The sequence below is a fragment of the Desmodus rotundus genome, chromosome 5 (genome assembly GCF_022682495.2).
Source record: "Desmodus rotundus isolate HL8 chromosome 5, HLdesRot8A.1, whole genome shotgun sequence".
Taxonomy (NCBI): domain Eukaryota; kingdom Metazoa; phylum Chordata; class Mammalia; order Chiroptera; family Phyllostomidae; genus Desmodus; species Desmodus rotundus.
The window spans coordinates 58,767,726-58,839,814 of NC_071391.1; the positions used below are offsets into that span (position 1 = coordinate 58,767,726).

General features: G+C 42.3%; 1 long non-coding RNA gene across 1 annotated transcript; it reads left to right on the plus strand.

Annotated features, from left to right (window-relative positions):
* Window positions 1-35,117: 35,117 nt before the first annotated feature.
* LOC128781135 (uncharacterized) lies at window positions 35,118-46,019 on the plus strand. The gene is made up of 3 exons (XR_008427026.1): window positions 35,118-35,185; window positions 44,747-44,884; window positions 45,667-46,019. It is a non-coding gene; the product is annotated as an uncharacterized lncRNA (long non-coding RNA).
* Window positions 46,020-72,089: the final 26,070 nt, after the last annotated feature.

Sequence of the window (72,089 nt, forward strand, 5' to 3'; positions counted from 1 at the left end):
TAAACTATGCATGTTGCATGAGGGATTAATTGCCCAGAGCATGTGAAGAGAATTATGGCAGTTAATATCCAGAGCCTGAGCAAACACTGACCTGGGAAAATTGCTGTATATCTGCAAACAAAGGAGTGTTCTAAGGCAATGTATAAAAAAGGGATTAGCGTCCTTCTTCATTACTGATAGAAGATGCTGTGGGGGAAATCACCAATAATGAATCATATTGTTTGATTTAGCCTAAATATTTTTAAATTTAAATTCTGAGCATGGCTCATAGTGATCAAGACTGTTGAGAATATATATGTAGGAGAGAAGGGCACCTCGCGGTGTTTCCTGGCCTGGCATACACCTGCTGACCAAGCTCACTCATTTTGTAAATCTGTAGCTATAGTGCTGCATAGTGAAGATTCAAGTTTATCGTCCAGAGCCTGAGGTACTATTAAATCCTAAGCACTAAATGGGAATTCGATTATGTTCGCTCCATCCTATTTACTAAAGCAGAAAATTGGCACCATTAGTCTTAGAACAGCATTTCTCACTTGTGGGTGGGGTGGGGGCAGCGACACACGCCCCGGGAGAACACCTCACGCTCTCCCAGGGGGTGCACGAAAAGGCATATTTAATATACAGATTTTAAAATGGGAAGTCACAATAAGTCATTATTTCTGTAATGTAAACTACGTTAGAAAAGCTAGATGAAATGTCTTGGCTAGTGAGGACACGTGGAATAGAGACTCTTCTCTGCCTCTTGGTGATGCCGTAATGACAAGAGCAAGGCCTGTGGACATGCGCAGTGGAGCAGAAGCTGCAAGGAAGGGGGATACACGTATGCTCATCAAAAAGAGCATTTAGTTTAAAAAACGTTGCGAAGCATGGTCCTATAACAGGTCCCCTAGGAGGCTAGGCTTACCCATCACTTAACTGGAAAATTCCATCTAATGGAGACTTGCTGCCCATGTTGATAAATAGGAGATCAACTCTTACCATCTGATTTTTTTTGCATTAACTATTTCTGGTAGCATATAGACCTGACCTTGATACGATAGTGTGCTTGAAATCAGAGGGGTTCTTTGCGACACTGCAGATGTCTTCCCTTGCTGGGGGCAGTTTGCTGGTATGGAAGAAGAGGATTTATTGAGAACAGATGTCCTTTTTGATATGATTCGTAACAAACAGGGGTAACACTAATGCATGGAATCTGTTACAACTATTCTCTCCCTTTGCTTGAAAGAAGCACACAAGTAAGAAATGTCTTTTCTTTCATCATTTCATTTCTCATTAAGCTTGTTAGGAGAAGAAATGACATTAAGATATTTCATGTTAAGTGTTAAATTTCTCCCTGCTTCCAAGTCGAGCACTGTTTAAGGGTACAAAATCACCAAAGGAATTTGAGAAAAGGAAGGCAAAGATATAAGCATGAAACTCTCACATAGTTTGAAGAATAGTGGTTTCAACAATCTTTCCCTTAACACTCTAAGATGTCATGCCAAGTGAAATGCAGAATCCCTGGTATATGGCTAATTGTTCACAAATCATTACATTAGCTTTAAGAACCATATTTTTCTTTTTACTTTTTTTTTAATTTCAAGAGAGTGCTTTTAGTGAAAATACTTTCTACATGTCCTTTCGATAGTCTTACTTGCTCTGTTTGGCGGAAATGTGTCCTCTTACATGCGTGCAGAAACATTTGGCATTCCCTCCATTAAATGCAGGAAGGACACGATGCTTAGGAGCGCTCCACGTTTGTTCCTGGGTTTCTCCACTTAAACAAGCATCTGGAGAAATACAAAGGAGGCCAAAATGTCAATAAAGAAATGAAAGGACCTGAGTTCAAATGCTGGGGCCAAATGTTACATCGCGTGTACGGTGAGGAGAGAACGAGACTACAGTTGCCGCTTGGCGATGTAGAACTGTGTTCTTCACTAGTGTTCAAAGGGATGTTGTTAGCTCTTTCATGACAAATGCCACGCCCATGAATAGTTACATTATGAGTAACCATCCTGGCAGAGGAATGGCTTCCAGTAATATTCCTCACACATACTATGCCAGGTCTCGTGACATGAAGATGTGGGGCTAGATGTCACATTGCAACGTGAATGGACCCTATTGTGCCTAGCCCTGAAATGACGTGGGCTGGTGTTACCGGAAGGAGCTGGAAGCTTTTCTGTGGAATGTCCCTTCCATCCATGCACATGTAATATTGGAAGCAGAGGATTCAGTTCTCACTGATGCCCACTCAAAATCATCGATGATATAAAACAAGATTTGATCAATCTGGCTAGAAAAAGGTTCTTTCTATTTTTTCTACAAAGAATAATGCTATAAAACTGCTGTCATATGAAGAAGCAATTAAAGAGTAAACAGCAAAAACAAGTATAAAGAACGAACTACAGACGTGAATAAGATAGGTACTTAGTAAATGTATGTTATTTTTCTGGATCTGAGGATGATTGCAGTATTTGTCAATATTTTAAAATTTAAAATTTATTGGAATGTTTTTATTCTAAATCCCTATTGAATTTTGTATCTAATTTTCTATTTATATTTGATTCTTTTTCTTCGAAATGGCCCCTAAAATATAAGGTTTGAGCCTCCTAAAGCCTGGATTTGTAACTGAATACGCTCTCCTGGTTTGTGGTGACAAATCCCAGACCTTTTGCCTTTCTTGAGGTGTATGCCAAGGCCCCCCTGAGGAGGGCATTTCAGTAGCGTCTCTGGCCAGCCCACGTGTTCTGTCAGCATCCTCATGGTCCACACGACTTTCCATTAATCAGTCTGGTGCGGATTTGGGCTCCGACAGGGCTCATGATTAAGTAGCTCACCCAGTATTTGGTCTTCGGTGCTGTCCAAAAGAATTAATTCAACATAATTTATCAAAGGGAGATAAATCTTGTTAGTTCAAAGGAGCCTAAGTAAGAGTAAATCTTTTTTGTTCTTACAGACAATAACTGTGAATAAAATAAAATGGTAAAGGATGTAAGGACTTTCCATCATTAATAAAAGAAGTAGTCTCATTTGCATTGGTTACTGATGTGTTTCAGCTAAGTCTCATCTTAACTATCATTTAAAATATATTTAACTACAACAACAACAAAGCAGAGTATGCAATTCATCATTCAGCTGCTGTTTGCCCTCAGAACATAATGGAACCATAGTACTTTGGTTCCCAGAGAGTGATTTCTGGGTGAGGAACGCAGATTCTCTTAGCACAGATATCAGTCTTGATTGAATATACATGAGGACAAAACAAATAATAGAACAGAGAGGAAAGGACAGCTAACTTGCTCTGCTTGAGTGAGTTTTCCACTCAACACTTGCTGGAGGGAAGGGAGAGGCCAGTGAAGCTACAATGGTGGCCTTGTCATGAATCTCAGGGGTGATGGAGGTGCTGCTCTTCCACAAATGACGGGCTCTGGAGGTCATGACTTTGAACTACAGTTCTGAGTTCTCTGATAGTATGTACCATGTACCTGAGGACTGTGAACACTAGTGAGCCCACCTGTGCTGTGAATGAATTGAGGCTGCTGTCTCTGCTTCACCTGGATATCCAAACCCTCCACCCACTTCTCTCTTCACTAAACACCCTCACTCCCTTTCATAAAAACATTATTTTCTTGCTTCTATTGTATAGGTTACACAGTGTCTGTCATTTGGCAGGTACTCAAACATTTGTTTGAATTAATGATCATGGTTTTATCTTACATTAATGATAGCAAATAAAATTTGATATTAATGATAATGATGAAAATTACATAACAAAGAGAATAATAGGAGGTACTACAAATTAAATGTCAAACACATCTCACATATTGTCGTTTTTGAATCTTCGCAGATTTTACAAAGTAGTTATAATTGTTTTTATTTAACGTTTCAGAACAGTGAGACGTAGGTAAATTAAGTAATGCATCCAAAATTATGCAGCTAAAATCTTTTTTTTGGGGGGGCGAATCTAATTAGCATATTTTTTTCTGTATTTACTTTCTATAGAATAAAATTATGTTCTATATAAGTATACTATATTTAATATATAATTCACATACATGTATATAAATCTATTATGTTTCTCACCATAATATGAGCTCGGTGAAGGCAGAGAAGGCTGCTGTTTCAGATTTGCATTCTGAAATACATATGGAATCTACAGTCCAGTAAATTCATTAACAGACCTTTGTTTTCTCTTGAAAAACCTTTCTGTGCATTTTGTCTTCTGGGTGTTTGAGATTAGCAAAATGTGCAGTTGCCTTGATTTAAGGCACAATGGCTCAATTATATTTCAAGAATTTATTGTCCAATTTGGTGCAGAAAGACATCAAATTAGAAATGGTGAGGCTTTTTAAAAGATTTTATTTATTTTTTAGAGAGAGTGGAAGGGAGGGAGAAAGCGAAGGGGAGAAATATTGATGTGTGAGAGGGTTGCCTCTCACACGCCCCCACATGGGGACCTGGCCCACAACCCAAGCATGTGCCCTGACTGGGAATCAAACTGGTGACCTTTTGTTTCATAGGCCAGCATACAATCCACTGAGCCGCACCAGCCAGGCCAGAAATGGTGAGACTTTTATTTTTAGTGCAAAAGTATTTATAAATTAATTTTGTAATTGGAAATATGTGGACTCATTAAATGGGTCATAGCCTTGCAATGGACTATTTTGGTATTCAATGATTAGATTCTTGAAAGGTATCTTTTAAAAAATGTAATTATATTTTATTGATTATGCTATTATAATTGTCCTGATTTTTTCCTCTTTCCCCTTTTCACCAAGCACCACCCCCACTTCCTCAGGCAACCCCCACACCATTGTTCATGCCCATGGGTCATGCATATAAGTTCTTTGGTTATTCCATTTCCTATTCTGTACTTTACATTCCCAGGGCTATTATGTAACTGCCTGTTGTGTTTCTTAATCGCTTCACCTCTTCACCCATTCCCCCATAACCCCCTCCCATCTGGAAGCCATCAAAACACTCTCGTACTGTACCCATGATTCTGTCTCTGTTCTTCTTGTTTGCTTAGTTTCTTAGATTTAATTATTGATAGATTTGTAGTTTTTGCCATTTTATTGTTCATAGTTTTGATCGTCTCTTTCTTAAATAAGTCCATTTAACATTTCATATAATAATGGTTTGGTGATGATGAACTCTTTTAGTTTTTCTTTTCTGGGAAGCTCCTTATCTGCCTTTTAATTCAAAATGATAGCTTTGCTGCGTAGAGCAATCTTGGCTAGAGGTCCCTGCTTTTCACGACTTTGAATATTTCTTGCCAGTCCCTTCTAGCCTGGAAAGTTTCTTTTGAGAAATCAGCTGATAGTCTTATGGGAACTCCCCTGTAAGTAACTAACTGCTTTTCTCTTGCTGCTTTTAAGATTCTCTATTTTAACTTTGGCATTCTAATTATGATATATCTTGGAGTGGGCCTCTTTGCATCCATCTTGTTTTGGACTCTCTGTGCTTCCTGGACTTGCATGTCTATTTCCTTTAACAAATTAGGGAAGTTTTCTTTCATTATTTTTTAAAATAGATTTCCAATTTCTTGCTCCTTCCCTTCTCCTTCTGGCACCCCTATGATGTGAATGATGGAATACTTGAAGTTGTCCCAGAGGCTGTTTACACTATCCTCATTTTTTGTATTCTTTTTTCTTCTTGTTGTTCTGCGTGGTTGTTTTTTACTTCCTCATGTTCCAAGTCATTGATTTGATTCTCAGCTTTATCCACTGCACTGTTGTTTTTCTGTAAATTGTTCTTTTGGTATATCAATTGTTCATTGGTGTATCCTTCATTGATGACTGGTTCTTTCTTATGCTGTTGAGGTCCTCACTAATTTCCTTGGGCATCCTTATAACCAGTGTTTTGAATTCTGCATCTAATAGATTGCTTATCTCCATTTTGTTTTGCTCTTTTTCTGGAGTTTTGACCTGTTCTTTCATTTGGGCCATGTTACTTTGTCTTCTCATTTTTGCAGCCTCCCTGTGTTTGTTTCTATGTATTAGGTAGAGCTGCTTTGACTCCGTGTCCTGGTAGTGTGGCCTAATGTAGTAGGTGTCCTGTAGGGTTCAATGGCACAGCCTCCCCTATCACCTAAGATGGGTACTCGAGATGGGCACTTTGTGTGGGCTGAGTACACCCTCCTCTTGTAGTTGAGACTTGGTTGCTGTTGGCAGATCAGGAGAGGAATTTACCCAGGCCAGTCAGCTACGAGGATTGGCTGTGACCACTTACCACCAACCTCCACCCTCCGTGGAGGATCAGCTGTGCAGGTGCAGAGTGGTGGTACTTTGACATGGTCAATAGCTGTCCACTGGGTGTGCTGGCCCTGGGGTTTCCCAGGTGGTGAAGACCAAGCTCAGCCTCCACCTGTGTTTAGCCAGGGACCATTCTGCCTGAGCTATAAAGCAATCTGAAATGGCTGCTACTTATGCTGAGCTTGGAGATACCCAGGCAAGGCTAAGCTGTGAATCTGAGTGGGCTGCTGCTAGTGCTGGGCCTGGGGCTCACTGAGGTCAGCTGTTGCTTATTTGATAGTATTAAGGAAGTTGTGAAGCGTGAGCCAAGACCAGACATTCATAAGGAAAAGCCACTTGAGTGGGCTCATAAGTTGGGTGGGGCAGAGTCTCTGGGGATCTCCAAGGCAGGTCAAACAGTGTTAGGCAGATTGATGGAATCTCAGATGTGGCACCAGCTTGCCAGTTCTGTGGGAGGAGGGTTTAGAAAAGGGGCAATAGCCTCTGTTCCCCTTGATGCCAGACACTTCAGTTTCTTGCCATCTTGACTGGAAGTCCGGAAAATTATCTTTATGTTGGCACAGTTTCCCCTAAAAATGGAGCTTAAGTAAAAAACTTGAAAGCTGGTTTATATGAGAATATGATCCTAGGAAAAGAAGTGAGGGAGGAAGGAAATGAGCAGAGAAGGGTAGCCAACACAATGGCTGCTGTTATGGATAATTTGTTGCTTAATCCTGTGGGGGAAAATATGTCTAAGAACCATTCATTTGAGAGAAGAAAGGAGAAATGTTTATCCATTAGTGCCTTTCTCCATTGGTCAAGGAAGGCCCTTCATGATGTTAAATCCTCTGCTTCTTGATTGGGATATTGGGGAGTGAGGGGGTGGATTCCTGAGTGGTAAAAAAAGTCAGATTGCTGCAGCGTTGGTTAGAATAAGAGATGAAGCTGAGAGATTTTTCAGTGTATTCAAGAAGTGTCAGATACACTTGGGAAATTAAAAATACTTTTATCAAGATTGATTTACATTTAAAAATAAAGGAAAAGCAGGATATATTGAGCATATTAAAAATGTTCTATCATTACATTAATATGAACAAATCACCAGCTCATGGAAAAGAAGTAAATATATAAAATTATGATACAAAAATGTTTCTAATAATGTCCAACTGATCCAGATGACAACAGCATGAGTCTACTAGCTGGGTTCATGTCTATCTTCCACACTAAAACAGTTTTTGTCATCAGCAGTAACAAATTCAAGACAATGATGTCTTGAACTTAATGCTTTTCCTAATATTCATGCTGCCATTGTCTATTCTTGTTTCTCCGGGATGACCCATTCACCTGGTGTGGATGAGATCTTTACTTTTTTAATTGAAGTAAATGTTGACAGTCTTTTGCTACTTTTTTTTAATCCCATGAAGGTTAACAAATGTTTTCCAGTCTAATATATTTAATTTAAAAACTCACTTTAAATCTGTACTTTAAAATAAATCACTGGGGAAACACGTGAGCTCATAAAGTACAATCTCTATATATCTGAGCAGTACAGAGCAATATGAAAACCAGGGATGCTCTCAGTGGGGAGGAAATCGCCTTGCATCATGCTGTGGATGCGGTATGCTATTTTTGTTTCGTGACCTAGCAGCCTTCTTTAAGGGTATTCCTATTTAATATATTCTAGTGACTAAAATAATCTGCCTAGAGATTTGATTACTGGATGTGAGATCTCTATGTATTATTGTGGGTAGAAATCCTGATGTACCCTTATAAGATCTTGTTTAAGCCTGGGGTCCTACCATAAAACTGTTAGACTTGGAGAGGTTGTCACTGAGGGAAAGAGAAAACACTAAAAAAAGCAACTCACAACAACCTTACAAATGAATGATGGAGAATATCTGAGGAAGGGAAACAAATTTTCAGATCATTATACATGCTGAATATCAAGTAGAATCAGTAAAAATATATCAATTGCTAGTCATGTAGTGAAAATGAAAAATGTCAAGGATAAAGGAATCAGAGGGAAAGAAAGATTGCCTTCACAGAAATAGCAATTTGATAAATGATAGTTTTCAGATGAAAAAGAATGGATTTGGAAAGAAAATAGAGTAATATTGTCCAAGTGTTGATGCAAATAATTCTTAGTCTGGACTTTTATACCTAGTTAAATTATCATTACAGAGGAAGTACAATTGAAGAGATTTTTTAGGCCTACAAAAATCAAATCCACAAACCCTCCCTTGAAGAGTTATTAAAGGACAAATTTCACGAAGGGAAGAAATAGGATGTGATGGCGCAAATACTGATAACATTTAACTAATGAGCTTAAAAATGTTTTAACTACTTAAACTTTTTTCACATTAAAAGATAAAATTCTAAGCACAAGTGACTAGGGGTGTGAAAGCATACTAATGTTCTTGTAATTTGGGAGAAGGAAGAGATTCTGAAGAACTTTACATTTTATAAGAAAAGCGAGATTCCAGACCAAGATGGCGACATCTATTGCCCCAACTTTTAAGGTTACCACCCCAGGGACAGCCCCCTACATCACCTAGCTGAGAGCTACTCAGCTTGCATTCATGAGCTCCACGAACTGTAGCAAGCAAATATAGCACTCACAGTGGCTATCCCCCCAAGGCTCAGTGCAGTGGGAGCAGGCAGAAACACCCACCTCCTAGTCTCCCTGGATGAAGGAGGTTTGACTGCATGCACTACAAGGCACTGCCCGAGGATCTGACATTTCTTTAGCATACGTGTATGTTCTGGCTATGGTTTTACCTGAAGCCGGAAAGACCTGGTGAACACTTCCCCTGCCTTCTCCCTCTGATTTTCTTCAACAATGAAACTATCACCAGCATCTCCCTTGAAGGAGCTTGTCCACATGTCTAGCACCCCAACTTTTATAGCTACCGTGTGAGGTATGGTTCCCCAAATCACATAGTTCTGATAGCCAACAAAACTTGTCCTACACTGGTCTATACTAGTTGCTGAATTTACCTGTATTCCTAACTGCATTTAGAATTATTTATGGCAAAGAAGGCATGACAAAAGAAACAAACTCAACAAATCACAAAGGTATATAAAAGCTATATATGCTAAAAAGCTCTGAATTTAGGCCCCAGTTGCTATAACAAAGGATTGAATGGAATTCCTACCCCCATCCCTTTTTTATATATTAAAAGTGCCTTAGCATGTGTTGCACTGCCCCTTTATCTATCCATCCATCCATCCATCCATCACTTTGAGTCAATTTTCCCTCATGGTCCAGTCAGCTTTGGTTAGGTTAGGGATAGGGACAAAATGTGGGTGAGGACAGGCTATTTTATAGCCCACTGTCCTCTTAGAAGTTGACTTATACATCCACAAACTGCTTCTTGTATAAGACCTACTTATTTTTTTTGTTCCTGAAACCTGGATCGGGTTTATACTGTACAAATTCAAATTGGAGTGAAAACTTAAGCTGTTCTGACATAGGGAGTTTGGAATCATTTCATACCTGGCTGGGAGTGATCCCTCATTTGACCTGTCAGATAAAAATCTAATCACTTTAGATAACTATAGGGCTTGCAATTGCATACTTGCTACCCAAACAAATTCCCTTCCTTCCCATGTGAATCAAGAAATAATCATAGTCAAAATCATTCAAAAAATTAATTCCTCTAGGTAAAGATTCTGACCCCTGCAGTTTTTATACACTGTCTTCCTACTGCTACGTAAATTGGGTTAGCATTTCATCTTTTCTTATCTTTCTTAAGTTTCCCAAGTTCCTATGGGTTAGAAAGAGGAGAAACATTTCTCTGTGTGAGTGTAATAAAGGAAAAATTCACTTTTATCTTCTACCTTGTTATCTTTCCAGAATTTATTTTGGCAGAACCCCCAAAGTTCCTAGAACCCGCTGAGCCCAATCGAGCAGATACCTTGGTTCAGTTAAAGGTGTTATTATTTCACATCTCTTCAGAGAGCTACCAAGAAATAAATAAAGACTCTTGACTTTTTCTTTTCCTTTGTCTTCAAGTTCTAGTAAATAGTTGCTACCTGGGAGGTGAAGCAAATGAGAAATGAACAAATGGTTATTTCTCATTAGGTGGCAGAAGTAGGGGAAGTGTGGCTTCCTAATGCCATAAATCCACATAGTGTGGAAAAGATTGCTTTTATCATATCAGTGTTAATGTGCTCACTCATTGGTGACACCTCATTTATTATTTTGAATATTTTTCTTACCCATGTTTCCACTCAAGGCCTGTGAGGGAAGGAGGCATCTTTCTTTGCTTGTTGTGAAAGAAAATTATTAATCCTCAGTTTCTTAGCTTTTAGGGTATTCATAAAGAAGTAGAGACTTATTCAGCATATTTATAATTGATTCTATTGAAATTTCTTTATTATTGTTCTTATTCTCTCACGCCTGCTTCCATTACTGGAAGATCTCTGACAAATATATTTGGTTCATGTGGGCGGCCTAGTGGCCCAGCCTATTTGGTCTTCCAGTTATTTCCTGAAACTTCCCTTGGGGCACTTTTGTGAACCTAGATTCTGATTCAGAAAGCCTTGAAAATAAAGCTCAAGCATCCAGTCCTTAATGAAATTAACCCAACTTGCAGGAGAAGTAGAAGAAAATTTGTGCCATGGAGTTCCAGGAACACCAAAGAAAGGCAGACTGGTCTGGTAGTCTCCCCACTAAGAGAGGGGTAGTGTGAAAATGTGAACTGAAATTTCATACTCCAGGGGCTTTATGGGGCAGGAAGTGAGTATCAAGAGCATGAATTTAGGAAAGCAGAAGAGAGGGCTTTTGAGATTACAGAAGGCTGTGCAATTATGATGTTATTCTTTTCTTAAGACAACCTCAAATCTTCCATAAAATCAGCACACTTATATTATGATGGCTTAAGGCATGGCATGGGACAGAAATGGTAGTCAAGGCAGCAAAAGCATAAGCAGAGAGATTATGAGGAAGAAAGGCCGAACATTTCTGAAGGATGCAGGTAGGGGCTTTTGCACAGGTTGGCCACGTCACTGAGGAATAGGACAGTCAAAGTGATACACAAGTTCCATATGGGGTCCACCCAGGATCTCTGAGCTATAGTATAAAGTACTCAGCAGCATCTTGGTATAGATTGCTGCTCCAGGAATGAGCCAGAAGTATGCACCTTCCCCATGTCTATGGCATCCTGGCCACACAGTTCTGAGGGGTGGAGCCTGACTCAGGGTGCCCTGAGAATATCACTTTAAAGTCAGAAGAAAGTTGTAGAAACCATTCCGCGGTCAGCAGAGAAAGTCATCATTTAAGACTTGATGTTCAGCCAGAGCTGAACTTATAACTTAATGTGAGCTTACTCGATATGTCTAGAAACTTCATTTTAAAACACCTCTTAAAGTCTTTTTCACTACCTTTCCTTCAGAACCATGTTTAGAAGAGAGAGGCTTGTCCTACACTGGTCTACCTATTTTCCTAAATGTTTTGTATATGTTGCTTTTAGACTTGCCTATGACATAGAAGGCATTTTTGGAAAAACAAAACAAATAATCAACAAATCACAAAGCTATATAAAAGCTAAATATGCTTGAAAAGCTTTGAATTCAGGTCCCAGTGGTTGTTACAAAGGAGAGAGTGAATTTCCCACCTCCACCCCTATTTTATGTAATAATAAGTGCTTTGGCATCTCTGCAGCTGTCACCACTACAGTAATCTGGTTTAGAGATGTTTTCCTTTGAGCATCACAATAAAGAGTGCCGTGTGCTATGAGAAAAAAAGAAGTTAGTATGGAAACTACATAGGTTCAAGAACTGAAAATAACACAAGAATAAAAATCTGTTCACAGTGCTGACTGTTATCACCAAGGGCTTTGGAAATAACAGCAAGCTTCGGCCTCAAAGCCTGTTAGCTGTAACAGAAAAATTGCCCTGTTACCCTTTGCCAGCTCAGTTCAAGGTTGTGCCAGGAACCTCTTCTCCCACCCAGCAGTATCATAAATGTAGGTGGCTTAGCTGGTCTCCATTCACTGTCCAGCTTCAAGCATCTCTCGGAGTCTATGCCCCCAGGCCTCTGCTCACAGGCCTGCACTGGCTATGGCTGGGAGGCCTGCTGGTGACTGTTGACATGCCCCTCTCTGAGGGAAGGGAAAGGACCAACTGACTTTTTGCCTCCTGGATCCATTTCAAAAGTCCTCACCTGTGTGTCCTCACCAGAATCCCGTGTGCCAAAAGCCAGTGGGATTGTCCAGCCTCCCAGCCAATGACGGCCAGTGTCCCCCTCCCATTACAACTCCTCCCTTTTAATGCTCTGGACACTTGTAATCTTACAAGGGCAAATGGACAAAAGTCTTGTTCTTCTGTAACTATTTCCTGCTGGCCCAGGATGTAGTCCTACCTGTCCTCTGTCCAGAGGTCCCTAAAAAAAGGAGATCTGGAGTGGACTCGAGAGGGAGAAGGATCTTGCACGTCTCAGGCCAGCTGGTTGTTCCTGTAAAGCAGTGTGCATGGTTTCCAAAGGATAGCGTTGCTGGACAGGCTGGCAACCGTGTTGTATGCCAGAGGTGATAAATTTCACAAGAAGGTTAGAAGGCACAATTAAAAACACAAGAACTAAATAACCAAAGTAGGGGCTGTTGCAATTGCCCCCTTTTTAATACTTCTGGAACTTTTCTGTCCAAACCACTAGGCAGAAAAGAATACCAGTTTTCAAAATGAGGCCGATCGGATGCTCCGTACTTCACCAACTCAACCATCTAGTCCAGTCAAACCTTTGAGCCTCAGGAGGCGGCCGTGCAGGCGGGCTTCTCAAGTGGGAAAGACATTCAGCTACAAGGCCTTTGGTAGAATATCAAGCAGTGACAATTTGACAAATCTTTCATGTAAACTAATACAACTTCTCTGTGAAAACAAACTTCGAGGACAGTTAGCTGCACTAAATTCTAGTATTTGCAATTGAGTATTGCGATTTTCCTTAAAACCTAATTCCTCTCCCTAAAATTACCCTTATCATCATCCAAATTCTAGAGGGATCAGGTAGGGAGAAAATACAAAGCAAAAAGGAAAACCTTCTCCTTCCAGCATCTGTCAAAATGTTATCTCTACGCTTTAAACCTAATTTCTTTTTAAAACAGAAACAAAACAGCAGAAAGGAAAAAAGTGGGGCGTGGAACTAGCTTTAGAACCTTGTGTCTGGTCTTCCTAGGTCCAGACGGCGGAGGCATTCTCTCGTCCCCCGGTCCAATGGCAGAGACAGAGGATTCTCAATGTGATAAATAGCAGCAAGTTCCCCCAAGATCAGAAAGTAGGCAAAAAATAACTATAACCAAGAACTGAGGTTTCTCTTCAAGTTTAAAACCCTCACAACTTTCTATACACATTCAAAAATAAACATGACTCTCTTTCTTGTACTTTTTAACAGTGGGAAGGACCGTACCCTAACTCAGCACCAAGCGGCAAAAGCCCCTAGATTTGTAAACACATAAATAGAGGAACACTGTCACTTTGTGTCTGGGGTGCTGTCTTCTTCTGAAAGAGAAATTTCCAATCTTCCCCCAGAGTACAGGCCCAGCTGTCCTTTTTCAGCATCAACCACATGAGCAGGGTTCGAATTCTCAGGTGGGGGCCGTTTCACCTGTGTGTGGGGGATCCAAGGCTTATTTCCCACGAGCTTTCCAGAACAGTGCATTGTCAGCAGGATGTCATACTAGCTGCTGTTCAGGGCCTTGAGTCTTCCAAGTCTTTAGTAAGACTCAGACTTCCTGCTGGAGTGGGTGCAGGAGCTCATTAGGTGGACAGACGGACCTGCAATGACCAAATTTGTGCGAAATGGTTAGTGTTTGCCCTCAATGTTACATATATTGTTTAATTTTTGATGCGTGCTCCAAATCTGAAGGGGGCATTCCTAAAACAGATTTGGAAGTATCTCCCATAAACTATTTCAAAAGGGCTTAAGCCCACTTCTGGGCCACCCTAATTCAGAGCAAAGCGTTGGGGACTCCCTGGTCCCATTTCAAATGTGTTTCCTGGCATATTTTTTCCAGGATCTTTCTTTTATTGTGTGATTCATTTTCTCAGTCTTCACAATCCTCTGGCATTCTAGGGGTTGAAGAAATACCGATTTTTTTGTGTGTGTGATTGTCCAGTTACTCCAGTAACTGTTACTGCATCCAAACTTTTATTAGTTAATTTTGTAATTAACCCTGAATATGTAGCTCCCGTATCTACAAGGAAATCAATTGGCTTGTTCCCCACAATTAAATGTACCTGGGGCTACTGTGGGAAAATAGTAATAGGTTGAGAAATGTCCAAGGCAGCCCCTGGGCTTCCTCATTTGTCATTAGACTCCCCTCAGTTTTTTAGCATTTCTCAGCAACGTTTTCACCTATACTTTTTCTTTTGAGTTTCAGGCACTCCCTTCTCCAATGGCCCTCCTTGCAATAGGGACACTGACTGGCACCTAGTGGGCCTCTCTTTTTCCCTCTAGGTCACAGGGGTGTTGAACCTGCAGCCTGTGAGCCACATGTAGCCCAAGATGGCTATGAATGTGGCCCAACACAAAATCGTACATTTACTTAAAATATGAGATTTTTTTGTGATTTCATGTTGCAATGTATTTAATGTGTGGACCAAGACAAGTTTTCTTCTTCCAGTGTGGCGCAGAGATGCCAGAAGTTTGGACACCCCTGCTTTAGGAACTCTCCTCTTCTTCTGGCCTCGCCACCCTCTTTCTGGGAACACCATGACCGGCTTTACCTTCCTTGCTTCCTGGGTGTTGTAGACTTTGCAGGGTGTCCAACCTTTTGTCATCTCTGGGCCACACTGGAAGAAGAGGGGTTGTCTTGGGCCACACGTTAAATACATTGTGACACATAATCACAGAAAAATCTCATAATGTTTTAAGTAAATTTATGATTTTGTGTTGGGCTGCATTCATAGCCATCTTGGGCTGCATGCAGCCTGCTGGCTGCAGGTTGGACACCCCTGCTTAGAGGCTGTGTCTACCAGCTGAGAGGGATTCACTCCCAATGCCCATCTAACTTCTGGAGTTTCCTTCTAATATCCGGGGCACTTTGTCCAATAACATTCATGTTCACCATCCGTACATTCTCTGGTGTCTGTGGATCAGCATCAGTGTGCTTCCTGTAGGCCTGGTAGATTCTCTCTAAAAATTCAGAGGGGTCCTCATCTGGTCTTTTTGAAAAGCCAGTATAATATTCAGGCCCTCTTGTTTGGGGACCCCTTTCTTAAGGCCTTCCAGTATACACTTTCTCTAATGTCCCAGGAAGGCTAGTTCCCCACAATTTGGTTTCCAGTTAGCATCTGTCAAGGGAGTTGCCCTGGCTGGGTTGGGGGTCCCATCAGGATTCCTTTGGTGGACACATTAGGTCTGTTCCTAGCCCTATTTATAACCAGCCGGCTCTCATCTGCAGTTAACCAGATGTTAAGGAGAGCCTGCACATCTGTCCAGTTGGGATGGATGAGTGGCAGTAATGGAGGTGATAAGATCTGCCATTCTCTGAGGATGATCCCTATGTGAGGGGTGGAATTCTTACAATTCAGTAAGTCTGAAGTGGAAAATGGGCCCAACAGTAGCCAGTGGGCTGACCTTTCTGATTTACTCTGCCTATAGGATATTGCCTCAAAGGAGGCTGCCTTGCTCTACATAGGGAGGCTCCCTGGCCAAATTGGGTGCCCTGATGGGTCTTTGAGGAGGAGACTTATCCCTTGTCATACAGGGGTGGGGCCATTGGCTCTCTGGTCTCTACTTCAGGGACAGCTTGCAAAGGGCTTGGTAGCAAGGAAGCTCCTCCTGACATCAACTCTGGGTCCCTTGGGTCCAGAACATTGATGAAGTTTATCTCCTCATTCTCCACTTCTTCCCATGTCTTACCATCAGGAAGAGGCTTCAAGGCCCCTTCCCTTCTCTGCACCATCAAGTGGACCTCTGTCTGTGGTGAAACCCTGTTATGCAAGGACATAAATGCCTTGATGTAACGGATTTCATCCCATCTGTATAACTACTGAGAATACTGTTCCAAGTGCATAAGGGTAGAGTAATCTAGGGAACCACCCACAGGTGGCCTTTCCCTACAATCCAAAATGTGCTTAGGGTAGGCCACACAGTATTACAAAAATAAATCAATACCTCCTTGGACATTGAATAATAGCAGCCCATGGTCCAGTTCGCTTAAATTCTGCCCACTTGGGCTCCCTCCAGGAACCAATGCAAAACAGCCCTTAATGGCGCAGATGTACAGGCCTAGAGCTCTGACCAAAACATTGCAGGCAAACTTTGAACATATAAGCAAAACTTAAGTGTGCAAGTCCATCTCACAAGCAGGTTTTTGGGTTTTATCTTCTGCCAGCCGATGTAAATTGTGGCCCCCAAGCAATGGCCTACCAAAAATTTGGCCAGTCCTCATCCAAACCCCAGGTCACAGCCCCCCAAACTCAGGTTATCCTTTTTCCTTCTTGGAGTTTACCCCCTTCCCAGATCCACTTCCCTGCCACCTGCCAGGCATACTTAAGTGGCGACGTCTCCAGTGGGCGTGCTAGCACCTGGGAAAACCCATGGTCTCACTCCTCCAGGGTTGACCATCCATGAGCAGCTATAGGGTCCTGGCAAGGGAGTTGCATTTTCTGTTAACAAACCCAAACAGTACAGGGGGTCCCACCACTCGCCGCCTACCAGGCCAATCTCTAAAGACAGAGTTCAGCGGGAAAGAAAGGAATCTTTTGTTTAATGGCAAGTTCCTTCCTACAATATCTGGGTAACAAAAGTAAGGGGAAAGAAAAAGAGTGCGACATCGAAAATAGCTATTTAAATAGTTGTCGTCACAACTACTACACAGGTTCGAGAACTGAAAATAACACAAGAATAAAAATCTGTTCACAATGCTATCATCACCAAGGTCTTTGGAAATAATGGCACGCTTCTGCCTCAAAGCCTGTTCCCTCTAAGACACTTAAAGAAAAATCGCCCTGTCACCCTCTGCCAGCTCAGTTCAAGGTCGTCCTAGGAGCTGCTTCTCCCACCCAACAGTATCATAAACGCAGTTGGCTCAGCTGGTCTCCATTCACTGTCCAGCTTCAGGCATCTTTCTGAGTCTGTGCCCCAGGCCTCTGCTCACAGGCCCGCACTGGCCACGCTGGCAGGCCTGCTGGTGACTGTTGATACGCACCCCTGGCTTGGGGAGGAGAAAGAACCAACTGCTTTTGCTTTGTTTGAAATATTTTCGTTTCAAAAGTCTACTCCTGGAATCCTCTGCATGCCAAAAGCCAGTGGGAGTGTCCATCCTTCCAACCAATGAGGGCCATGTCGGCCACGTTGGCTGTTGCCCCTCCTCTGGCCGCTGTGTTCAGCAAGGGGGCACAGTCCCTGTCACGCAGGCGCAGGCGCAGCTGAGACCCCGCCCCCATTCCCAGGGGGTGTGCCCCCCATTGCAAGAAGACAAAGACTTCGGCACTATTTGTAGTGGAGGGCAGTCTGGAAAACCATGGCTGCCTGAATCAAATGCCACCCAAGCAATTTTTAGTAAAAATTTCTTGGAGGCATTTTGACTTCACCCGCAGTCAGGGAGGCAGCTGCATTTTTGTGGTTAATGTCATAGATGCATGTGAGGAAGTGGAGCAGAAACCTATGTTCCCTCAGAATATGACTGAATCTCGGGCCTCGTGATGGAGACATCAATTCAGTCGTAGAGGGGGTGAGCAGGTGTGATTCAATTTTTGAAGTTAGGTGTCTGAACAAAAGTTCCCTTAGACCAACACTGGGGCTCTGTTAAGGGGCTCCAGTCCCTGATTTGGGAAGAATACAGAATGTGTTTCATCTGTGTTATTTGAGAATGCATTTTCCTCCACTTATCATGGTAGACAGAGTCAAGATAGTTATGGATTTGAAAGTTTGGGCTTTATCCCTTTCACTTTCTAACTCAAATGATACAGGTGTGACCACCCAGACACCAAACCTTGTGTGAGGCAGATTCCAGAAAAACAAAGTTCTTCCTGGGACTCCATGAAGTGGAAATGTTTACCATCTTTTTTAAATTGTTGTAAGGATAGGCATCTTGTAACACATTGATTCTCCAGAAAATAAAACCAAGAAAGAAGAAAAAGACACAGTGATGAACTCTTCTCTACCTTGAGCAAGAAAAAAAATTCCAAAGTACCATTATTCTTTCTTTATAAGTGGCAAAGATGCTGGAAGGAGGGGCTGGAGAAAATGGCACCAACTAGGTGCTGCCCCCTCTCAGGGCATGAGAGGCTGAAATGTGGGCTTTCCCTCTAGGGGTGGAGGAGGTAGCAGCCCTCCTTTCAGCTCCGTGCTACTGTGTTGCATCCAAGAATGGTAGCCCTGTGCTTTTGGAGCTGAATTCACCACTGGAAGCTCTGACCTCAGTGACTAAGGTCCAGTGTTGTGTCTGCTTCTTGGTTGACCACCTTCATCTCTGTGCCCGGCCTCTGCACCAGGTACTAACCTGAGTTCTCCATCTTTCCTCTCAAGCCTCGAACAGTCACTCCTTTCTCTAATGACTTCAGTCATCCGGCTTGAAATCCTGCCTTTTTGGGGGGATTTCTCCCTTTTTCTTGCCCTTCATATCAATCACTTGCAAAGTCCTGCTGAGTTTTTTCTGAATGATATATTCTTTCCACCATCCCATTCCCACTGTCTCTCCTCTCACCCAGGTTTCATGACCTCTTACCTGAGCAACAGCTCTCGGTGATACCCTCTCCATTACAGAACAACTGCAACACGCGCCCTGGAATCCCTGGCCCTTCTGCGTCCGACCCAAACCTCTTATTTCTTTACAACTGTTGTACATCCTTTGCTACAGAGCAGTGCTTCCTATAACTGTATTCCAGAGAGCCACAGAAGACCTCCCCCCTCTCACCCAGGGGCTGCCCTTAAGGAGTGGAAGCTGAGTAGGTGGGCCTCTGGACCCTCTTCTATGTTTCAAACATAGCAGTTCCATTTTGCTTATGGAGGTTCCACATAGGATTTAAATATATATATATAAAAGTCATATAGATTTATAAAGTTGGAAAACCATTACTTTTCCATAAAAAAAAATGAGTCCTCTGCTATTTCCAGTCCACGCTCCAAGCCTTCCCATATCTGGGTGCTTGTGTTCCCCAGTATCATCTTCCCACACAGAGAATTTGTAGTGATTGGTACCAAGGAGATGGTCTTACCAAGGACAAAGCCATCGCAGAAGGTAGGCACAGAGGACATTCACCTAGAGAGCTTATTTCTCCTCCGCATGCATGTCCTTTCACGTCTCTTCCACGTGTTTGGAAAGGCTGTGCCCTATTCCTGAAATGCTTAAGCCTTTTATTTCCACATAGACGGTTATCATCCTTCAGTGCCCAGGCCAAATTCCCCTCCCACAGAAAGCCTTGTAAAGCCACAGTTGAATGTAATCTCCCTCCCTCCAGCCATATCTTTTGATTTCTCCTTCTGTTATGTTACTTAGCACTTCCCACATGTGGTAACTTACCTAGTTACTTACTTTCAAGGCTCATTCGCCCCACAATACTGTGACATCTGAAAGGCATGATCTAATTTTGAGTTTGTATATTCAGTGCCAGTTGTCGCAGCCATTTCAAATGGGCTAATTTAAATGGCCAGTTTGACCAGTGTTTAAAATTTATTATAGCTGAAATTGCTGGGTTGACTGCATCAGTTGTGACATATAACGTGGACACAATAGCACATTTCAACCTTCTAAGAACTCTTGGAGCAGCTAATTTAATTCCCTCCAGTTTTGGGAACAACCTCTCACAGTGATTCATGAGGTCATTGAGAAGCCATAAAATACCCTCTCCTGCTAGCTGTATTTACAGCGTGGTCAGAACGGACATTCTTTCCCACTGGTGTTGAGGAGGCTTCAGGGCAGATTGGGCGTTATTAATAAGCCTGTTCAAGGTTTATGCCAGCTCCCTTTTGGAGACAATGATTTGTATTTCATTCTAGGCCTGTAGTTCCTTTTAATTTTTTCAGTAAGATTTATATCTAATTCTATCTACTAAATTATTTTTTTGCCAGGCGAGGCTTTTCTCACTCTGCAAAGGGCTTAGAAAATTTGTAATAAAACTTTTATTTTTCATTTGAAGAAAGAATCCTGATGTTCATTCTTGTCAGTATCTGTGAGACAGACGTCATGTTAGGATCTGACAGAAACGAACACGGGGTTTGTGGTTGATGATAATTGAATGAAAATATTACCAGAGCAACGTGGGTGACACTGACTCCTGCAAATAATGATAAAAGTTCAAGTCCCCAGATTAAGGAAAAAGTTTACACAGATAAATAACTAGAAGAATGACTTCTCTGCTCTGGAAATCTAATTATTTAAGAAAAGATATTAAAGATTCTCTGTTGCAGTGATTGCTTTACTTCTATAGGGAGCTGATTTAGTTGAGGAGGATCTAACATTCATGTTGGGTTTTTACAACTGCCCCGCCTTAGAAGTCAGTCAGTGGGCACTGATGGTACATCCATTAAGTGGGGGCTGTGCAAACCTGGGTGCTTGACCGCCACGTGAGCAGCAAAATCCGTAGACTGTGAGTCCCTCAAAAGCAGTCTGCATGTCCTGTGAAAAGCTGACACAAGTGGAGCCGTTTAAAAATGGGGCCAGAGTTGGGCAGAGTCATTAATCAACAAATATTTGTGGAATAAATGATGAATGCACAAACTGTTTAAAGATAATTTCAAAAGAAAGAGTAAATTCATTTTTCTCATCAAAATATAAAATTTAACTCCTTATAAAAATTTTTGTTTAACTCATGAGGGAGCCAGAAAGATATAATAACTGATTCAAATAACAAGTATTTATAGATCAGGAATATTGAAATGAATATGCAAATTGTGGCAAAACTAATTTTTCATCAAAGAGGGAAGATGATTGAATCTCTACTGGGTGGGACACAATTTGCATATTTATAGACAGGAATTATATACACAACTTGCATTGCTATCAGTTACCTATCATTTACACAGTTACAAAATAGCTCAAAGATAAGAAAACAATAGAATGCAAACCAGAGGGCTGTGCTCTAGACAACGCATAGTTTTCTCTTGCGAGCGCAGTTGCTTTTTCCTACAGGATAGATTGAATGGGGTGTGACTTGCGAGCTTCACAAATGGAAGGGTACCAGCGGGTCACCCATTATAAATGCGTAAATACCAGACTGCTGTTCTTCTGTAGACCCACAATACTGGAACTTATTTTTTGTTTTCTTTGTAAAGAAAAACTTTACTTTTTGGTGAGACAATAATGTGGTAAATAATATTTAGATACGTTACAAAGCACCTCCACATACGTGATTTATTTTTATAACAACCCGGTGAAGTAGTCAGGGAGACGATAGCTATTTCTGTTTTGCGATGAGGATGATGAAGGCTCAGATAAGTTCTAGCTAAACTGAGGAGGAAGTGGTGGTCCTGGGACTTAAACCCCTACTTTCTGATTCCCAAACTCTTGCTCTTTCCATCACAAAGAGCCCAGATTACCTCGCAAATGAAATGGGGAAAAATTTCTTATGATTATGTATATGCCAAACTTTGGCAGGAGTTTATTTGGGGAAAGAAAGATATCACGTGTCCTCATGCTATGCATGGACACACAAGAAAGGTGCATTTCTTCATCTCTTCACTCTGTAACTTTCTCAGAATGACCCTGGGTAGGAAATGCTTGAATGTCGCCACTCTTGCATAGCATCTCCATATAATCACAGGCTTAAGGGACAGTCGGTAGTCACGAGCACCTTCCAACAGCTGGAACTAAATGCACGTTTCGTATCGTCTATCAGGTTTCTCTCGAACCCTTAATATCTGGGGTTGTAGCTTTTATTTTCACCATCACTACCATTTATGATGAGGCTCTGCATTAATTTTTTAAATTATCATTTAATTTTTTAAAATGTTTTTCCTACAACAGTCTTAAGGGAGAGACATTTTATGCACGATAAAACTAAACCTTGGAAAGGTTAATTAACTTGGTCAACATCACCCATAGTGTGAGGTTAAAACTTGATTCTGGCCCCAGAGCCTGGTCCCAGGATCCCTGCAATTTACAATGTAAATCATTAAATTTTTCAGGCTGTGTCCAGTGATTTGTTATTACTGTGTGAATGATTACCACTGGGAAGACCCATAGACATATGTGAAATTTTGACACAGTGGAAGATATCTGTTAAACTCAGATATCCACACAAATAAAACAAACAACAAAAACAACCAACCAAACAAATGCCAGAAGATGTTTAAATCAAGTGGGCACCATTGGCGGGAACGAGCAAGAAGGAGACTTCAAACTATACTTTAGACTCAGAGAAACATTAGTGGTGAAGCTTGATTATTTCTTATTCGTAATAAACCTGTGCTCAGGTAGGGCCCTTTTCTCGCTCGTGACTTTCCCGAGCGCAGGATTCTCAGATGGGTCTTTCTATTCTTCCTCCATTAGCTCAGGTATGTTCCCTATAGTATGATCTGTGTTTAATTACACAAGCTATGGGGTTCCTCTAATTTCCCTTGGAAGAGAGTTTCCTGATCTAATCGTCTTCTACGCATTGCCATTTCTCTCAGTGGTCAGCCTTCATTCTCCTTGGCTTAATTTTGTTTCCTTAGTCTGGCTCCTTTCCTCTCTGTTATAATTATCCGCGCTTGAGCAAAGCATTTTCTGCTTGACTTTCTTCCACCCCGCAGCCCCCCCTCACCTGCCTCCAAAAACCACGGGGAAAGGTAATCAGCTCACACTGTCGTGTTTGTCATTTGGCTGAGCAAGCACTGCTCCCTTCAGGCCAAACTGAGCCTTTGTGTCAGTGCTTCCCGTATCTTCCTTCCTTAGCCTTTCTTCGCTTTCCTTTTACCTACACAGGAAGCAAAGAGAGCAAACCTCTGGGCAGTTACGCGCAAGCCTGTTAGAAATCACTGAGCACAAAATCAAAATCTCCAAATGGTCATATTTTTTAGACTGTAAATTACCAAGGTCTAAAAGAAAACTTACTTTCTCTCTGCTTCTCTTTTCCTCCGGGGCCCTACTCAGAAGGCAGAATGATATTATTTAAAAGTATTCTATATGCTTTGCTTTTTTGTTTTGTTCATTTTGAGGCTCTTGGGATGAAGACTCAGAAGGATTGGGCTCTACTTCCTGTTTGACAGAAGTAGATGACCAAACCTCCCTGTACCTGTTTCCTCAACCTAATACGGGAAAACCTGGTCATGCTTGGATTAGCTCTCCCGGACCCTGGGTATCCCCCTGTCTTCCCTCAACACAGATCTTTATCCGCCTGTCCACCTTGAGATCAGACCTTTGGTTTTCTGAGTGCCCTGCACATAACCCTCGGCTCCCTACGGATTTGAGAACAGATTTCTGGATGCATGAGACCACTCACACTGCTCTTCATACAGTTTCTCCTAACTTATTCCTCTGGCAATGATGGCATTTGATCTGCCTCATCTGCTCTGGATTAATAGCAACTGCACACAAATCATCTCAATACTGTAGGGCACAGAACGTAATCTTTTATTAATGTGGATTGCTCTGAGAACACTGGAAGTTCTCCCCACTTGGAGCTGGAAGATAGGGACTCAAACTCTAGCTACTAGAAATGTCTTAAATTATAAAAGCAACTCTCTAGTTTCTGCAAAACTCATTTCTGCATAAGAAAAATGGGAGTTATAACAATGCCTGCCTTGTATATACAATCCAGGCCCAGATGCTTTCTGTTAAAGTGTTAGGCAATTATTTGAAGGTATATTTCCTGGCATACGCTTATTCAAGATGGCGTGTAAATAATTCCTCATTGTCTGGAAGGAATCTGTGGTTCTTAGATTTGAAGGCTTCTGCAGGGAGTTAGGGCCCAAGTCTGATCCTGCAGGCATAAGGCATCCCTTCTCATCCTGTGTTTATGTGCTTCTTCAGGAAAAATGGACTTGCTTCTGACCTTGGTTGTTGCTAGTTCAGGACACTAGCTGTTTCTTCCCCAGATACTCTTGCAACAAAAATGTATTTTAGGTTTAGCATTTTACTACTTCCTTGATATTTTGACTTTTATGTTGCTGCACATTGTGAGATATGACATGGTGACCCTTGTACTGTTTTTCTTGCCTCCATGAAGACGCACAATGATAACTACGTATTTTCATTTATTAATTAATGAGTATATAACTACAACATAGCAAGTTAATGCTATTGCTTTTCTGTTAAGGGATTAGCAATTGATAATGTTTTAAAGCAAATTTATTTTTCTCAATAAATTTGCTTTAACGTGCAGTAGTCATGTGATGCTGCAGTATGATTTATTATTGTTTTATTTATTTTTTCTATCGTACAATAATTCATTTGGTGTTTATTTCAGATGGATGTCTTCTTATCTCTACATGTGATAGATATTTTCTTCACTATAATAAATCTTTCAATGGATATTCTTTGTCAGATTTATTTCTGTTAGAAATATAATACTCTATCCCAGAAGACTTGGGATATTTGATTTTAATTGCTTATGTTCTATCTGTTTTGTTGTAATCACAGATGGAAAGCACTTGTGAAAGTCATTCAATCACCTGCTGGGCCTTCGGACAAAAAGAGCAGAACAGAAACATTTATAGAATCTACACAGGGAGACCGGCATAGCCGACAGTTCAGTCTCCTTTTGGGCGATCACTTTTCTAAAGATGAAATTTGCATCCCTACTGCAGTTTTTCTTCCTTTGGGAAAAGGTATGTTTTTCCTTTAACAACATTAGATACGCTCACTCAATTGCATTTATCGTCACAACAGAGATTTGGCTGTCACATAGTTTTATGCTTTACATGTTGTATTAACATTTCCTTTGCTTTCTATATTTTGTTTGCTTTTATCCCATGGTGATTTGCAAAATATCTGTCCAATTTTTATGTGTACCTGTGATGTGTTTTGTAGGCTGGAAATCGAGAACCAAATGGTAGTGTGTGACTCTCCCCTATGAATTTATCACATTCTTACCTTCCTGTGTTTCCCCAGAGTGGATTTCCTTGACTCTAGTTAATCTGATCTGGGATTATAAACCACTTCATTATCAAAATCTCATGATTGCTTCCTATGGATTCAGTATGCTCCCTATCTCCTCCCCACAGATCATTCTCTCCTCTGCCTATCCAATGCCTACTAAATTTACTCTCACTAAAGTCAATAGGTATACAATATCTTAATTACCAGAGTCATGGAATTATCTGTAACTGCAACCTTCTTGATATATATATCAAGAAAAAATATATATTTGGCAACAGTGTCATTGTTGAACACTTGACATTGTCTCTTCCTGAGGGAATGCAGATGACCCTAAAGACACATTTTCTCTCACTTCAGCAATTTGTCCCTTTATTGAGGCAATACTTTTCCAAGGGCTCGGTTTGAAGCATCATATGATACGGTGTGTTTCCCCGACTGATGGGAACAGGAACTATGCCTTGCCATGTGTGACCTTCCTAGATTGTTCTACCTGAAACTGTTGTGTTTTTTGCACTGGCCTCAAGTATTTTCCTCAAATGCGTGTGATGATTACTACTCATAAGTTTCAAGCAGTACCCTTTGCAGATCTCCAGAGGCATCTCTGCAGCTCTCTCCTCTCCTTTCCCTGCATTACAAATTCTTTCCACTGTGGCCTCCCTGGATTATGGACTCAGTCTTTGCAAAGTAGGGAGATTGCTGCATTCCGAGTTCACCCTCCCCACACTGCAGGTTACAAATTCTCTCCAGCAGTGAGCTTATCGTCCCCAGGAAGTAAGTTATCATAGGGTCCATCAGCTTGATCTCTTCTCTCTCAAGAATTAATGTCCTTCTCAATCTGTTGTTTAATGCCTGAAACTGTTGTTTCATAAATTTTGTCTTTAAGATTAGAGGGTTAATTCACTTCCTGTTATACCTCATGTACAGTGAACACATCTGGATTGGGACTGTCCTACCTAAACCTGCCATCTGCCACGTGAGGCACGGGGGGAGGGGCAGAGCAGTGGAGAACACAGCTATGGTGGTTCTCTTTCTCTGCCCCTAAGGGTTCTATCAGGCTCCTTTCTTCTTACTCTGACTGTGGAGACTGCCATTTTCTACAGCACATCACTGGGCTGGCTGTGTTTCTCCAGCCCCGCTTTCCTAGCTCCTACTTCTTCCTGCCGACCTAGAAATCTTTATTTTGACAGCCTCAAATAAAAACCTCAAATAAAAATTTCCCCAAAACCTTCTCATTTTTGGACTTAAGTCGATTTCATTCTCTACTCTATAAAAATTAGTACAACATGTTAAATTTATCTTTATCTACATTTCTTCCTTTTCACATTCAGTTGTCAATTCAGTTATTCTTATATAAACCACTTATTGAGCATTTATTATGCATGAAACACTCTTCTATGCACTGGAAATGTCCAATAAACAATAAAAGAAAAATTTCTGAACTTTTATAATTTGCCTTCTTTTAGGGGAAGAAGGCCATTATGAAAATAAATTGTATGAAATGTTTGAGGATGATATGTTCTGTGAAGCTAAGTCAGGGAAGGGAGCAGGGGTGGAATGGATGGGATGTTAATGTTAAATAGGATAATGAGGAGCGGTCTCATTAAAAAGATGGCTGTTAAGCAGATGTAAAGTAGGTGGGAGAAGGAGCCATGGGCATATTTATGGGAAGATTTAGGTAGAGGGAACAGCAGGCTCAAAGCCCTCAGGTGGGAGGATGCCTGGAATATTCTAACAACATCAAGGGACCAGCAAGGCTGGAGTGGAGGGAGTTAGAAGATGTGGTCAAGGAAGTAACAGAGGATGTTTTGGTTAGGAGATTGCAGCTATTATAAGTTCTTTGACTTTGACTCTGAATGAACTAGGGAGCTTGTGAATCTTTTGAACTGAGGAGTAACGTATGGCTTGTGTCTTGAAAGGATCACCCTGACTACTCTGTTGAGAATAGACTAAAGGTGGTCAAGAGTGGAAACAGGGAGACCTTTTAGGAGGTTATTGCAAAGATTAAGGTGAGAGAAGACGGTGACTTGGACTGGGAGAGTAGCTATGGAATTGGCAAGAAATAGTTTTATGAGATAATTTGAAGGTAGGGCTGACAGGATTTCCTGATTGATTTGGGTATAGCTATGAGAGAAAGGGAAGAGTCAAGGATCACTCTGGGGTTTATGTTTTGAGAAACACTAAGAATGAAGTTGTGATTAACTGAGGTGGTAAAACCATGTGTGGAACAGGTGTAGAGTAGGAGATTGGGAGTTTGGGGCATGTTAGATTAGAGATGTCTATTAAATATCCAAGTGGATATGTAGAGAAGGAAATTGGACACACAAATCTGGAGTTCAAGGGAAAGATCTGATCTACAAATGCGAATTTAAGACTTAATATATAGGTGAGATATGTTCCGAGACTGGTGGAAAAACAAGGAATGAGTACAGCTGGAAAAGAGATGAAGTCCAAAGCTAAGAGTTATAAAACCCAAGGTCAAGTGGATGGGAAGAATAAAACAAACCAACTAAGGCTACCAGGGAAGCAGGAATGAAAATATGAGCGTGATGTCCTGGAATCAAGAGAAGAAAGTGTTTCAAAGAAGAAAGAGTATCAACTCTATGTAAAATGATATTGATTAAATAAAATGTGGGCTGAGAATTGACTATGTCCAATAGTAGCAACCTGCTAATTAGCTCTTGCTTTTACCCTCTCCTTTACATAAAATTCTATATAAAAAAATCCAAAGAGATCTTTTTGTGTTGGTCCATAGCAACAGCATGCATATACAAGATCTGTTTGGAAAGAGTCCAACCATTGTTAATATAAAGAGAACCATTTGCATGACATCAATGTAACCTGGCAGCCAAGGAGAGTGGACTGGAATTCGCATGTGTGAACAATGACAGCTTCACTGTACTAGTCAATGAGGGTTTTAGATGCCTTTGAGTGAGCGTGTGTACTGTGTGGCTGTTTCATTCAAAATGCCTGAGCAAATAGAGCAACAAATCTGCATCAAATTTGTGTTAAGCTTGAACACTCCTCTGCGGAAACTATTCGGATGATTCAGAAGGCTGCAGCTGTGGGCATCTGGTGATTGGCAGCTTCATCTCAACAACATGCATGCCCTCTCATGCACCATGCCTTGTGCAGAGTTTTTTGGTGAAACATCAAATCACCCAGGCGACTCAGCTCCCCTATATTCCAGATCTGGTGCCCTGCAACTTCTAGCTTTTTCCCAAAGCTAAAATCACCTTTGAAAGGGAAGAGATTTCAGACTGTGATGAGATTCAGGAACATATAACGGGGGGCAGCTGATGGCAATTGGTAGAACTGTGTGAGATCCCAATGTGTCTATTTCAAAGGGGACTGGGGTGTCATTGTCCTATGTACAATGTTTCTTGTATGTTGTATCTTCTTCAATAAATGTCTCTATTTTTCATAGTACATGGCTGGATGTCTTCTGGAAAGACCATATATATGTATATATATATGCATTTGTTATAATTAATATATATTTGATGTTGCCATGTATATGCATATATTTGTGTGTATGTGTTTCACACTGTCATCAGAGTGACCTTTCTCAATAGTGCTCCCGTCACCTATTTCACAGACCTTATGTTCGTTTCCCCCATCTCCTCCACCGGGTTTAAAACTCTTCAAGATGAAACGGTAGATTTTCTCACTATATGTTTATCAAGTGAATAAAATCTCTCCTTGATTACTGCAGCTATCATTAACCCTCAGTCTCCAATGTTGTCATGTTTATTTAACCCTTGATGGTTATTTATTTTCATTTCTTGTGCCTTTGTTTTCTCAGATGATGCATAATATAAAAATTACAATTTGTTAAGCAGTATCTATAATGTTCCAAGCACTGTTCTGAGCATCTTTAGCTTTTATTTATTTATTTATTTTTAAGATTGATTTCTTTTTTAAACAATTTTATTTACTTTTTAGAGAGAGGAAGAAGGGAGGGAGAGAGAAGGAGAGAAACATCAATGTGTGGTTGCCTCTCATGTGCCCCCTACTGGGGACCTGGCCCACAACCCAGACATGTGCCCTGACTGGGAATCAAACTGCTGACACTTTGGTTCACCAGTCGACACTCAATCCACTGAGCCACACCAGCCCTGGCAACTTTTATTTTTTATAAGCACCATTTTCTTCCTCCTACAATCTTATGAAGTAATTATTATCATCTCTCTTTTTCTCAGTCAAGGAATTCAAGGCTCAGAGAAGTTAAGTTAGTTGTCCAAGGGTCACACAGCAACAGTAAGTGGTAGAGCCATGATTTGAGCACAAGCGTTCTTATTAAAATATATTTGAAAACATCATGCACAGGGCATTCTTCGAAGTTATTGGTCATGTCCTACATTTTTTACCTGTACCTTCTTCTCCTTTTTCCTTCCTCAGCATCCTGAGAAGAGAGCAAGGCACATGTTAGGATTTCAGGGAATGTTAATGTCTAATGATTACTTTGTGGGGTGGCCAAGAATATTCTCAGGAGAGCCAAATCACAGAGTGTCTAGCTCTTGCTACCTAGTCACTACCAGCATATGGAAAAAATAGCGAAAAACCTAGGATAAGCAGAATCGACCTTCAGAAAATCTGTCATGCAGAAAAGGTTCATGCTGTGTGCGAGAAAAATGCAAATGCCAGTCACACGGAAAGAGCTTTGTTAGGGAGAGGAAACTTGGCATCCAAAAAAAAGCACCCAAAATGTTTTTTTAATATCTTCAGATTAAGTTTTTTAAAATTATACTGTGAGCTTATGAATGAGGCACATTTTAACAATTTCTTGAGCAATAAATGCTAAGCACCATGCAATCTCTTATGTACATTCATTCATTTAATTTATATTTACTGAGTACATATTATGATCTAGGATATTTTCTAGGCACTTGGGGTACTTCAGTGAGTAAAATAGACAAAATTTTCTGCCATTGTGGAAAGGGAAGGGAAGGAAAGGAAAGCAATGGATGTGTAAACAGAATAAATCATTAAATTATATGGCATGTTATCAGGTGATAAATTCTATTTAGACAAAAAAGACTGAAGTTAGGGAAAGTGGAACCAGGAGTGCCAGAGTGAGGGAAAGGGCAGGTATAATTTTCTGATCATTGTTGGTTTTCATCAAAGTGGCATTTGAGCAAAGCTTGAAGGAGCTGAGAGAGTTATCTACCCATATGTGTGGGGGGTCCACCATCGCCCTCATGGCCAAATAGCATGACTGTCAGAGGTGAGATTGTTACCGGACAGACACCAGCCTGGAGCGTGTCTACCCTCAGGCTGGTCTGCGGTGTGTGGTTTCTTGACCTCATGTAGGAAAGATTTCATAATGTGAGTCCAGGTGATTTTGAGACTTCGAGGGGGGACCCAAAAAATCCTCAGAATTATCTTCTAGAGGGTGGTCCCCTTGTAGTACAGGCCTCCCCCACTAGGTGAGTGTTCTAGGATCCCATCCATACCAACGTACCAGCTGGCATTGTGAGAGACCGTGTTTGGCTTTGGTGAATTTTTTTGGAAGATTCTTTCAACATGTTTGCCCATTTCATCATGGGTGATTTACGAGTGTACCTGCCCACAGTGTGCTGAGTGTTCAGCAGTTTTTGACCAAAAACAGCATGACCCCTGTGCCCCACCTGCCCTATTCACCTGATCTTGTCTCAAGCGACTTCAAATACTGGTTTGAGCAGTGGGAAACACGTGTCAATAGATGAATTGCATCAAACAGAGAGCACTTTGAAGGGCACTGAAGTTTAAACATGTAAGGGTAAATACATGATTTTTATAAATACTGGTTTTTGGGGGTCCTCTTCATATGTTTATTAAAGTTGAAAACAGTGAAACAAAGGAAGGACTTAGGGTAGAAGAAGCAACAGGGTAGAGCCAGTGCTACTCTCTGCTTTGGCTCCCTAGAAAAAGTTGTAGGAAAGGAGTGAGCCAAGGCAGGGCTGCTGTTAGCTCACTGGGAAGTCAGAGAAAAGGAGGCCCTGGAGACAGGAAAGCCCAGGACAAGCTGTGGCTTCCCCTGCTCCTCTGCAAGTCTCATGGGGACCCTTAGAGTTGAGGAGGAAATAAACAGTTCAGGCCTGGGAAGGGGCATGGGCATGCTCTAGAGTGAGCCTGCATTGGGTCTTTGTGTTGAGGGTTTTTATTTTTTTTTCCTGCAGGCGAGAATCTTAGGGGAGGGTTTTAGTAGAATGTTCATCAGCTTTCCAGGTACATTTTTAATATGCTGATGCATCAAAATGAGAGTATAGGAGAGACTGGAATTATTCCTTGGTCTGCTTTACTGTTTCACTTTTATCTTGGGTCTGTCTGGCTCTAGTGGGGTTTTGTTATTTGTTTCCCTAACTTCATCTGTCCTTGGGTGTAGCTGGCATGAATGGCATTAATTGGTTCTCTGTTCTCTATTTTCCCCAACCAGGGAGACATCAGCTATGCGCTCTCTGGTTTGGAAGGAGAGGTGTAAACCATTTGCTCTTAAGTGTCCCTGGTTAAAGAAGATAGGGTCTTGCAATTCACCAGCTGCCTCCAAGCTTTTCAAATTATTTGGCCTTGTTTAATTTTCTTGTCTCAGTTTCCCCATTCCACTTGTCCAGGAATTTTCCTAGCTTTCTACTATCCTGCCTCAAGATCACACAGGGCCACATCAGCCAATATAATTGCTCTTATTTGATTTCAATTGGTTCTTAGACCAACCCCATGAGGCAATATTGTCATTCTTGAGTAAAAGATTCAGAAACTGCAGCTGAGAGAGAGGCTAAGCGGTTCTTCACTCATGGTTACAAGGAGCCAGGAAGTATGAATTCTAATCTCAGAGATCAGACCTGAGTCATCTCAAAAAGCAGGTTTTGTTTTCTTTAATCTCCATCATTTAAAATAGTACCGAACACATGGTAGTTATTCAATGAATGCTGATGAATAAGTAAACCATTTAATCATTTTTATTCAGGTGGCAATGTTCCATCTGTGTTCTCTTTCCAGATGTACTCTATAAAAATCTTGTATTTGAAACCTAATGTTGATATGGGGAAGAATAAAAACAGTAATTTCCAATTTGGATAATGGTAGGTAAGAAAGGCAGACTTATATTTATTTATTTTTTTGGTCTCAATCCTGGTTTTAATATTTACTAGCTATGTGACATTGGGCAGTTTTCTTATCTGAAAAGTGAAGATAATAATATATATATAAAAACAATGTATATATACACATATGTGTATACCTATGCATATAAATATGTACCTGTATATATATATGATAGGTTTGTTAATTAACAGTAAAGGACTTAGAACAGTGTGTGGTATGTAGTGAACACAATGAGTGTTGATGGTGATGATGATGATGCATGGTTTAGAAGAAAGATAGGAAGGTTCTTTACTATTGAGTCTTAAATAATCTATATAAAATTTGTTCTTATTAAAGTCTGAAATTTTTGGCAAAAGATTCAGCAAGGGAAGTGTCACCTTGAAGGTGGTTGTTTCAGCTCAAAGTATACCTTTTCATGAGTGAGAAAGTGCCTGGGCCTGAGGCTGGGGCCACATCATCACAGGATTGCTGCTCATTGCTTGTCTTAGTCTGGCTCTGGGGGTATCAGTCTTGCCACTTGGTGAATTTAAGGACTCTATACAGTTAAAGAGACTAAGAGCAGGTGAGAGACAGAGGTGGTCTCAAACACACTGAAGTGACAAGAGTTTTGTTGGGATTCTGCTGAAGCATGAACTAAGAGAGAAAGTGAATTTAGTAACATCCAGAAAATATGAAGGGAGCACTGAGCCTATGCCAGTCTGTGTGCTGGATGGTAGAATTATGGAGACTAATAAAATGAGGTGGATGTCTTCAAGAAACTCATAATCTTGTAGGCAAGACAAACACATAAGCAAATAACTACAGCCTCGAGGGCTAAGGTTGAACTGTGAGCAGGTACATGTGGGCGCGGAGTAAGGCTTGGTCTATTCGGCTTGGTTGTGGTGGTCCTAAAGGTCCTGGAGAGCACTTCACCACTGGAACTCTCAGGTACCCCCTTCTTCTCTGATGGTTTTAGTATCAGAAAAGATAATTCAAGTTAGAAATTTGAATAGTAAAATGTACCTGACACCTTCAGGATTTTCAGAATTCTTGAGGTGTCAAGAAAATTCTGGCATCAAAATTTGGAGTTGGGCAAGTCTCTTTCAGCTTACAGCTTGAGTTTATGTATTTGGGTAATGAGACTGTAGCAAAACCAGTTTCTGTGGTTATAAGAAACCAGCCTCTTAAAACTGTGATTCTGTTGGAGGACACCACTCAGTGTTCTTCTGTTGCGTACTCATTTCACAGACAGAGAAAGCAACAATCTCAGTGTTATAGGAAGAGGAGCAACTCAGAGGCTTGAGTATCTTATTTAGAAGTTCAGTAATTGATTCCACAAACATTTAATTGCATTTTAACTATGGTCCAGGCACAGCGTTGGGTGGTCATGATATAACCCTTGTCTTGACGGAAGTCACAGCCCGTGAGGTGCTATGGCGTGACAGCCGAGTTGTCTCGGGCTGTTTATAGACAGAGAGTTTGATTCTGCTTTGCCTACTGAGTGCTTCACCCAAATTAAGCTTCCTTTACTCCAAACATTAGAAAAAGAAAATGAGGTAACTCTGAATGTCATAAAATACGAAAGTGGCAAGAACTTCCCTCCATTCAGGCCAACACCCTTGGTCCCAGGTCTAGAAACATCACGACCTGCTTCTTCCCCTCGCAGGCCGTGGCTGCTGGCAGACATGGTCTTTTGGTTCCTGTCCAGGATGTGCTGGTTCACTGGCTGAGCTGAGTCTCAGGCACATGTACAAAATGAGGAGCTGTGTTTTCCTTACTTGACAACCAATGATTGTTTCTTGTGGATTTGGGGTTCCTGGAAACCCCAGGTTGTGAATTAGTGAATAAGAGAAAATGTTTTCTTTGTAATGTAGAGATGTGAACAGGTTACCATTTTCTGCCGAGGCCCTACTTATTAAAGTTTGTGTTTGGGGAGAACATTTCTATACATAACCATTTCTTAAAAAAACCCCAAAACTATGGGTTTGTGATATGGCCAAAGTTTAGTTACTGTCTAGATTGTGTCTATAAGAGCCCCCAACACTTCAACTAAAGTCCTGCAGGGTTTAAAAATCGAAATTTTGACATGACCATTGTTCTGAGAGGACTTACACTCCTGAGAATCTACTTCTGTTGCAAGCTGTCCTTTTATGGTAGCTCTGCATTATGTTAAATTGTGCAGATAATGATGTCAGTGGTTGTCCATGGTTACAAGAATGAAGGCCTCTTTTTCATGTGAAAAATATTACACTAATGTATTATTAATAACTAGTGACAGGACGCCACTGTGGATACAATATCACTTTGAAATTAATTTATTAATCAAAAATTAATGTTAATTGAAATGTATGCATTGCATGTGTGTCAGACATGTGTGAGACATTTAAGCAGGCCATGACAATGGTTGGTGCACAGAGGGTGGATTCTGTGGCCCCTGGAATAACCCCGCAGCTCCCCGAAATCCTTGGCCTTCAGGCAGGGAGCTGCAGCCCCCACATTGCTTCCCAGCTTTGTTTTCCTCATTTCCTTTCCTTGTAGAGCTTTTTAACAACCTGCAGGCATGCCGTTGGAGCTACAAATTCTATGCCAAGGAAAGCATGCTTAGTCATTGGAGGAAATAAAAAATCCAATAAAGGCAGAAATACAATTTGACCACTTTGGTACAAGCAAAGCAATGACGGTTTAATGACCAATAAATTTAATTGTGGAGATGACAACTTTTTATAGCAGTAAATATGATTACACTTTGGGTCTGTGTTTTCATGGCCAGCTGTGAAAAGCCATTTGTCACCTGCCTGGCTGGCTGGGTCACCTGCTCTGCTCTCCCGGTCAGAGGCACAGCTAACCAGCCCAGAACCAAGCTTATTTAATTGGCTCCAGTGAAGTTCTAACAGGTCACCTTCTGCACAGCTGCTGTTTGGGGAAGAGAAGCACATTAAGCTTATTTAAGCTGTGAGTTCTTAGGGGGTTTCACTAGTGTGGAAGGTAGATATTTGGCTTAATATAGTTTCAAATAATATGAAGCCTAGACTGACAATAAAGTTTTTTTTATCAGGCTGGGGTATGGGTGGCTTCAAGGTAGCTGAGTGAGCTAGTCCCTGCTCCCATTGTTAAAATGCCAGGGTAAGAATTTTCTTTTACACAGCTGGAGATTGAGGTCTGTCAAACTGTGTTTGACAGTTTGTACCACTGTCTCATTCTGGGTTATGTACCACTGAGGGTAACCATTCACTGCTATATAGTATAGTCTGAAGGAGGTTACCGGGCCCCTTGCTGAGAGCCAAGTTAACTGGGGAAAGACGCGAGCGCCCAGTGAGTGCTGAGAGATGTGAGAGGGAGGAGGTGACAAAGCAGGCAGGATTGACAAGGGGAAGACACAGAGCAACTACCGCATGTGACATTTCTATGCTGAGAGCTTCACTATGGCCAGGGCCACTTTAGGTATGGCTCTGGACTTACGGATCTTTCTCTCTTTTTGGAAAAATCAAGGGGAATGTGATCATTACAGACCTAAGTTTGAACGTTGCCCCTGTCGCTTTATACATGTGTGAGATGTCATGTGTAAAATGGTGATGATGCTGTTTCATGGGGGCATCATTTTCTGAGAACTGCCACTTCTAAATGTGGCATGATAACATTTTCTGTCCCCTCATCCCCTCTTTTTCCCTTTTCCTCCTTACCCCTGGTAGAGAAACCCCTATAATAGGGAGGTTATGTTGTTAGAGGTATTTTTTACTATAAATGAGAGAAGGGTTCTTGGCTGCTTTGTAGGTACTCCACTCTGAGGGGTTCCCAGGGGCTGTGCCTACCAGGATCCTTATGTCATTCATTACCTGAGGTCCAATCCTGGCTTTATCACCTACTAGTCATGAGACTTTGGGTCAGTTACTCTCTCTGGGCCTCAGTTTCTGTAAAACAGGCAACAATAGCTTGTCCATCTCCTTGATTGAACCTGCAGCCATCTGAGACTGGTCCATGCAGCGAGAACTGACACAGAAAAGACCAGGGGAAACCAGAAGAGGGAGAATGCCAGAAAAACATGGACCATGGATGACCAGCTGTGGCTAACTTGATGGGACTATAAATACATGTAAATGCCATTTTCTGGAGTCTGTGTGGCCACAACTGGGACTCCCTCTGGCGGTTATCTGGATTGAATACTTGTTGAGTGAGAGCTGTCTCGTATCGTGCTCTGATGACGCATTCATTCCTTTGGCGCTTCTAACACAAATGAACTCCTTCGAGTGCCTGCACTGTCCAGTCTCTCTACCAACTACATGTTCCACGGACTCCTCAAAGCAGCTCCTCTCTCACCATTCACATCTTGCCTCAAATGTTGTCAGTCCCTCTCAGGGGCCCTCCTCTGAACTTAGAGTTAGGGCAAAAACTAAATTAGCTGATGTAATAATGAGATTTCCCAATATAATAATATTCTCTCACAGGTAGTAGTCCAGGCCTTTGGGGGAGTTTTGACTCCCTGAGGTCACCCAGGGACCTGGCTTCCTTCTGTCTTGTTTCTCTGCCATCTTTGGGCACTGTCCTCACCTACTTTATAAGCAACTTTAAGCAACTGAGACAGAATTTGCACACATTTTCTTGCACACCCATCTCACTGGCAAGTGTTAATCACATAATTGCACCTAGCTGAAAGGGAGGCTGGGAATAAAATCTCCAGTCGGGCAACAGTGCGCTGACTTTCAGAGGTTACCATTTGAGCCGCAGGTGGCCGTTCCCCATGCCAAAGGGCGTCCCTGTGTTGTCACACTGAACTTTATCTGGAACCTTGTTTTCCCATTTCCCCTCGAATTATGCCCTATTGAGCTTCTATATTATTTGGATTCCTTTTCTAATTTTAATTAATACTGACAGCACTGTTTCTGTTTTCCATTTTTTCCTTTTTATTGAATATATTGGACTGACACTGGTTAACAAAATCACACTGGTTTCAGGTGCACAGTTCCACAACTCATCATTTGTACACGGTATTGTATGTTCAACACCCCAAGTCAGGTCTCCTTCTGTCACCTTTTATCCCTTTGATGTAATGTTTCTGTTTTAGTTTTTCAAGTACCCCCATTGGCACACTTGAGCTCTAAATCAAATTATCTGCATATCTTTATTTGTATTCATTTATTTTTTGCCAGTACTTTTATTGAGTACGCATTTACAGTCTTAAATAATTTGAATGTAGTGTTTTCAATATACAGTTTTTAGTTATATTTCTTTAAAGCACAAAACTATAACTTAGAGTGGAAAGGCTATAAATGCATATGTACATATCACCATAAATCTAAAACTATTTTATAAAAATAGAGCTCAAATAGCTACATATTTTGGCATTATAGCAGTATTGTAAGATAGCCACATACATTTTTATTATGCAGCACTGACCCAAAATGAATATTTTGGGTTTCATTTTCTTTTCTTTTTTTTTAATTAAAGAATTTACTTATTTATTTATTTTAGAGAGAGGGGAAGGGAGGGAGAGAGAAAGGGAGAGAAACATAAATGTGTGAGAGCTACATCGATTGGTTGCCTCTCATACGCCCCCAATCAGGGGCCTGGCCCGCAACCCAAGCCTGTGCCCTGACTGGGAATTGAACCAGCGACCTTTCAGTCCATAGGACAATGCCCAATCCACTGATCTACACCAGTCATGGCAGGTTTCATTTTCCATCTCTTTGGGGACAGTCTCCATTATCAGGGTCCCCACAGAGATGTCCACAGCCACGGCTCAGTGTCACCTTGCATAAAGACCCTGTGCACCCACCTGTGCCTGGAGGGGAAGACCAGCTTCCAGCCCCTCCCTCTGAGAAAGGTGGTATCCCTCCTGGCAAACGTCCCCATCACCCTTCTCGAAGCCCTCACAGTGCATGGTTGATATCTGAATGTAGAATCGGTTTCCTTTACCTCTGCTCAGAGAAGGGCAGATGTGAGTTCGGTTCTGTCGCATCGGTGTAAAAAGTTTGAAATAAAAATCACTCAAACAGTGCCCACTGGGGAAACATCAGTGGGCACCCATGCCCACCTGCTTATTCAAGGCCCTTCCCACACATGATGTACAATCCTCACAGCCTCACAAGGTTGGGACATTCTTGTCCCCATTTGCTGAATATCTTGGTCAAAGTCAGCAGGGCTGCCTGACCCCAAATCCAGAGCTCTCTGTCTGCCCTGAAATCCCTGGAGGGAAACGAGAACTCATATCTGCATTGTGGTCCTTGGGTACAAACAGACAAGTGGCTTTGGGTCAACTTACAACAGGTAGACAGTAGCTCCCCAGGCATTCTCAGGACTGCTGGGCTGCCACTTCCCAACGGCAGCAGGAAAGTGGATGTCTGAGGCCTGGAGCAAAGACCTACAGACCAATGACTACGATGGGCTGTACTAGAATTTCCCAGATCATCCAGTAGAAGTCCACAATCTACAACCAGGGGCTCCATTGTGTAAAAGGACCATAGTTTTTTGATTTGCTCCTTTACTGATAGGGACTAAAGGGTTGTCAAAGAACTTGTATAAGGACCCATGGACAAAGCCAAAGGGGGGAAGGATTGAGGGTAGGAGGTGGGGTGGGGGGAAGTAGTGGCAGGAAAATGGAAACAACTATACTTGAACAACAAAAAATGCAAAAAAATAAAAAGTAAAACCAGGGACTCAAGGGATTGACCGCTTGGGGCTGCTTGTATTTTCAAAGAGCTGAGCAAAGATCAAAACCCATCCCCATCTCTGCCCTGCCTGCTTCTGTACAAGTCAAAGTGCAGACGCATGCACAGTGGCCCAAAGAAGGGACAGGTTCAGGGCCCTGGGCCGGACTAGAGTGCTCAGAAGGTCACAGCACACAGCAGGATGGGCAGAGGTGGGAGTAGGGGTGACCCCCCTTCCCCACCACCACCTCAGGACTCGCAGTGATGAGAGCTGAACTCTGTGCCTCCTGTGGACAGAGGCAGCTATTTGCAGTTTGATTTTTTTTGGTTGTTTTCCTACTTCTTTGTCCTTTTACATTTCCCATAAAAACATACCCCAATGGGAAGATCTCCTCAATGATCCCAGCCTCTCAGGGTAATCTCAACTCTGGTTCTGTGGACTGTCAGCCCCTGCATCAGGGTTGGCTGTGGACGTGGCCGTCCCCCCTCCTGGCCAGCTGTCCCCTCAGCCCCTGAGGTCAGCAGGGAGCCCTGCCCTGGCTCCCTCTACATGGGTTTTAGTCAGAATCCCTGGACATAAAGGAACCCAAGCTGCCCAAGGAGATCCTGCTTAGGCCTCTGAGATCATTTCCTGAAATTAATGTCACAACAATTTTCTTAAAAGCCTCTTAAGGATGCATAAAACAAACCAAATCATCAACAACGGAAAACTCCTAATGTAACCCTCTCTCATATCCTCTAAAAGGCAGATTACTTATTAGGCATGTTTTGAGTAAAGGGGAGTAAGAAAGCAACCAGAAAAACACAAGTGGCAGCATCCTTGGGAAAGTGGACTGGTCTTCCCTGCGTCCTCACTGCTTGCCCCGGGCTGCCCTGTTTATTCCTCCTGGACTGTCCCCACGGCTCCTGGGGAAGCAGGGAGCATCAGCTACTCCAGGACAATGCAGACCTGTTTTTTTCCCTTCCAGAATAGCCAGAGGAGATTTTCTAAACTCAGTGGCTCCTAAACTCAAAGGCTGCCCTTGGGAGGCAATAGTTGAAATGTGTTCATGGGCCCAGGTCACTGTGTTTTAAATTAACTTGGGCTGTGTGTGTGAAGGGGAGGGAGTGCTTACAGAACCCTACGGCTCAGTGCAGGCCACTCTGAATCATTAGACCACTTTGAATCTGAGAACAAATCCCCCTACTCCTCCCGAAAAGAAAAGAGGTAATGACCCAGAGTTAGCCTCTTTCCTCATGATTCATTAGGTACAATGCACTTAATAAAGTAACTCATAATTTCATTGGGCAAAACCATGACCTGGGCATGCTAAGGCCTGCAGGGGAAGCAAATACAATATTAAGCTTCCGAGACCTTGGAGGGAAGTCAGTGTGCACTTCCCCGCCTCACCCAGGCCACTCCTGAGCCAGGCTGGTCTTATTTCCTCAGCCTGTGCACATGCCAGAGGGCACCTCTGTAACTAATGACCATTCCATGCATAATGAGGGACACTTCCCGCTAGACACTCAGCTCTGTATGTCACCTTTGTATAGTCTGTGTGTTGGGCCCTGAGGACAGGGAGCTGCAGAAAGCTAGGGTGAGGGTTGGGAACAGGGGTTCAGCAGTGACTGGCAGCTGCAGAATGCTGGGTTTAGGGAGGTGACATGTAGTGGCAGAGGTCAAGGTTGGTGGCACTGGCTGGGCCTTGTTGGTTTTTCTTTTGTCACTGGTGGCTTGCCTATAGCGGATTGTGGCAGACTGCAGAAGTCTCGTTTCAGTGAGGCTTTCTAACACAGCTATTGCAGACGTGGTAGAAGAGGTCTCTGCAGCTGTGGAAGCCAGAGATGCAGGAAAGGATGCTTTCAGGCTGGGGGTTGTAGCAGGCACCATGGCCCCAGAGCAGCAAAACATCTCCATGGGTATGGGCACCTGTCTGGTGGAGAGGACAAGTCGATTACTTACCATGTGTTTTATCTGTGCACACCTCGGGCAGCTCTGTGCGCATGTCCCAGGCCAGCTCCCACAGCCCCATCGGGTGGTTGTCAGTAGTCATCCCTGTTAGGCCCCTGACTGTACTGGGTCTGAGCTCACATGGCATCCTTCGGGAGCAGCAGCTTCTCCGAATCCACACAGCGGCCCTGTGGTCAGTAATGGCTTTCACAAAACTCAGTGCCTCTGGAGTGGCCAATGGAATGTTGTTCACCCGGCCCTTCTGGAATCAGCGAATGGAGGTGCTCTCATAGGTGGACGCAGGTCTGCGATGGAGCCTGTGGAAGGCCAGCTGGAGGGCCACCTGAATCATGGCTGCATTTCTGCTTCTGAATGTTCTCCTGTAATTGTCAAACTTCTAAACAATGGAATTGAGATTCTTTACTATTTGTTGAAGTTTTTCTGCAGAGAAGGTTAAGAGGCTTTGAATTACCAGCAGCATTTCTACCTCAGCCTCACTGAGGTTGGGGCGGAAGCGCAGCTCAGTGTGGGCTCGGACCAGCGTCTTGCTGCTCCTCATCCTGAAGGGACTTGTCATGACAGCGGTTTGCCCTGTTGTTGCCACAGCTTCTGCATTGAGGGAGCTCAGCTCCAAGTCCTCCCAGGGGCGTCCAGGCACAGCAGGCAGACGCAGTGCTCGATCATGTTCATCTTCAGTGAGTCCCGGCTGGTGGAGTCCTGGGCTCCAGGGAGGGAGGGCAAGTGGACTAGAGTCACATGATGAGAGACTGGGGTTTGTGGCTTCTGGGGAGAGAGCTGAAGGGATGGGGCAAGGATCCCTGTGCTGAGTCCCTCTCCCATACCACAGTCACCATATTTCTTACCTGCATGTGTTTAAAGTGGAAATCTGGTCAGGTCTTGCAAAATCCAGGGACGTACTCACTTGCCTTTTGTCTTCCGGATTCCTGGCTTTTTAGTTAATCCTATCTACAACTCAAGACTGCAGTTGTGCTGCCTGTGGGTTTCTGTTCCGCCTTCCCCCCTGCACCCGGGCACAGAGGGGCTCCACAGTGGTTCTGCCCCTGCTGCTTCCGGCAGCCTTTACAAACTGATCGGAGTGGGCTATTTGCCATTTGCTTCTAACAACTTTACTTTGGGTGACTTTCCACCAAGAATGTGCATATGTCTTTTTGGAAAGGAAGATGGTTTGTTCATTCACAAAGTTTTCAACACCAGCATTTATAGTCTATCTTAGCGTTCACGGTGTTTGAGGTCAGCTTCAGTTGTTTTAACACAGGTGTGCATCACACTACAAATAATTACATAAATACTAGCTCAGTACCTCATGTATTGCCTGGCATATAATAGGAGCTCCATAAATATCTGTTGAATGAATTAATACATGAGCACTTCATAGACATATTCATTTCAACACCATTTTTGATAAATGTTATCTATATTTTATAATTGCCTTGGGCACAATCATAAGAACGCTTTATAGCTTTATAGTCACCTGTGTAACCAACCGGATTGGGAAGAATTACCAAGCAACATTCTGGGCTATTTGAAACCATTAAATATTGACCTTGCCTTCTGGGCAGCAAGGAAAACAGGTATCTTCACAAGAGGATCCTGTAATTTCTCTCCTTCTCTGCTCGTCTATTTCATTAAAATTACAATTTAAAACCCGGACTTGTCCCTGGGGCACTCTAAGGCTCTTGGTGTTTTATGTGACTTCTTTGTTCAGAGCTCAGGTAATTTCATGGCATGAAGGGCTCACTCACTCTGTCAAATAGAGTGGCGTTTTATTAGATTTTTGAATGGACTTTAACATTTTGTCTGTTTGGGGATGAGAGCAATTATCTCACTTTCATCTGATTTTGAAATAAAATTGGAACCAATGTGTGCAAAGATAGAGACCACCCGAGTTTAAGATTCAGGAAAGAGTTACTGAGCACCCATAAGGGGTCATGCGAAGTTACACAGTGCCAGATACTTTCACATCACTGTCTGGTCTAATTATGTCAAGGTCAGCCTCAGCATCTTTCCTCTTCTGTACATTTTCCTAGTTTTTCAGACTTTACCTTTATTTTGGTGCTGTGTGAATCTGTTTAAGGAAGTCTTAAAATTTTAGCAATTGCTTAGTTACTTACTATAGAATTGATTGGTTATATTCCGTGCAGAGCTTGTCAAAAACAGGGGCTGTCTCATTCACATCATTTATATTGTTCAGGGGCTGACACAGGCCCTAACTCAAAATGCGTCTGTTGAAAGAATGAATGAGTAAATCACACATGCACACACACACACAACAAACAGAAACCCCAGTCATATCCTGTACTTCACGGCTTCTATTCTACTAAATTTGGGGAGCACTATGTGCTCCTCTATGATGCCAACTGTTAGGATTTTACCCTACTTAAATAACTTTGACAGTACAGGGGAAAAAAAGCTAGACAGTACACAAAGAGCAGGACAACTGTGAAGCTAACAAGCTAGACCTGCGTAGTGGCTAGGCTGCTGATAGAAAACACAAGACTCACAGGTCAGAGAGAAGAGGGCTTCCTTATTCACTGTGAAGTCAGTGGAAAAGTTGCATCAGTTCCACAAACCCTAACTTGAACATGGCAGCAGAAGGGGTTAGGTAGAGCCTTCATGTTCAGTGGGATGCACACCAAGAAGGAGCTCTGCGATTAGGGAATCTATTGCTTTCATAGCAAGCCGTAAGCCAGCGTGGTCTATGACCACAGGGAGAGCACATCACAGCAGAGGTCCAAGTAGCACATGCTTCACTTTTCAGGATTTCCAACTGCACAAAAAATCCTGAGGGGTAGCACAGTGGCACTTCCACACAGTGAAGGAACTAGCGGGACCGTGCCGTTTCGGACCACGCAGCAGGCATGCAGGGAGCCCAAGATGCCCATGGCAGGTGCGTTCCAACACCAAGGAGCTGGAAGACTTTCACGTGACAGTCACTTTGCAGAGAAGACTGAGGTTCTGAGAATTAAAATGACTTGTTCAGGGTTATGCCTGTGATGTTTTCAGGACAGAAACCCATTTCTTCGGACTCTGTCAAATACTCTTTCCTTGGCATCACCGTTGCCTCTCCCTGTAATGTTTGTTACTTATATTCCTTAGAGCTGTGTCACAATTATCAAGTGCTAAACCAGGTCTCCTTACTTGTTTCTTTGCTATATGTCGCAAAAATGAGTGTTATGACTCTGGGGTGTAGAACTTCACAAAGCATATTGTATTGACATTGTTCAGGGAAGAGGCTCCATGAAAATGCATTTAATCCTCACACCTGTTTAGGACATGGTGCGTGCACTGCCCCGCAGTTAGGGACGCATAGCACGGGCACAGCACGGTGTAAATTGGCAGAGCACGGGCTCTAAAGTCAGAGAGGTTTGGGTTCAATCAGGTCTGCTCATTGCGTTTATGCTCCTGAGCATGGTGTTAAAGTCCTACGAGTCTTAGTTTTGCCCTCAGAAAAATGCAGCTGATGATATCTATTTCTCAAATTCAGTGACAAGATTAAATGAGGTGACTTATTTAAAATGCTTGGCTCCCTGTCTGACATAAAGCTTAATACGGCTCAATAGGTAGCCATAAGTAATGCAAAATAAAGGCTCTGAGAAATCTTGCCCTGAAGAATCCCACCCAACATTAAATAAGCATTTCTCGAATACATGGCATTGGTCTATTACTCTGAAAGACCCACTTAAGGAAAATTTACTGGAGAAGCCAAAAAGATTGCCTCATTTAGAGAGGGTTAGACCCAGGAATGAAACGCTATACAGAGGGGCTAAGTCTTATAAGTAATTGCCCTAATATCCTTGACTTGCTGTTTAAAACATAAAAAGTTTGGCTTTTGTGATGTCCTTAAACTCGGGTCAGACTTCTCAGCAGCTTCTGAGATGTTTTAAAACATCACTGCTTATTGATTTGACCGTATTCCACCAGAGATGCCGATTTCATTCTACCACCGCAGGAGAAATTCTTCTGATGGCAGGTCCGATGAATCTTCCTTCTGAGGGTGTGCAGCTGGTGATCTGCGCAAACAAGCCTCTCTGGAATGCTGAATACTCTTCCTAATCACAGGTAAACAAAGGTGGACCCCAGCAGTCAGGCCTTTCTGCCCTCAGTAACAAAAGAGCTCTCTGAACTTCCATTGGTCCAAATTCCCTGCCTGGAATTTAATGAATGTTGTGGGTTCTGAGCTCCCAGACTTCTTGGGAGGATTTTTCTGTTTAGAAAACTCTTAGCTGAAAGGTCAAACGCACAAGAAAGCTGTCATCAGTGCTTTTGAGCCTCTGCCCTCCTCTGCCAGGGTGTGCTGGCTCATGGGAGCTGATCGTGCATCCCTCTCCCCGACTCTGTTCAGTGATGTCTTGTCGAAGGCACAAAATAGACCTGGGTGGGAGTTTTTATACCAAAGAAATCAGCGAATGCTATAAATCCATGCTTCCCCCACCCCCAGCACCCGTTCATTAGCACCCTGCCACCTCACCCCCTCAAACGTGTCTGGGTGCTTTCCCAGTACTTTCATCGTCTTGTTGCTCTGATTTGTCATTGGTTGGCTGTCTTGCCCACTAGACTCCAAGGCAAAAACTGTATTTTCATTTCTTCCATATGTTTAACATGTGGCACATTGGCAGGCATTCATTCAGTAAAGGTGACTGAATCCATAAGTGAGTTGAAGATTCTGTGAGGCCATCACTTCTGTGTGATTGAGTTTCCTGTGAGAAATGGGGAGACTTGTGTATGTATATGCTCTATACTATTAAACAATCTTGTCAGCTCCACTGATGTATTTATTCTTGGGATACACTACAGTTTCTGGCGCTAGCTCAAGGGTAATTTGTATGTGTCTTTGTCCACAGATCAGAATTCACCCGACTGCTATGGCATCACCTGGTGTGGCCACTGATGGGAGGAAATCGGAGCTAAATCTAATTGCATTCCCAGGCTACTAACCTTTCCCCTTCCCTCAGGATCTGGATGGAAAAGCTTCCTCTTCAGCGAGAAATTGAAGTTATAGTCCTGGCTGGTGTAGCTCAGTAGATTGAGCGCTGGCCTCAGAACCAAAGGGCTGCTGGTTTGATTCCCAGTCGGGGCACATGCCTGGGTTGTGGGCCAGGTCCCCGGTACGGGACACTCAAGAGGCAACCACACATTGATGTTTCTCTCCTTCTCTTTCTCCCTCCCTACCCCTCTCTAAAAATAAATAAATAAAATCTTTAAAGCAAAAAAGAAATTGAGGTTACAGTTTTTGATAGAATCACAAACTGTTCACTAGAATGTTCTGTGTCAGTACAGTTTGAACCACAATAACCCACTGAGGACTTTGTTGTCAAGAATCGCTGCTAAGGTTTAAAGAGGGTGCTGTTGACATTTACTATGACCAGGATGGGTATTTTAAACCAGGATTGAACGTAGACACCATTGCTTAACCCATAATAATATTGTAGATTAAAATTCCCCGAAAGGGAAATGACATCCAACTGTATCATTAGGATGTATGAGTGACTTCCTGTCCATATAATTCATGGTCCTTTACATGCTGAGCCAATGATTTTGGCCATTGCTTTCCGTCACTGGTATTGAGAGAAGCTCACTTAATTCTGATGACAAAAACATACTTTTATTAGAAATAATAAAAGAAATCTTTTATTCTATGCTCACTATGGTGCCAGGCCTGTGCTAAGTGGTTTACATGCACAACCTCAGGAGGGAGGATTAATTATCCTTATTTTACCAGTGATATAACTGAGAGCCAGGCTGGTTGAATTAGAGATCTATGATCACGTGGTTACTGAGAGGCAGACTGGTGCTTCCATCCGAATGTGTCTCCCACCCAAGTCAAAGCTGTTAGCCGGTATGGCATGTGGCCTTCCACTTCACCACGAGGTCGAAGAACGGTAAATCACACACATGTGCATTTTACTTCATGTATCTGTATCTTCAGTTTTCAGAAAGGAGATGTTCAAGCTGAAATATCAGTAACAGTCTAGAAAAGTTACTTTGTAAATTATTATTTTCTTTCAGTCCAGAATTTCCATTCTTTCTCTGTGTTAGATGTCCTGCGGTTTACAGAGTACGCATTTTGGAGTGCACGGACGCAATAAGGCCAGCCACAATGTTACTCGAATTAAAGTTAAGAGGCTAATGTTCTAAATCTGTCTCTGTGTGATTTTGGTTTTATCACAGGAGGTACAGACAAATTAGTATGGATTTAGTGTGCATGCTAAGAGCAGGGCTTTTTGGACTTAAGCCTAAGTTCAAATCCTGGCTCTGGCATTTACTTTCTGTGTCATGTTCAGCAAATTACTTAACTTCTCTGATCCATAGTTTCTTCATCTATAATACGGAAATAATAGTATCTACCTTATAGTTCCACTTATGGACAAGATGGGATGCTTTATAAGATGGGAGGCAACAAATTAGTGTCAGTTTAAATGAACAGACATCCTACAAACAAACAAACAAACATGGTTTAAATAAATTTAAAACTTTCCGATGCCTCTCAAAAATCACCTCTAAGTTTTGGGGTGGTGAAGTATATTCTTAGAATACAGGAAAATACCTTTAAAATTCTCTCTTCATTGCTGATACTTTTAAAATCCTCCACCTAAGAAACAAATGATAACTTCCATTCTTTCACAATTTTTATTTTTCTTTTCTGAAAGCTCCTTGTCTCTTTTTTAGTGTAATCTTCTCTCCAGCACCGCCCCCCCCCACCTCCCTGTGCTTTCATCTGGATCCTTCTCACAACAAAGCTCCTTCTCTCACCGTGTAAATCAGCATAACAAGGCAGCACAGACAGCAGTGAAGGGCAGGGCCTCTGGAACTACTAAATTCATAATCTCTCAGTCCCAATGCTGTTAGTTACTTGCTATGTCTTATTTCCTCCCCTGTAAAATAGTACCTACTTTACAGGCTGTAAAAAAGATCCATATGTGTAAAGTGGCTTCCACCCGTATGTGGTGTGCTCTGATAATACTATATATGGAAAGAAAAACGTGTGCCAGACATTCTCTGCTGTTGCAGGAGGGCGCCATGGAGTACAGAGGGACCAGATAGGATATTTTTCTGAAACATAAATTGCCAAGGCGATAAAGGTCAATCTTTTGTCCTGATTTTCTTTCAGCAGATAGAGTATTTCCACCGAATGTTCAACAATTTGGCACTATCTCAGATCCTTTTTCATTCATTAGAGTTAAATTGTTTTACCTCTTGAATGAATCCCAAGGCAATTAGTAGTCAGCACTCTGTCCTATAAGAGAGAATCTTTAGAGAACTTCAACTCAGATATTGCTAAGCTCTGCAATCATAGCATAAGAATAGCAGAAAATTGTACTTCAGCCCTTTGACAAGATATTCATTCATTCATTCATTGGTTCATTCATTCATTTATTCATTCCACATAACTATATTGAGTACCCATCAAGAGATAGGCACTAACGATGCAAGAAAGAGCCAAGTCAACACTTCTTACTTTCATAGTCTATACTATGATGAAGGAAAGAAGACATTTATCAAATAATCTCCTGGACAAATGATTACACTTACACTTACGCTTACAAGAAACAGAGGACCAAACGGAAAATGAAGTACCAAGTCTGCTGGGCTTCTCCAGTACATTGTGCTAGAGCATCAAGCTTATGATGGGAAATCTGAGCAGGGTTTCCTTCTTTTCCCCCAACGTAATCGGTGAGTTCATGGCAAGGACCCTCTCTACCACCCAAGTTAGACACACGTATGAGCTGTTAGCACTGGGAGCACAGAGGAAGCAGGAACAACCTCTACAAGGCAAGTCTTGCCTGCCAATTGGTTAGAGAGTGTGTGGCTTGGTAGCAGAAGTAGGAAGGATTCTGTTATGCTAGAGTGAAGTAAGCATGAGAGAAGACAGCCACCTCTACTTCAGTCACATGCAGGGAGTGGAGTGGAGTGCTCACATTATCAGTGTCCCCTCCACACAAAGAAATTGGTCAACTCCACTTCAGGTTCTGACCAGCCCTACTGCCTCTCTGGGCAGGGACTTCAAAACAGGTGAGTAGAAATATAAATGTGGGCAGCAGTTACCTACCTTGTATCCTAAGGTAAGTGGATATCTGAGGGGAGAGAATCACTACCTCCCTCTGCAGTGAGTGGAAGTTGAAATAAAGCGTGTGTGGTGGGGGGAGTGACACACTCTAGGCTGGCAGGCACATGCAGAAGAGATGGGGAGTGTATGACATCAAGGAACAGAGAGAAAACCTGTGCATCGGGAGGGCAGAAGATGAGCGTGAGCGCGGCAGGGGTGGACATGAGCTGCAGAATGGACAGGCTAGACGATGCGGGACCTTGAAATCCATTCTAAGGAGGCTGTCATTCTACCAACAATGGGAAGCTCTGGGAGGGTTTGCCTCAGTTTTCCCCATCTTATACAAGCAGAGGATCATTTAAAAAATCTATTTATGCTCTTAAAAGCTACCATAGCCCTGGCCAAGTGGCTCAGTCAGTTGGAGTGTCGTCTCATACACCAAAAAGCTTGCAGGTTTAATTTCCTGTCAGGGCACATACCTGTGTCATAGGTTCAATCCCCAAGCCAATCAGGGAACATACAGAAGGCAACCAACTGAAGTTCTTCTCTCACGTTGATGTCCGTCTGTCTGTCTGTCTCTCTTTCCCTCGTGTCCCTCTAAAATCAATAAACATATCCTCAGGTGGGGATTTTTTAAAAAAGCCATTACAGAGGCCACAGATCTAAGATGACCAGGTGTCCTGACTTGCCTGGGAATGTTCTACATTTCTGCCTGTTTTCCCAGCTCAAAACTGTTCTAGGTTGGATGGTAAATTGCACGGCCACCTCAGTGTACTGTGCTTGTACGTGTAAAATGTGTAGGCTGTGGAACCACACTGCCTCAGTAGCATTCTGGCTCTCAGATTTCCTGGCTCTGTGACCTTGGGCAACCACTCTATTCCTTACTCGCACCATCTCTAAAATGGGTTAATTTTAAATCTACATTTAGGGTTGTGTAAGAATTAACCTATTAACATACATAAAATAGATGAGTTCCTAGAATACCATAGATGCTTAATAAACATTCATGATCATTATTATTGTATATTTTTTCTGTTTCCTCTTACTTGAATTGTTTTGGAATGACACCTAGAAATTCCTTATTGCATTCCACTGACTTTACATCTTAACAGCAGTAACAACAGGGTGGGTCAGAGGCTCCACGGTGGGGGAGGCTGTCAGTTAAAACAAGCCATCATCACTTCGGCATACACCACGTGCCAGCCCTCTGAAAGTGGTTTACAGGTGGTTTTCTACTTCACCTCTCCAACAGCGTCTGAGGAGTATGCATCGCGGGTCTGGTTTGTAAACGAGGAGCTGTGCTCAGGGAGCTTAAGTATTTATTCAGCGTAACAAAGGAGCAGAGTAGAGATCTGATTCATGATCCATGATGTAGCAGGGGTGTCCAACCTGCGGCCCACAGGCCGCATGCAGCTTAGGATGGCTGTGAACGCAGCTCAACACAAAATCTCATAATGTGTTTACTTCACACATTATGAGTTTTTGTGTAATTATGTGTTGCAATGTATTTAATGTGTGGCCCCAGACAACTCTTCTTCTTCCAGTGTGGCCCAGAGACACCAAAAGGTCGGACACCCCCGAAGTAAACCATCGCCCTCCATGCTCCTTGGAAGCCAACGTTGGGGGCAAGGCAGCACCGAGCTCCTCTCGGGAGCCAGTCATTGCTCCTAATCCATGTGTCTAAACTTCCCCTGATTCAGACGTGTTTGTATTTTCAGTCTGCATCATTCCCTGGGACGAGAGGAGTGGAAACGTTCTTTTAAGTCTGCCATTCGCTGTGCGCAGTGGGAAGGGCCTGATTGAATTGCCCTGAAACTTCCTCCGCTTCCTCTCCTAAAGGGCTTACTTGTCCTTCGTTGTCAGCATTGGGTGAACAAGTCGGGGTTCTGCTTCTACAGGATGGTCATGATGTCACAGTTTCTGAGCGTGTCTTTTCTCGACCTTGCCCTTTCTTTACTGGAGAGCCGTAACCTTTTCCTTCTGTCCTCCTGTGGCAGTCCCGGCTTCTCAGCCACACCTGTGTCCGTGCGGAAAGTGTAAAGGTTGGATGTATAAGGTACAAGACCTAGTACATGCACTTTATGTTTTGCGCTTGAAAGGTTATGTACAGGAGAGCGGGAAAAGGTTAGGCCTTATGTGTTCAACTGGAAAATCACATTTCTCTTGTAGTGACCCTTTAATCTGTAGTTTTCACTGAATAAAGGTATTATTTTCTTTGGAGTCAGGCAGATACAGAGTGAAACCTTGGTTTTACATTTACTTACTGTGTGTCCTTTAGCAAGCCATTCACTCTCTCATCCTTGGTTTCCCCACCTGGACACACACCTGGGTGACAGACCTGGATGCCTCGTGCCTGTGGAACATAGTTTAAAGCCACTTAATAGCCACTCTGTCATCGGCACCTCTCAGTAGCCCAGAGCTCTAGGGAAGCTTGGTTACAGAGCTGGGAAATCAACTCAGGGCTTCCATTCTTGTATCTAGGAGCAGCTGGTACAAAGGATGTGAGGTTTACTAGACCAACCCATATTTGGAATCTGCATCTATATTTTTAGCTTTTTGTAACTCCTTCAAGGCTCAGCTACACTGTAAAATCTCCACACAAATATTTCACTCTTGGGAGATGTGGGAGGCAGAATAATAATTCCATTCCTCCAAAAGATATCTATACCCTACTCTGTAAATACGGTACTTTACATGGCAAATAAGACTCTGCAGATGTGATCGAGTTAAGGATCTTGTGATGGGAAAATGATCCTGGATTACTCTCTTGGACCCAGTGAAATCCCTGGAGTCCTTGTGAGAGAGTCGTAGGAGGGTTGGGGTCAGAGAAGAAGATGTGATGGAGAGAGCAGAAGTTTGAGTGATGCCACGGAGGGGCCTTGGGGCCAGGAATGCGGGTAACCTGTAGAATCTGGAAAAGGCAAGAAAATAAACTTCCCCCTGAGTCCTCCAGAAGGATCACAGCTCTGCTGACACCTTGACTTTAGGACTTGTGACCTCCAGAACTGTAAGATAATATTTTAAGCCAGTAACTCTGAGGTAATTTGTTAAAGCAACAATAGGAAACAAATACAGGAGACTTATAATAATAATGATACTGATGATAATGATTTATAATGATAATGACTAGAATGACAATCATAATTAATAATAATACCTGATATGGTACATGTGTCAGGCATTTTTAATTGAATTTATTGAGATGACCATTGGTTAATAAAATTATATAGGTTTCAGGCATATAATTCTATAATACATCATCTGTATACTATATTGTGTGTTCACCACCCAAAGTCTAGTCTCCTCCCATCACCATTTATCCCCCCCATACCTTTTTCTACCGCTCCCTACACTCCCTCCCCTCTGGTAATCACCATGCCGTTGTTATCTGTGTCTATGAGTTTTCTTTTCTTCTTTTTTTTTTTGCTTAATCCCTTCACTGTTTCACCCAGCCCTTCAACCCCCCACCTTTGACAGCTGTCAGTCTGTTCTCTATGAGTTTGTTTCTATTTTGTTTGCTAGTTTATTTTGTTCATTAGATTCCACATATGAGTGAAATCATATAGTATTTGTCTTTCTCTGTCTGGCTTATTTCACTTAGCTTAATGCTCTCCAGGTCCATCCATGCTGTGGCAAAAGGTAAAATTTCCCTTTTTATGGCCACGTAGTATTCCATTGTCCCAGGCATTTTTCTAAGTTTTATAGATTTATATAGATTTATATATTATCTAGTACATGTTTTACATATTTACTTATATTTTATATATACATGTATATGCCTTTTATAATGCTACATTTATATAAGTCCTAAAACAATGCTCATAAAAACAACATATCACAATGAAGAAACTTTGGCACAAAGTGGCTAAGTAACATTCTCAAGGCCACACAGCCAGGAACAGGCAAAGCTGGCATTTGAATCTAGGCAATTATATGGTATCTACAGAGAGCCTGGCACATAGCACATCCCTAGCCAATGAAGAGCATTCTTTATTATTCCCACTCCATCACCTTGCTTCTTAACCCCCAGCTCTGTAAGAGTGCTCATAATGAAGTGATGACTGGCCCTGCCGAAACTTTCTTCTCCTGATTCTAAACACAGACCCCAGAGCTGCGGCTTTCTTGCTCCTGGGATCAGATGGAGCCAGTCTTGCGCATCCTCACCAGGAGAGAGGACAAGTGGGGAACAGGTTGTCTGCAGGCTGTGCTGTCGTATTGCACCTGCTTTCCTACCCAGCCACCCTCCCTCCTTCGGAAAGCACAATCCCAGTGACAGAATGATGGAGCTGGGCTGATGCCTGCAGCTGGGCTGAGTCAATAAAGGTGATAATGAACACTAAGCAGAATTTGAAGAATGACTGGAAAAATTGCTGCTATTGATATTTCTGGCAGCCATCTGCTGCAAAAGCAGGCTGAAGTGGGTTGTTTCACATGGCAAATCCCTTTGAGAAAAATGATGGCAGCAGTGATGAAAGTTGGTATTTATGCTGCTTCTGTATACATTTCAACATATATTATCTAATTTTATTTCTAGAAAAACCCCATGAAGTTGGCCTCATTTTACAGATGAGAAAAAAGATTAAAACAAAAATCACACACACAGAGGGGTTGATTTCATAGCTTGGCCTCCTGGCCTGGATGTGGCTTCCGAAACAGAGTAAATGTTGGAAGTTGAGTAAGGCAAGCTTTGGGTAAACTTTGTCAGCGTGCTTGGCTCAGGACCGTGTGGTCAGGTTACGGGGGTGGGAGGGACGGTGTCTCAGCCCCCTTTCACCAGGACCAAGATAGGGGCTGAGGTGGCGTTGGCTCTGCTACTGACAACCAGCAGAGCTTTGCTCCCGTGGAATTGTCCCACCTCATAAGCAGTAGAGACCGACACCGAGGCATGCATCTTTAACCTCTCAGTGCTTACGCTGCTCTCACCAGCTCTAACCTCAAGTCCTCTGCCCTGGGCGCCAGTGCCATTTAGAGTGCTTTAAACTACAGTTCCACCATTCGTGAACTTGCCCTGGCGGCATTCCTAGCTTCTAGAACTGTGGTCTGCACGTAGCATGTGCATAATAAACATTTTCTGAGTGACCAATCGGTCTGGAGGAAAAAGACTTGTGAGACCCAGTTTTCCATTTATGGTCCTCTATAACATTGTTATAGAGAGCCATTTTCAGATAAACTCACTGTTTTTTGTAAAGTCCTGACTTCTAAATTTCATTTCACAGTTAAATGAGAAGTCTGAATTATTTATCAGCCTGTTATAGGGCCACAATGGTTATTATTTTAAAATCAGAGCCTGTTAGAAGAGAAAGGATTCCTAGAAGAACAGAGGAAGTCCTATAGACTGGACTGAGTTCAAGGTCACATAATGAATTATTGGTGGAACCAATAATTCTATTGGAAGACAAAAAATAGTAACGCACATTTCTTATTAAAAAAAGCCTGCTAAAGTAATTCATATGAGCAAACATTATTTCATTTAACCTTCAACAAACCTATGAGGCTTAGGTTGAATAACTTGCCCACAGTACAGTTTGTAACAAAAAGATAAAAAGGGCAGTCAGACTCAGGCTTCTGGAGCCCAGAGCCCTGCTTCACAGACACAGTTTCCCTGACTTTTCTTCACACCTTGGATTATTTATAATAATAGTGTAATGGGGTGCAGCCAGGGCCCCCCCCAAGGGGATTTTTAAGGGGGCCCAGAACTTGGGGTGTCCCAGAACATAGGATGTCCTCTCCCACACAAGTCTGGTTTGGGGGAAGGGAGACATGGAACAGGGCCATTGAGAGTTATTTTGCATATCAATAATAACAGGCCAGCTTCATACCCGATATGTAAAAATGGTTATTGTGTATATCAATAACAGCAGACTAGTCTTCCAGCCTAAATGGAGCCAGAAGGTATGCAGAACTTTGGCCCATGATGTAACTGGGAGGCAGCCTGCCTGGGTTACAGCGCCTCCGTGAGAGCTCCACACCACCCACGCCTGCCTGGACTTACTATGGCAGCCCAGAAAGGCAGAGAATATGGGAGTGCTGGCAGGTGTAGCCGACTGTGGGAGGAGTTGGAGATGGGGTTGCAGAGGAGGTTCCAGGCTGGGATGTAAAACTAAAGGCGGGCTGCCATGAGGGATGGGGAGGATAATGCGAGACCATGTGAGAAGGAAAGGGGTGAAAGGACTCCCACTGGTGGGCCACGAGAAGGTACCACGTGGTTTTGGGTTCAGAACTGGAGACTGTGGAGGAGACACAGCTGAGGGTGCTGGGGACCGCAGGAGACCTGCCCAGCCAAGCACGGAATACTGAGAAGAACTGGGAGAAATGAGCTGTGGACTTAAGTTCTTTTTCTTTTGGAGGATGGTACTTCTGACTGGCATATTCTGAGACTGGCCTGACTGAGCAAAGGGGGGAAGGCAGGCCTGTGGGTGTTTGTGGGTGTTTTAAAGGGACTTTGAGATTTTCCACGGTGGCATTCTGCCATTACCCTGAATGTGTATAACTTTTGGATAAATAGTTCCTTTCCTTTTCACCAAACTCCAGCAGTGAGAGCCACAATTCTTAACACCTGGCGGTAGGCAAAAACCCCACAGTGGCAGAAAGACCATGGAGGAGGGACTTGTTTTGGTAACAGTGTCTGGGCCCTCCCCCTGGCACAGGTTCACTCAGTAACAACAGGTCCTAGTTTACACTGCAGCTTTAGGAGGTGCTCTTTAACTTACATACCTGCGGGCACAGGGCCATTGTCTTTCTGGTTTTGCTAAAATAAATAAAACTTCTAGCCAGTAGAAGAGCTTTTTTTTTCCCCTGGCAGAGAAAAGTCACCATTTTAAAATATAAATTACTGAAGTATTTGTTTCAGGTAACAAATAAAAAGACTGAGTTTTATAACTTTCTATTATCAGAGCCTCGCTGTGCGTGTTATCAGTTGTTAGTTTGTTTTGTACTTTACATTGTACAAAATACTTTTATATATTATTCTATTAGATCATGATAACAACTCTCAGAAGCAGGTGTTATTCTCCCTACTGTCCAGATAATGACATGAAAGTCTGTGGAGCTTCACCTGCCAAGGTCACATCCTGTAGTCCATCCTTCCCTGGAGGCCTGTATTTCTGTACTGGCTCTTGATACAAATGAGCCCAGGGGGAAGGCAGGTACACATTCTAGGTATCAGGAACAGGGTGTCCATGCCTGGAGCATACATCTTGGTGCCTTGATTCACCTTGATGCTCATAGAAGAGATAGAGTACTGTTACAGAACAGACCGGGGCGGGGTAAATGATATACTATTACTGAATGGACTCCCCCTTTGTGCTCCAGGGGTCACCCCGACCCTGGTACTAGGTTCTCCTTGCCTGCTGCCAGGGAAAGACATCTCTCAATGCCAGAGATTAGCAAAAAGGGAAGGAATTATTTATTCAAAAAGTTATACAGACTTAGAGTAATGACTTAATGTCTTCATTAAAATCTAAAGTCCCTTAGAATACCCACAAACGCACACAGTCCTTCCTTCTCCCCTTTGCCCAGTCTGGGGTACCGTATCTCAGGAAAAGAAGTAGAAGTCCATGGTTCAGGTAGTGTCTCGGTTCCCAGCACCATCAGCTGTGTCACCGCCTTGATCTCCAGGTAATCCAAAATCATGTGGCACCTTCTCTTTGTCCACCAGCAAGATCCTTTCACCCCTTTTCTTCCCAGCAAGGTCTCTCCTGCTTCCTAAGCATGTGGCAAAAGGGAGCACTCTAAAGCTGCATGGTCCCTACTCTCTCCAAAGTCGTGTGGGCCCAACCTTCCTTCTTTTCTCTCTCATGCAGGTGCTGTAACCAGAGGAAGTTGCCTCCCAGTTTCCTCACGGTTTAAGCCACTCCCATCTCCCTGGCTCAAAGCATGACCACAGCTATTTAACATATCCATGGAACCAGTTAGAGGTTATAGATATGTTAAATGACCGTGCCAGAGGTTAGCTGCAAAACTGTTGCTGTACAAAACAGCTCTCAATGGCCCTGCTCCAGGTATCCCACCTCACAGTTCAGACTTGGGGTGAGGACATCCTATATTTTTAATATTTCCTGGACTCCCCAAGTTCTGGACCCCATTACAAATCCCTCCTTGGGGTCTCCCTTGGCTGCACCCTGTTACAGTACTCTTTCCAAGATCATTAGAAAACACCGTTGCATAGTACTACATTGGGTAAGTGGGTGCATTAGTCAGCCCAGGCCATCATAACAAAATACCATAGAGTGGATGGCTGTGGTATTTAGAAATTCATTTTCTCACAGTCCTGGAGGCTGGAAGTCCAAGATCAAGGTGTTGGCATGTTCCATTTCTCCTGGGCCTCTCTCCTTGGTTTGCAGATGTCCACCTCTTCACTGCGTCCTCACATAGCCTTTTCTGTGTGTGCACCGCTGGTATTTCTTCTTCTTACAAGGACACCAGTTGCACCCTATGACCTCATGTAACCTTAATTACCGTCTTAAATGCCCTGTCTTCACATAAAGTCACACTGAGGGTTAGAGCCTCAACACACACCCTTTGGAAGGACACGTGGTTGAAATGCGTTGTGTTGAGACTGCTCTTCTTTCTCGATGCCTGTTTAAGGCTCTACAGCTGCTAGATTTACGGGATGAGTTGCTTTGAAGCTACTAAGTTACATTGCTTTTTCTCCCTAAATATTTTGCTTTAAAACATACTATTTACAAATTGAGGAAAGCAAGAAGAAAGAAAGGCTATCATAAACCTTCACACAAAAGGGGGGAAAAAGACTGTGGAGAAATGGAAATAAGTAAAGTGATAATTCTTTCAGAGCTGGAAAAAATCAATTGTTACCACATCATCCCTGGCAGTGATCTAGTTGAGATCAATTCAGTTACAGTTAATAAGACCTGCATGAGTTCCGCGGTAGCAGATTGTCAATTTTATTGCAAGTACCATGAGCTATGGGTGCCTGCTTCCAAAATGAATACAAATGAATGCTGGGATTTCAACCATTACAAGAGAATTTGTTTAAAAAGTTTTCTTGAGTTTTTAACTGTCTGAGACAGCACTCAGCTTCACACACGGCAAGTCAAATCACTCCAAGGAGGCAGCTTGGTAGAGTCCACTTGGATGCACGCTTGCCCCAGAGGCTGGACACGCGGCACCATGAGGACTGGCTGACTTTGATGAAAGACTCCAGCATTGTGTCACTGTCTTTTTGCTCTTTTATATCTGTAGTTTACCAAAGACTTTTTTCAAGCAGCAGAACTTTTGCAGAGGCTGTTTTGGCAGGTATTTGAGTTGTGCACTGTACCCCAAGTTCAAGACCTGTGATCCAGGTCAGCCTCTGGCACACACGGGGTTGGGAGCTACGCCTCTCTCTATTGTGATGCAAAACCTAAGGCTTGTGCTCTATAGCAGATGACTTCATTTCAAATTGCCACGAGTTCTCTAATTTTTTCATGTACATACATGTTAGTTCCCAAGAGCTTGAAGTGTGTTCTTCCCATTGCCTGCAGTAGAGCCACCTGGGGCATGGGTTAAAAATGGAAGATTCTGAGCCCCCAGATTTGAATGGATTGGGAATGGCTGAGGCTGGAGCAAGAGATTTGCCTTTTTAAACTAGCATTCCAGAAGATTCAAACACATGCCAAAGCTCAAGAACCACTATTTTCTTTTATTTCTGTAGATCTTGTAGCATCTGTAGTAAAGAAAAAAGGAAGAAGAAACCTAAATATTTGGCATTTCCTACCATAGCATTGACTACTAGTTGCTTCCCAAAATCCATACTCTCTTCTCGGGAAGCAGCTAAGCTACATTTCCCAGACAGCTTTGCAGTTATATGTGGGCCTGCGATTGAGATCTAATCAATAGAATGTGGCACTAGGATTACTAGACAAAATGCGGGATGCCCAGTTAAATTTTAATTTTAGATAAATAACTTAATTTTTTAGAATGAATATGTCCCCAATACTGCATGCGACATACTACTTATACTAAAAAAAATGTATTGTTTGTCTGTAATTTAAATTTAACTGGATAAAATATAGGGTGCGTGTCCTATACTTTTATTTGCTAAATCCGGCAATCCTAAGTATGTGTGCAAGTGACAAGCCCCACTCCCAGGAACAGCCCACGGAAACCTCTCCTGTGTCCTCTTCTGCATCCTTCCCTGTTTGAGTGGATGGACAGAGACAATGCCCGGGGAGACCTCAGGAGTCACATACTGAAGATGGCAGGGCCACTGTCAGTCTGGGTTCCTGAGTCAGTCCCTGAAGGGAACCATGTGCCCACTCATTCACCCTCTCTGTTCTGTCATATGAGCAAGAAAGAAACATCTATTGTATCTGAGTTATGATAAATACTTGGTCTATTTTCTTTAGCAGTTAGTCTGCCCAGCCAATACACTTAATATACAGCAGAAACCACACATATGAAGTAGCAATTAATCCTTGCAACCTCCTCAAGCCGCTATTGGCTCCATTTCACGCATGTGGTCAGAGAGGCTCACCGAGTACTTTATTACTGACATATTCTAAGTATAGTAATTATCAAGCTGGCTACTTTTAAATGCTCTTTGTGGTCATTTGTGAATTTCAATAATAAATAAATTCTTATAATCTAGAAGTCTTCTCCCCCAGCTGGTGTGGCTCAGTGAATTGAGCGCTGGCCTGAGAACCAAAGGCTTGCAGGTTTGATTCCCAGTCAGGGCACATGCCTGGGTTGTGGGCCAGGTCCCCAGGATGGGGTGCACAAGAGGCAACCACACATTCATGTTTCTCTCCCTCTCTGTAAAAATAAATTAAAAAATATTTCAAAAAATCTAGAAGTCTTCTTATTTTAGTGAGCTTCACTTTTACTTTTTATTTTTAAATTAGTTCATTGATTTGGGGGAAGGGACTATCCAAAAGGTTCAGAGAGAACAAACTGAAAATTTAGTCTCACTATTAGCCCTATTCTTCAGCCAACCAATTTCCTATCTGGGAAGCAACACCATTTCTATGTGTGTGTGTGTGTGTACTTTTATTCATATTCTATATTCTTCTTAAAAAAGAAGACACGCACATCCTTTTTTAACCCAAATGATAGCATACCATCATGGGAAAAAAATGACCGCCCATATAAGAAAAAAGTCTGTTTATTAAGAACATTCTGTAGCAAAAGAGTCAGTCACACCATCATTATGTTTGACAGACTCAAAGGCGGGAGGGGAGTGGGAAAGCTTTATAGCAGGGAAAAGGGAAGGCTCCAGATGTGTTCTGATTGGAGGCTATTGGCCTAGAGAAGCTGGAGGTGGGCCAAGTAGAAGCAGGGCATCCTGTGTGATTGGTTTGGCCTGCTCTGGTTTGTCCTGTGTAGGAAGTGGGGACAAAAGGTAGGGAAGCCGGCAGTCACTAACCAAGCTGTGACCATTCTGAGCCAATTGCTTACAGAGATTGTGGTTTGGCTTTCTGGGCTGGTTGCTGCCGGGGTTATAGGTCAGAGTGTCATTGTCATATATGATTCTGACCGTTGTCTGTTTGTATATTCAGACTCTCACTACAAATACTTTCTGCATCTTTTTTTCTATTTCTATTAGACTACAGTAATAATGGCATTTTGGGTATATAATTCAGTGAATTTTAATGTAAGTGTACATTCGTGAAATCATTATCTCAGTCAGGATACAGAGCAGCTTTACCACACCCAAAATGCTCCCTCCTCTTGCTACGGTAAACAAGACATCCCTGACTTTTCTGTAGCAACTACCTACTGAATCTGTTATACCATATGATGCTGGTATCAATTAACTTCAATTCAACAAATATTAAACATATTTTGAACATTGAACACCTGTTGACTATTACATAGTTGTAATACATAGAAGAAAAATGTTACTAACTAGCATCAACTAGAGATATAACTATTAAGAGTTGTGATTCCAGAAGCTTGGGAGGGGTGGGGGGTCTCATGGTCACCATGGATGTGAGGAAGGATGAATAGGTGTAATTTGAAGAGGATTAAGTGCTTCCACATATACATTTTATTGCATGAGCATAAACAGATCTGTGCAAATCTGTTCATTTTGCAATTATATCAAATATTCTGGGTCATCCTTTGTGCGAAGTTATGGGATATGGAGATTAAGGCCACAGTCTCACCCCCAGGGTTTACATTAGTAAGGAAGACTGCCAATTAGACAAAATGAAAAACGGTGTGCTAAGCGCCATGACAGACACATGAAAATAGAGCAGCTGAATCAAAATATAGGGCAGAAGGTGTCAGGGAAGGATTCACATCTAAATTGAATCCTGAAGTATAGGTAGAATTTACTCAAAGAGGGAAATGGTAAGCATGGCAAGGTACTCAGAGGTCAGCAGATAAGAAAGTGTGAAGCGCTCAGTGAAAAGGAGTGAACAAGGGCTATCAGGAAGTACCTTCTGTACTGTGCTAATATTCTGGACTTTTTTCCTGCAGCAGCCATGGTGCTTTCAAACAGAGGGTCAGCATGACCCATGCCAAGCTGGCTCAGACTCACTCAGGCAGAGTTAGGGGTGCCTTTTCCTGTGACCTCACTGAATGTTCTACTCACCTCGTTTTCAGAAATTATCTTGCTGAATACCCATTGTTTGCAACTGAAAGGCAGAAGAGCATATAGAGATTAAGTCAAACAGGGGTTCAAATCCCCACTCCCAAGTTTATTTCCTTTTACCCAGCATTTATTTCCTGAGTTTCCTTGGGCAAACCACTTAACTTCTCTAAACACCAAGTTCTAATCTGTAGGTTGGGCTCATTCGCACATCACAAAGTCAGAGTGAAGATTAAATGTCATAACCAATGCCAAGTCCGTGTTACTTCAATAAATGCTCACTCTGCTGGTGTGCAGTCTTATCTCCCCAGCTGACTGCATTCTTTGCATGCTGGTAGACCCCATCTATTAAGTGTCTGTCACAAAGGATGTGCTCAGGAAATATTTGTAGAATGGCTACATAAATCAGATTCAGAGTTTAGAAAGATTAATTTGGGCTTTGGAGAAGAGATTGGTGAGGTTAAGCTTGTAGATTAGTTTAGCCAGCCAAAAGGTCACATTCATTATAAGGAAACAGGTTAGTTTGTGAAACTGAAAGAAGCAGTTTTAGTTATTATAAATAACAATTAGCAGGAAATAGCAAAATACTTTCCCTTGGCATTTTAACTCAATGTAGTAGTTGATTATAAAGCACTTAAAATTATTACTAATAGCATAATAATACTTATAAAAGGAAATGTTACTTGAGAATTTACTGTGTGGTAGGCACTGGGCTTAGTTTTTTATTTGGATTACCTCATTAATTCTCTCTACAACCCTAAGAGGTAGATAGCGTTACCTGAATTTTACAGATGAGGAAACTGAGATTTGGAGACACAGATTAACGTGCCCGAGTTAATGAGATTCGTGTACTTTAACTAATGTGATCCAAATAACATCTTTAGTGTACAAAAAGGACAGTGTGACGGTCAATTTTATATGTCAGTGCAGCGAGGCTATGAGGCCCAGATGTTTGGTGAAAAACCAATCTAGATGTTGCTATGAAGGTGTTTTTTAGATGTGATTAACATTTAACTCAGTAGATTTATTTTTATTTTTTATTTTATTGTTGTTCAAGCACAGTTGTCTCCACTTCCCCCCACCACTTCTCCCTACCCCAGCCATCCCCACTCCCATCCTTCATCCTACCCCTATTTGACTTTGTCCATGTGTCCTTTATATTTGTTCCTTGATGACCTTTCCCCCTTTCTCTCCCTTTATCCCTCCCACCTCCCCTCTGGTTGCTGTCAGTTTGTTCTTAATTTCAATGTCTCTGGTTACGTTTTGATTGCTTGTTTGTTTTCTTGATTAGGTTACTGTTAATGGTGAGATCATATGGTATTTTTCTTTCACCGCCTGGATTATATCACTTACCATAATGCTCTCCAGTTTCATCCAAGCTGTCACAAAGGGTAGGAGCTCCTTCTTTCTTTCTGCTGCATAGAATTCCATTGTGTAAATGTGCCACAGTTTTTTGATCCACTCATTTACTGATGGGCACTTCGGTTGCTTCCAGTACTTGGCTATTGTAAATTGTGCTGCTATGAGTATTGAGGTGCATAGGTTCTTTTGAATTGGGGTTTCAGGATTTTTAAGGTATAATCCCAGCAGTGGAATTGCTGGGTCAAAAGGCAGTTCCAATTTTAGTTTTCTGAGGAAATTCCATACTGTTTTCCACAGTGGCTGCATGAATCTGCATTCCCACCAACAGTATACTGGGGTTCCCTTTTCTACATAACCTCACCACCACTTGTTTGTTGACTTGTTTATGATGGCCATTCTGACCAGTGTGAGGTGGTATTTCATTGTGGTTTTAACTTGCATTCTATGATGGCTAGTGATGCTGAGCATCCTTTCATATGTCTCTGGGCCCTCTGTATGTCCTCCTTAGAGAAGTATCCGTTCAGGTCCTTTGCCCATTTTTTAATTGTATTGTTTGTCTTCCTGGAGTGGAGTCATATGAGATCTTTATATATATTAGAGATCAAACCTTTGTCTGAGGTACCATTGGCAAATATGTTTTCCCATACCATTAGCTCCCTTTTCATTTTGCTGATGTTTTCTTTGGCCATGCAGAAGCTTTTTATGTTGATGAAGTCCCATTTGTTTATCCTTTTCTTTATGTCTGTTGCTCTAGGAGACATGTCAGTGAAAATATTGCTGCATGGAATATCTGAGATTTTCCCACCTGTGTTCTCCTCTAGGACTTTTATGTTGTTGCAACTTATATTTAAGTCTTTTATCCATCTTGAGCTTATTTTTGTGTATGGTGTAAGCTGGTGGTTGAGTTTCATTTTTTTTTTTGCACGTAGCTGTCCAGATATCCCAATACCATTTGTTGAAGAGGCTATCTTTGCTCCATTTTATGCTTTTGCCCCCTTTGTCAAATATTAATTGACCATAGAGACTTGGGTTTATTTCTGGGTTCTCTATTCTGTTCCATTGATCTATGTATCTGTTCTTATGCCAGTACCAGACTGTTTTGATTACTGTGGGCTTGTAATACAGTTTGATATCAAGTATTGTGTCCCTCCTAGTTTGCTCTTCTTTCCCAAAATTTCTGCAGTTATTCTGGGTTGTTTATGGTTCCATATAAATTTTTGAAATGTTTTTCTATGTCTGTGGAATATATCATAGGTATTTTAATAGGTACTGTGTTGAATCTATAAATAGCTTTGGATAGTATGGACATTTTGAACTACTTGACCTAATAAGGGAATTTGTCAAAACAGCCAGATACAAAGTCAATATTCAGACACCAAAGTCATTTTTGTATACCAACAATGAAATATCAGAAACAGAAATCAGGAAAAAATCCCATTTGATAAAGCAACAAGAAAGATAAAGTACCTAGGAATAAATCTAACCAAGGAGGTAAAAGACCTGTATTCAGAAAACTATTCAACACTGAAGAAAGAAATTAAGGAAGACACAAACAAATAGAAGCAGGTACCGTGTTCATGGATTGGAAGAATTAACTCAGTAGATTTTGAATAAACTAGATTGTACTCCATAATGTGGGTAGGGAACCTGAGAGGAGAAGATTGAGGTTCTCAAGGAAGAAGGAAGTTTGCTTCCAAGCGCTTTCGGACTTGAACTGCAACATCAACTTTCCTGGGTCTCCAGCCAGCCTGCTTGCCCTGCAGTTTTCAAACTTGGCAGCTCCCACAGTCACATGAGCCAATCCCTTAAAATAAATTTTTCTTATTCTCTGAATAGGATTATATATGATAATATGTAGTATATCTAATAATAGGATTATGTATCTATGGTGTGTGTATATACATATGTGTATGCACATCATATGTATCTATTATAGACACATATTACACAATATAGTATGTATAATATAATGTGAATGTGATATGTATATATACATGTGTGTATATAACATACACATATGTTTTACATACATCATATACACACATGTACCATATATAAATATCCTATTGGTTCTTTTTCTCTGGACATCTCTGACTAGAATGGATATTATTACCCCATTTTACAGATAAGGAAACTGAATCTTCAGGTACCACAGATAATAAAGGTTAGAGTTTATACTTTGAAATTATTTCTTTCTGATTTCAGATCTGGGGCATACCATTGATTTCTATATGATGCTCCATTCCCTTTCCAATTTATTTTTGGAAAAGAAGGAAATAAAGGAGATGTGAATAAAGAAACATTAATAGAAAAGGGGAAGAAATCACAGAGAAAAGGAGGGCAGGAAGTATAGAAAGCTGTAAAGCAACCACCTTTAGTTTCCTAAAGATGTTAAAGTTGTTTGCCTGGCCTCTAGGGTGGCTATAGTTTGGTATGTTGGGTCCCATGAGCCACATTCCATGGTGATCAATCGGTCCTCTTTTATCCTATCAGACATATCCCCATCAGGCCCACAAATGGTCCCATTATTACTCGTAGTATCATCTTGTTTACTTTCTTTGAGACACGCAATAATCTCTCATTATCTTATGTAATTGCTTGGTTTACTTCCTTATTGTCTTCCTCCCTATTTAGAATGTACACTCAGTGAAGGCAGAGACATCTTCTCTTTCCATTTAATGCCTATCTTTAGTATTGAGCACATTTTAGAAGCTGAATGAATGCCATGTTCATCCTCACCTGTCTATCTTTACTCCCTCTGTTTTCTTTATTGCCTTCCTATAGTATACATCCCTTAAAAGCCAATCAAAGCTCCCATATGTCCCAAAGCCTTGCCTGATTATATGTCCTAGCCACCCCTGCCTTCTTTCAGTGCCCCAAGCATACATTGCTGTTCTGTGTTACCTAGTGCTCTTCCCTTTGCCTAGAATGCACTCCAACTTCTCTCCTCCCTTTGCTCAGCCAAAATCACCTGGAACATCCTTCTCCAGGAAGCCTTCCCTGATGTTCAATATTAGGTTGATTGCCCCTGTTATACATTGTTATACTCAAATAATGCTGTTATGGTCAACATCATTTTACTGAAACACTGATAAGAAAAAAAAATTAATCCCCAGCCAGGGCCACTGTCTGTGTGAAGTTCACATGTTCTCCCCACATCTGCATGGGCTTACTCTGGGTCCTCTGGTTTCTTTCCAGGTTCCGGAGGTGTGCATGTGAGGTGAATGGGTGTGTCTGCGTTGTCCCTGCCTGAGCGGAAGTGGGTGTGAGAGTGAGTGGCCCTGAGATGGAAGTGCATTCAGGCCAGAGTGTGTTCTTGCCTCCCAGCCTGTGCTTCAGGGACCGACTGTGTCTACCTGGGACCCTGATCTGGAATGAACAGATTGGAAAATCATTATCTTATTTGTTTTTATTAATCTTTCTTAAATGTATGTGTAGTTCACTTTTATTTCAATGTTTAATATTAATAGTGTTTGGAGCATTTATTTAGAAGTTTGGTGATATTTTTGTGACCAAGAGTAAATATGCCATTGGAACTTAGCTCTTGTCTGTATCAATTACCCTGGGGTAAAATTGGTTCCATTATACAGAGGTGAGCAAAGGTGGGTTTACAGTTGTGAGTATGCAAAACACAGTTTATTCTTTCCCTTTTTTTGCTGAGAATTGTTTATTTCACAGTTCATTATTGTATTATTAATTACTGTATTATTTATTTATATTACAACTATAAACCTACCTTGGCCCACCCTTGTACATAGATTTGCTTAAAGTCAGTTTCCAAAAGCCTGTCGAAGATGCAAAGTGATGACTTAGTGTAATTACCTTACTACCCTTCTATGTCTTTATGACCCTTTTTCCTTTGTAATGGTCAATGCTCTTAAAATAACTTTCTATTTACCACTTTTAAAAGAACTTGTCCAGTGTACACCTTGCCCACTACATTTTGGATAACATAAGAGCAGTTCCGTTTCCATCCGTTTGCTGCTATACATCTATAGTAACAAATGCTCTGTGCCTACGGTATAAACGCTGTTTCAGAGATATCTGTTGGTTGAATGGTGATTGTCAATTATGCATCCATTTTCAGAATTCTACAAACCACTACATGCTCAGTGATGGAAAACAAAAATAGCTAGCAGTTATTAGGGGGTTGGTTACTATGTGCCAGGCACTTCTCTACGTGCTTTCCGTGTCCTGACTCATTTAATTCTCACAAAACTCCAAGAAGCAGGTACTATTGTTATCCTCCCTATTTCACAAAAAGAAGCCAAGGGACAGGGGTTGAGACACTTGCTGAAGGTTGCATGGGAGACTCAGGATTCCAACCCAGACAATCTGCTCCAGAGCTTAACCTTCACCTGATGCTCTAGTGCTTATAGTCTTGTCGGGTAGCAGCCAAGAGTTTAGGGAGATAATTGTCAATCTGAATTTTATTATTTTAGTTCACTTCTTATTCCTTTATTCAGTATGAGTATTTCTTCATTAAACAAATATTTGTTGAGTGCCAGGTTCTATGTCAGGCACTGGAGATACAGTGGCAGACCAGGCCCACATGGAACCTGTCTCTGCCAGTGCTCTGGTACCTTGTTGTGGTTCTCAAACGTGGCTCACATTGGAACCACTCAGGGTGCTCTACCTGACTATATGTAATTAGCTGGCCTGAGACCTGAGCCTCCACATGTTTTAAACTCTGCAGTTGATTCTAGCATGTAGTGAGGGCTGAGAACCACCTCTTCAGTGCTTGGTGCCAAACCGATTCAATGTCACACTCCCCTGAGAGAGTTATTTAAATCCAGAGTCCTTCCCCACATCCCTGAGTGAATGGCTGGGGGCCTCTGGGAGTAGAATCCAGGACTCTGTGTTTTTAGGAGCTCATTTTATGACTTGGAGCAGTTGGCCAGCATACCCCCATTTTAGGGCCTTCAGGGCAGTTGCCGTCAGTCAGTAAGACTTAACAGATGGTAAGAAGACTGAGCTCACTGATGCCTATGTTAGTCTGAGCTGCACTTATTAACCATACTTCTGGGAGCGGTCTTGACGGAGGGATAGGAGTTAGGTATGTGGAAAGGAGTAGAGGCTTTACCTCATGGTATGTATCATAAACATACTTTATTATGTAGTGTTTTGTTTTAAACAAGTTTATCCCTTAGCCTTTCTACTCAAAATCTGGTCTGGGAGTGTGTGAGAAATACAGCATCTTATATTCCACTCCATAACTGGCATTTGAAACAAGACCTTCAGGCAATTTTTTATGTACATTAAAGCATGAGAATCATAGATCTCTATGTCAGCCTTAGCTCTTCCCACTCACCCAAAATACTGTAAGTTTTTGAGGAAATAGGGCATGACTTATTAGATTAAAATTTATAGAAATAGTTTAGGTATACATTATTTAATCTACTCAAGCCTGCACAATACATTATTGTTATACCCTTTTTTTCAGAAATGTAAGTTGAGGTTTAGAGAAGTCAAATGTTACTTCAAGACGAGCACTCTTTCTGCTCTAAGACCAGGATCTATTTTATACTTCACTTTCCTCCCCAATAAATAATACCATAATAAGCATAAGGTTTTGGGTTCCTCAAATTCCTAAAAGTCATAGATTCTTGTAATAAGTTGGAAGTAGCCTGAGAGGTAATCTTATTAAACTCGGTCACTTAAGGCTGAAGAAACTCTGGACCAGAAAGTCTAAGGGCCCTGCTCGATGTCACGGGGTGAGGTTGTACACGATGTAATGCGATAACACATCCCTGTTCTGTGTCTGGGGCTCTTCCCTCTAGACTCTGGACCAGAAAGTCTAAGGGCCCTGCTCGATGTCACGGGGTGAGGTTGTACACGATGTAATGCGATAACACATCCCTGTTCTGTGTCTGGGGCTCTTCCCTCTAAACTCTGGACCAGAAAGTCTAAGGGCCCTGCTCGATGTCACGGAGTGAAGTTGTACATGATGTAATGCGATAAAACATCCCTGTTCTGTGTCTGGGGCTCTTCCCTCTAAACTTGGGCACCTAACTTCTCATCATCCTTGTTCCTGCTAATGCTGTGTTTTCCCTTTTACAACATAGCTTCTTAGAATAACCTGAGTTTTAAGCCCATGCTAAGACAGTCAAATAAGTACTGTAGGTAGAAAACAGTTTTAAAATGTACCTGGGTAGAAAATTCCCTACAATGAACTGTAGTTAGAGTCACTGTGTGGTTTGCCTTTATTCCACAGATGCAGGAGGCCGGAGGCCTCCCTTGTGTAAGGATGCTAGATTCTGAGCCCCTGCTCAGCCCTGCTGTTTGATGAGCTCAGCCACCTGCGTTCTTGCTGACATCTTAATTTCTCATCAGAATGTCCTCTGGACCTGAACAAACGGTGAGTCTTTGGCTTCTTTCTAGCATGTAGACAATTGTGGTAATAACTGTTGTTTTTAGGGAATAGACAGTGCTCTCATTTTTGTTCACCTTTGATTCTGACTTGTCATTAGCATCACACATGCATCAAGGGGATGGTAATTGCCTGAAATGACGGGCTGCCCTCGCTGGCTATCCACATTCAAGTGTTAGGCCAAGTTGTCAAAATCTTTCAGGAAGTTGCCCTCCAAATCACAGCCCGATTCTCAGTTTATACAAATTCTTTCATTCCAAATTTTGTTTTCTCCATCTTCCTTGCTTTACTTAATGCAATTTTTTAAAGCATGCAATCAACATGAAAGGGCCAAGTGCTCAAACTCAAGATCAAAATGAGACGTGTTGCTTTCCCATTTGCCTTGTACTTGTGAAATTCTTTACGCCGGTCTCTTCCTTTGCTGTGGTGTCCCTCCACAGCTAGCAAAACCCTTCGCAGGTTTCTAATGAGCAGTTTGACATTCCACTGCTTTCCTTTAACCCCAGATGAAAGTACTTAATATTATTCTAATTGGATTAAAAAGGGGGGGATCTTTGTGACTAAGCAGGGAACAAGGTCATTATTACTGATTTCTCTTTTTCTGCTAAAAGTGTCACATACTTCAAACGACTGCTTAAAGTTTTTGGTCTTAGTCTTTTTGAGTAAAACCCCATTTATCCAAGGAAAACTCCAGTTCTGAGCTTCTGCATGAGAGTGGGGGAGAGGTAGACTCTTACATGTATCACTGAAAGCCAACGAGGGCTTTGAAACACTGTGGATTAGGTCTACCCTTTTGGAGGACGCGCTATTCGAGCGGCAGGAGTGTAGGGGAGGAAGAAAAATTCCTGTTGGCTGGCAAGTCCATGGAAGGCCAGTCATGCCAAACTGAAGATATGAAGGAGAAGAATGGGAAGGAAGCAAAACAGTGTACAGAGGTGGGCTGAGGGTGGCTGGCTTTAGGCATGCAGGGAGACTGGACATGATTGGCTCTAATTTAGATGAACCCTCTGGGGCCCATCTGGAACGTGTCAGTCTGCTTCACACTCAGTCCAACCAGACTGGTTACCTGGTTCCCCAGTCTGCAGGAGACTCAAAGCAACCAGTTTGGAAGCATGAAAGTGGCTGTTTGAGGCAGGCAGCTGACAGTAGCAGAAAGGACACTGCCAGCTGTCAAGGCAGACAGAGGAAATCAGTGGCGTGCAGGCTGAGGAATCTAAAAAAGACAAAGGTCAAGTGCCACACAGTGTTAGAGGAAAGTCCAATGATTAAGGTTCCTAATAAAGACTCAGAGTCTTCAATAAATATTATTTCCTCTGTAGTCTGTCTTTTTTAGAGAAAAATGTAGTGTTTTAAGGATGCTTTAAAATGAAGTATCTTGATGCGCAATGGGAGCATTTTTATTTATCTGGAGCTGTCATTGCCGTGGTTTTCTTCCCAACCCTTTGTTCCCATTCTTAACAAATAGTGTCTGAGTTCAGAGTCCATGCCAGGTACTGTGAAATGAGCTAAGGATATGTTGAACACAGTGAGGGATGGTCCCGGCCCTTGTGTTGCTGACAGTTTAATGTTGAGGCCACATAATTAACGTTTAATAAATAAAATTTACTGAATAAAGATGGTTCCGCATACAGAAAAGGTAAACGTATGCTGTGAAAGACAGAGACCCCATGGGAGAGACTGGGGAGGCAGGAGCTGAACCACACGGAGCCCGGTGGGCCTGGCTAATGGGTCCTGTCTTTACTTTGACATCAAAGGAAGGCTAACCTGATTAATTTTTCATCTTTCAGAGATCACTTTGGCTGCCTCATAGAGTTTGAACTGGTAGAGAAACGGTGGTGAGCAAGTGGATGGGAGAGGGTCATTGTATTCAAGTGGGCGGTGGCAGTAGTTTGTTTTAGAACATGGGTGAGTCAGAGTGAGCTAGACAGCGTAGAAGATCATCATGCAAATTAGTGACCAGTTTCATTTGGGGAGCAAGGGAGAGAGAGAACTGAGGATGACTCCTTGTTTTCTGGCCTGCACAGGAGAGTGGTGGTACTGGTTCACAGAGACAGGGAGCTCTTAGGAGGGGACTCCGTCTGGAGATGTGAGGTTGTCAAATATGAGAGGCCCTTGAGACACCTTTCTCAGTCCTGAGGCCTCACACCAGTTATCACCACTTCTTGAACCCTTTGTCTAACTGCTCACCACCCCTAGCCTGGGCCAGATGCTCTGGGTTCCTTACAGAGCCCTGGGTACCCCTATTCTCTATATGTCCCAATTGGAATATGAATTTTCTGGGGGAAACCATAATAGATTGTTTTCTTTTATGCAGCCCCATTTGTGCATCTAGTAGCAACTGAACAAGTACATCTTGACTGTGTGAAGAGAAATGAGTAACTCCTGTGAGCTCTGCTGGTAGAATTTCAGAGATGAGGACCGAGCTGCAGAGACTCTGATAACCCCTCTCAGTGCACACGGCTGGTGTATAGGAATTCCGACTCAGGTCTGGCAGGTTAGCTTGGACAATTTTTATTCAGGGGAGCTGCCAGTCAGGGGCCAAACAGAAGGGCATACTTAAATTAGGGTTTAAGGAGCGACTACTTACAAAAATGTGGGCGAAGTGTAGGAAAACACAAGGGTTAGTGCAGTGAACTGGAGAGTGGTTGTAGACCTGTTCCTTCCCTTGGGTCTGAAAGATGGTAGAGAGTCCAGGAGAGAGGGTCACCTTGAGAGGAGCCCTGATCCTTGGTGGTAGGGACAATTGGCCTGAGGTGACACCCTCAGAGAGGAACCAGGGACCCCCAAGCTCATTCTTCTCTCTTCCTCTGCTTTCTTATTGGGGCTCCCCACTTAGTTGAAGCCACTAGAAAGCCAGAGGGACCCCTTGGTGTAGTCCACACAATCCAGTATCCAGGGTGATGGGAGGGTAGAGGAGTGTGGGGAGGGTGGAGAGTGGCTCTGGGAAGCAAGTGGA